The sequence below is a fragment of the Xiphophorus hellerii genome, chromosome 20 (genome assembly GCF_003331165.1).
Source record: "Xiphophorus hellerii strain 12219 chromosome 20, Xiphophorus_hellerii-4.1, whole genome shotgun sequence".
NCBI lineage: Eukaryota > Metazoa > Chordata > Actinopteri > Cyprinodontiformes > Poeciliidae > Xiphophorus > Xiphophorus hellerii.
Window position 1 is genome coordinate 27434988 of NC_045691.1, and position 63649 is coordinate 27498636.

The following is a 63649-nucleotide window of genomic DNA, read 5'->3' on the forward strand; positions in this document are numbered from 1 at the left end:
GACAAGAAAATCAGACTTTCTATTATTACTTTGGAATTTTTTTACACCAACTGAAAGTTAATAACCTTACTTTAAAGATTGTCACTGAAGTCCACAACAACAAAACAAACGACAAAAATTTATAATGAGCAACAGTTTTACTGGTGTAAGGTCAAAGATAGTGACAGTGGTTTTGGTCATTTGACTTGTTTGTTTTTTGGAAGATCTCATATGACTCCGAAATTGTTTTCCATTCGGACACTTTAATAAACTTTCATTTTTTTACAGTGGAAGATTATATTTTGGTTTCTGTTTTCATAAAAATGATTTTTTTACAGGCGGAAAACAAGCGTGGCAGTTTCTGTTGAAACAGTCGACTTTGCTTCTTATCTTTTTCTTCTTGGCTCATTTAAGAGCCTCACTGGCCGTTATCATCGTCCAGGGTTTATACAGTGGATCAGCTGAGGTTGTGACTTTTGGGTCTATGCCTTTTATAGTTGAACTAGATACACAAAGCAAACACTAAGGCAGGGGAGGGCTCGGGGGGGAGCTTTTTTATTTGAAACTAATAACATAATTTAAACTTTATCTCCTTCTACAAAGTTTACTCTAAACTGCATACATGATATAATCAAAGGAGACATGGAATATAAATGTAGTCAACATCTGGTGGGTGACTTGAGATTAAATGACTCTTCATGGTCCAATACCACATGGGTGCTAACATGAAAGATGTATGAACAGATATCTCAGAAGAACAATAAAAACAGAAAAGAACTTTAGATGGAGTAGAATAAATCTATGGAAAGGAAGTGCTTGAATCTCAGGATGTGACCAACTGATCAATGCTACAGTTACCGGATTAAATCCTAGACTCTGTTAACAATCCTTTCAGGGACCCTAAACTCTGGTACTGTTGATGTAATCCACTTTGCAAACAAACCTTCATCCAGCTAAAGTGGTGCATGCATATAACTGAGGGCCTGTTTCTGACAGAAAGTTTCATAAAATTTGGATGACAAATGAGGAGTTAATAGATTCCAGATAAAACACAATGGTCTCCAATGATGCAAGGATGAAACTTTCCAAAAATAAAAATCTGTCACCAAAACCTCACATTTGCATGTCTGTTTTATTTGTGGGCATATCTCCCCTTGCATTATACAGAGCACATTTTGTCTGTGCTCATGTGGATGTTTCTTTGTGCTCGTGTTGGAGTGTGTACGCGCTGTGTGCAAATGTGCTTACAAGACGGGGTTCCTGCTTATCTTATTATTTCCCTTTTTCTTGGCAACAGAGGACATCTTATGAAAATACAGGGGCTTTTAAATAAACCTAGCAAATGTTTGATGTGGAAATGCATGTTCCAGAGATGTAAATAGAATGCTATCAGCGGCGTTATGCGTGTCTGTCAGACTGTTGACTTGTCACCAATGTTCTGCTCCTTCATCTGAACACACATCTTTCTTTTGTATATTTCCTTTTTTGCCTTGACAAGAAAGCAAAGTGGCAAGTGCAGCCCGAGGCACAGCGAGAGGGCCTTTGTTTAAAAGGTTATGCATTTTGTGGTTATTCTGATAGGGAATTTGCAAGCCCAGTGGCTCTGTGGCTGTTTCATCTGTTTCATCTAGGAAAAAAAAGTCATCACAAAAAACACTTCCTGGCATATTAGAGAGAGAAACAGCTGACTGCTGCACTTGCAGCATTGAGTAAATACAAAAACAAAAATTAGTCCTAACAACTTTATCTGAATAAACCTGAAATGGGTTTATCAATAATCATTAATAATCATTAAGATTATGAAAACTAAGGGCATGAGCTGCCGTTAACACTGTGTCATATCTTCACATACATTGGGGGGGGGGGGGGGGGGGGGGGGGGGGGGGGGGGGGGGGGGGTACTAAGATCAAATTTTACATCTTATGGAACATTGAGCCCTATCAAGTATAAACTAGGTGCTTCTGTTCTCAGTCATATGTGTGTGTGTGTGTGTGTATTGTGAAGAACCGTGTGGAACTGACTGTGTTCAACTGCCTTTGAACAAAGTATGTTTCATTTGTTGTGATTGCAAATTATTTATTCATTTTTTGTGCTTGTTTTTGTCATATTCAATGATAAACTGTTCATTTGGAAGAGAAAATATAACATTATACAACACCCTTTAGAGCAAAAATGTCACAACAAACATGCAATCACAACTTAAAACTCAAGTCTGAGCAATCCAAGACTATTATCTATATCTGATAATCTATATTCTGATGTTTGATTTGTTTCGTGCATTAGATGTTCGTAGGTTTGTTGCCGTCTCCTGACGGGAGAGTCAACTTTAACCCACTCAGTTGACTTTGAGACATTAAGGACAAGATCATGGAACAACGTGGCCAGATACGTTTTACTTATATTATTCGGAAAGTAAAGTAGGCTGCCAGCTTCAGCCTCAGTACCGAGGTCTGCATCGTGTAGGGTGAGATTGGGTCATTTTGATCGGGTCGCTGCTGCAGAGTTTAAGTCACAGCCGCATTGATTCTGTGGCAGTGGCACAGGTCTGTGTTTTGCTTAGTCAGTGAGAACATCAGCATTGATTCTGTGGCGATTTTTGACGTAAGAAAAAAAGCGCAGCAGCCCTTTTTTTTAAAAAAAAAATCTGCCGATCAGATTTTGCATTCTGAAGTGTCAAATGCATAGTAAGGCGATCCCGGAGCTGTATTTTCACGTGGCATCATGTCTTGAATGTCTTTCCCATGACATTAAGAACAAGAGAGAGAAAATCAATACTACGATTGGGGAAATGCATGTTTCTTGGTTTAAGGTCAAGTCTTTGTCTTGACATATTTAGCAAGACTGAAAATTAATGTAGAGCACCCGTTTAAGTAACAGGTAGATCAAGAGCAAAACACTAGTATTATTCTCCAAGTGGAATAATGCAGCATCATTCCTTATGGTCCTCCCTCCAAGCGCCAGCAGATCCAGCTGCATTTCATGTCACTCGTTGCAGTTCAAGTGACTGTCACTCTTGTCCTTAAAAGCCTTCACTTGCTTCCTGTTCCTCATCAGATAGTTTAAAGTCACTGACCTTACAGCCTTCCATACCCAAGATCCTTTCTACTTTTCAGGTCTTCTTCATGGTTCCAGTCCATCACGTTGCTTGCAGTTGATTTTCCATTTTTGTTGGGCCAGCTATTCAGAACCAAGTAGTCTCCTCCCTCTGGACTCTGACTTGACCACATTGAAATCATTCCCCAAACTGCACCTCCTAAAAGTATTCCTAGGCCTTTTATTTCTATCTTTCTATTGATTATATGTTACCGTTTTGGTAACAATTTATTTGAAGGGGTGTGCATAAAACTGACATAATCCTGTCATAAACATGACATAACACCTGCTATCAACACGAAGGAGTCTTCATGAATGTTTATGACTGTTGCCATGTGCAATTCTGTAAATAATGACCTTTGTAATGCAAAGTTGCACTAAAACTTGCATTAAAAGTCCATTAAAAGTGCAAACCTTGCATTAAAAGTGTCATTATTTACCAAATGACACTTCATGATAATCATTCATGAAGACTCCATGTTCAAGACAGGTGTTATGTCATGTTATGACAGGATTATGTCAGTCTTGTGCACACCCCTTCAAATTACGTGTCACCCATGTTTTTCCTTAAAACACTCTATAAATGAAATATATTTCTTATTATGTGACTGAGTCATTCCCAGTACTGCAGCTCTCAAAACTGTGACACATCACACAGTGTCGAACTGGGTTTGTCCAAAGTCGTGGGAAATATAAAACATTTTGAGTGTATAACTTTAGTTTGACTGAATGTCTCGCAAATAAATGCCACAGTCATTCTGCTGTTACCTCCACTGTCTACTGCTGTGAGTTTGGCATTTGGCGATCATCAGTTTGGGTCATTGGAGGAGACATGCATGGGACAGATGTGAATCAGAACACCTAGCCTGTTTAAGCATTACTCTATAACTTTTGATCTTTTTTTTTCCCCAGCTGGGCTTTTTCCAGTGTGCAATAATAATACACAACCACCAAATACGCAAATTTAAATTTGTTTACAAATTTTAAGTTACAAGGAGATTTTGTCCTTTTGATGTATGCATACAAACTTTTAATCTACAGACTAACACATTTGTCTAAATTTATATTAAGAGGTTCGTAAGTAAGTAAGTAAGTATGTGTCATAGTTGGTGACTGAGTGTGCAGGGTTACCCACCTGCTTCTTTCTTAAATTGCAGATTTCCTTTGGTGGGTGGTTGCAATCCCCTCGTCAGCCTATTACACACAGAGGAGGAACTGCCTGACAACTACGGTCAAGCAGTCTGGTAGTATTAAGTCTTCATCTTAGTTTTTTTAGATGTTCTTTGAGAAATTCAGCCAATCTTAGTCCCCTCCAACCCCTCCCAGGATTGGCCATAAAGATCTTTTAAAATGTTTTTCAGTGATTTTTTGCATGGTCATTAAAAAAAGGTTTGAACAAACTCTGTATCTATTGGAGATTAGAGGAAGTTGTTTGTGTAAGGTTAAAACTGATTCAAACAAAGAGTTTCAGATACAGGTGGTAATTTGTGGAATTCATTTAAACTGAAAACACCTGAAACTCTAAATAGGTCTGACGTTCTTTCAAAGAAAACTCTTCATTTCCTATGAAGGCACAGTTCAACTGGAATGCAAATGTCAAACTCTAGGCTCTCGAGTCAAATCTGGCCCTTCAAAACTATTTCTGTGGCCCTGTAGACTATAGCATGCCGTCCCCTGGTGGGGCTTCATGGTAAGAGTGTGTTTAAATATTATTTTATCAGTCAAATAAATTTTTATGTATAATGTCAATTTCTTTCTATGTTAATTATTTATTGTTACCAATATATTTTAATTATAAGTTACTTTTATTAAGACATTCTTCCTCAACTGGCCATTTGAGGACGTTCATGATCTTGATGAGACCCGAATGAAAATGAGTTTGATACCCTGCTCTGGAAGAAAGCAGTCATTTGGGATATTTTTGACAGTTCTGCAGGTTCCTGTAAATTTGGGTCTCATTTAGTTAGAATTCAAAACTCACTTTTGTTCACTCCTGGGGCAGTGTGTAGGTCTCCGCTGCATGCACACTCTGCCCTGTCAGAACATTGTGAGAACATGATTGTCAAATTCAAACCCTTTTCTTGCAGTCGAGGCTCAACCGAAACGATTAGCGGGTTCTGCCTTCGCAGCCAGTTCTGCCAGCAGATTCATCCAGATCTCTGCACGCGGACACGGCATCAGGGAGAAACGGGGCAACTCCCAGACTTCAAGCCAGTTGTAACTTGGTCCCTGAAGGTTGAATTCAACTGCAACAAGTTGTGGTGACAGCCAACACATTCACACAAGCTTGTGCACAACAATTAATAAAACGAAAATATCAAGAGCCATCTGAGACGAATGTGAAAAAACAAAATTTGATAAATAACACATAGCAACATGAGCTAAAAATGAAGCTGGATTGCAGCAATTCGACAACAACCGTAAATCAGAGAAGTTTGTTTAAAAATACGATGACTGTAAGGGTATTTAATATCCTACTTTGAATAAGGTTTTCATTATTTGAACCTTTCCAGCATCTTACACGTTTACTGTACATAACTTGAAATATGGTTGACGCTTAACTGAAAATGAATAGGACAAAATTATGTGGTTTCTGTCAGAATTACATATTCATAAACGTCCTTCCGTGTACACAGCAATGCAAAATTGCAGGAGAGCATCACAGCTTTTTATATTTCATGCTGGTTCGAATAACAGCATTTAATATATCCTTCTAATTGCACTGATATACGGCATATTGTGCAGTACGCCTCCATGCCTACCTAGGAGCCTGAAAAGAAAAAACAACATTATCTTTATGTTTTTATGCTTTTATATGTGAACCTTCTTTACTGTAAAAAAGCAGCCAAACGAGCAGTTCCCCTGTCGTGTGACATAACACCGTCTAAAGGTCGCAATCAGCCGAACCCTGCCGTCACACAGGACTCCCTCAATCCCACCACTGCTGTTTGCTTCTCAACCCAAAACATTTGTTCATTTCATTTGTGGCTTTGAGAGGAACTAAATATCCCAGAGATGTTTAGCTCTTCTTGATGTCTGATCTCACCACGGACTCATTAAAAATACATGATCTTCATTTCCAGCTTCGGCTGCCGGGGAACTGCTTTTCTATCCGCCACCTTCTGAGGGAATTAAATGCTCCAGATTAACACGATTCCACCCTCGCAGAATTTACACGCAACGCAGCATGTTGGCCGCGCATACTAAATAACCGCTGTACGGCCTGTTAGCAGACCGCCGCTTGAACTAAATATACAACCGCAAAAGTGGTTGTGACTGAGCGCTCTGCTATCCGCAAGACTCCCCGGAGAGTTCAACTTTTTCTGGAGGTACTTTAACTTGACTATTTGCTGTGGCTGACATTCCCTCTGTTGAACTTTGTTTTAGTTGATGGAGACCAAAAGTTCAGTCTTTTCTTTGGTTTGGTCTTCAATTGCTTTTCCTTTTTTCCTCGTTCATTAGCATTTATACCGCTGAACTTCGCAATTTCTAAAGCTGGACAAAATGTTTGTCGTGTCACTTGATTGGGAAATTCAGTTCTGCTGACAGGAGGGACGGCTGGTATAAGTGGGCTAGTGGGGCTAAGCCCTCCCGGACATTTACAGTAAAGTTATTAAAGTAAACTTAAAAATAACTACATTTTAGAAATAATGTATCATGTTTTGTTAAATTTTCAACAAACCCTGGTGTCAATCCCGGGGTCTTTCCAGAGGGCTAACTTCTGACAGTCCCATTCAGTATTACTGTCTGTCACGGCTCAGAATGATTGGCAGGCGTCCAGCCACGCCCCCTCGGTTTGCGGCTCATCGGGGCTAATTTTGGTCAGCCCAATGCCAGCCTGCAGCCACAGGATTCATCCAATCAGGATGGACTTGCCTGTGTGTGGGCGTGGTTTGGTGTAGACTGAGAAGGAGCGATGGCGGGCAACATTAGCATGAACAAGGTGGATTATTTAGCCTTTTTGTGTCCCAGAAAGGTCTTTGGAGTGAGCTTGGCTTTAAATAAAGTAGGCCTCATTTAAAAACATATTGTATCTTGTTTCATTTTATCAGTGTGATTGTGTTCAGTGTTGGGGAATTAATTTGGACAACTGCAGAGGCCCTATGCAATTGGTCTTTGGTATGTTTCCATGGTTGTTTTTTTATGGTTGTCTATAGCAGGTTTTCTCCTTACTTTTCAAATTGGATGGGTCTCTCATTAGAATTAGAATATATATATATATATATATATATATATATATATATATATATAGGAAGAGGCACAGATGTCATCAAAACGAACGCGATGTCATCGATGACATCGCAGGCTGTTCCTTCAGACGTACTTGAATAAGACGACCACGTGGTAATGTGAAGGCCTGTGAAGGCCATCGCTCCACCACGTGGATGCGAAAGCCTGTGAAAGCCAGGGATCCTTCAAGGACCTGGCCTGTGAAGGCCCTCGCACCGCCACGTGGACGCGAGGGCCTGTGAATCTGTGCCTCTTCTTAAAAGGAAGAGGCACAGATGTCATCAGGTCTGATGTCATCAGTGACAGTCAGTGACGGACGTGATGTCATCGATGACATCGCAGGCTGTTACCTCAGAAAAAATATTTTTTATACCTACATTATCTTTTATTATAATTTGTAAGTGCTCTAAAACGTTGTTCATGACATGAGTGACATCACAGCCATTCTTAAGTGATGTTTTCCCTCGAACGTCTAAACACGTCTAGCAAGTAATTACGAAATCAGCACCGAATGAACTTGTAAATTTACATTTTAGCGGGGACAGTTTCCACCAGCTTCACACTACTAACATGTCAACAAGAACAGCTTTAGCGAACGAAGAACGACCGCCATCTTTTTCCTCAAACTCTGTCTGAGGCGCAAGGGGGAAAGGGGCGGGGCTCCTCACTCTAGGTCTCCTGGTGAAACGCTGTCTATAATTTGGCTCTAACAAAACTGGAAACATCAGTATGAGACCTGAAAGAGCGTAGGGACACCCTAGAGCAACGCATGGAAGGAGCAGAGAGTAGAAAGGGTAGAAAGGTACTCAACTTTTTCTACTACTTTTACACGACTTCACAGGCCCTCGCATACAGGTGCTGGTGCGAGGGCCTTCACAGGCCAGGGCCTTCACATGCCTTCGCATCCAGGTGGCGGTGCGAGGGCCTTCACAGGCCAGGTCATTCAAGGATCCCTGGCCTTCACAGGCCCTCGCGTCCACGTGGCGGTGCGAGGGCCTTCACAGGTCATTCAAGGATCGCTGGCCTTCACAGGCCCTCGCGTCCACGTTCGGTGCGAGGGCCTTCACAGGCCAGGTCATTCAAGGATCCCTGGTCTTCACAGGCCCTCGCGTCCACGTTCGGTGCGAGGGCCTTCACAGGCCAGGTCCTTGAAGGATCCCTGGCCTTCACAGGCCCTCGCGTCCACGTTCGGTGCGAGGGCCTTCACGGGCCAGGTCCTTGAAGGATCCCAGGCCTTCACAGGCCTTACCACATTACCACGTGGTCGTCTTATTCAAGCACTTCTGAAGGAACAGCCTGCGATGTCATCGATGACATCACGTTCGTTTTGTCGGTCTGATGTCATCAGTGACAGTCAGGGACGGACGTGATGTCATCGATGACATCGCAGGCTGTTACCTCAGAAAAAATATTTTTTATACCTATGTTACATGTCTCAGCTGTATTGAAAGAGTTGTAACAATTGATGTTTGTTTTGTTTTGTCTCTTCTCCTTTCTTCCGAGTGGGAAGCCTGTAAACAAGAACAGCTTTAGCGAACGAAGAACGACCGCCGTTTTCTTCCCCAAACTCTGTCTGTTTTATTACAAATTGTCAAAATCATGAAATCATGCAATCATACATTGAACATTCCTTTGTGCATTCATGTCCATGTGTCCTTCCGTTGCTCCAAAACAACCATATTCCATCTACTTCAATAAACAACATCAGGCCCCACCAGCTGTGACAGCATCCATGGGCCAAATCAAAACAATTCAACAATCGATTTAAATCTTACAGATTTACATAAAAAGAAAACTATTCCTCAAGTTCAGTGAAATTGTAAGGCTACTAATTTCTTTGAATTGTAATAACTCTGAAAAATGTAATCATATTATTAGTTCTATAATTTAATATGGGCATATTTAGAGGACTAGATCTAGCTTAAGCTAGTACAGTAGAATCAATTACAAGGTAGTAGGGGAAAAGTGGTAACTATGGAAGTAAATTTGTGCCATCAGAATTTGAATAAAAATTGCCTCTGAAATTTGAATATTGTATATTAGTGCTTACTTTTTCAGTGTTAAAATAAATTCAAAATATATTTTTAACCTAAAAAAATTTCAGTGTCATTATTTGTACATGAAAAAAAAATTCAGTGTCATTATTTGTACATGGTTGCAATTTTCATTTATTAAAAAAATTCACATTCCTATTTCAAAGTGATCAAATTTTCAATATACATATTTTTCACAGTTTAAATTTTCAGTGTTAAAAAATTCAGCATATAAAAAAATTCAACTTTTCAAAATTCGAATGCAATATTTTCAGTGTCCTCCAATTCAACTTGCTCAAATTCGCTGTCTCAAATTCAACGTCTAAAAATTCGCTGTAAAAATGGCGAGGTTACTCCAGGTCACAGACATTAGCAATGGATGTCAGATTCCAGGACCCAGCTAATCACGTGACGCAACCGTCATATTGAAGAAATACCAGCGTCACCGAGGCTGGCGACCATGGAGGCGACCGCAAACCCAACGGTGAGTTTAATGCTTTCATATTTCTGTATTATATTTTATTTTGCGCATGAAGTTTGATACATTATCTTAAATCTTGATTTAAAACACGGTTTGGGCCGTTGTTAATCTTACACCATGTAGTGCTGGCAGATTACTTCTAGCTACCCACTAGCCCCCCCAGCCCCTCCCCGCTACCCCTCACCCAATTTACCCCGTTTTATTTCAAAAAGAAATACCACTTGCGCCAAGTCTAGAATCTTGAAAGAGAACTGATGGGTGGCGACTTTCTGGGTTGTTTGATGTTGTCTTAGGTGAGACTGAGACAGGCAGTCTTAGTAAAGTCGTAATTTTTCAGGAGATGCTACCGCTAATGTACTAAGCTAATATGGCTGCCTTGTGTGCTTCAAGGAGGGGCTGTGAACACTACCGACATTAATTATAACCACAACCCCATTCTGTTCAGCTACTGTATTGTTCAGGTGACTTCATTTATGAATTAATTAAGAAATTTATTGTCATTACAACATCATCCAAAACACTGCTTCTCTTATCTGACAAGTGTTGATATACAATATTAATTTACATTCTTTTTACTTTGCGGTATAAAACCTCGTTCTGTTACCTAGCAACACTATAAACAACTCCCTTTGTTTTTTCAATTGATCTTAACTCATTTTCAAGAAAAATATATGCTTGTAAGTACATCTGTTAACTTATTTTAGATTAAATATCATAATTTAATTTATATTACTGTGATTTCTCAATACTGACCTTCTGATTTCAAAAAACTTTTTATTTTACTGACAATTTTTTTGACATGTTTTTTTTTTTTCTCTTTTAATAAATGAAAATTGCAACCATGTACAAATAATGACACTGAATTTTTTTTTCATGTACAAATAATGACACTGAAATTTTTTTAGGTTAAAAATATATTCTGAATTTATTTTAACACTGAAAAAGTAAGCACTAATATACAATATTCAAATTTCAGAGGCAATTTTTATTCAAATTCTGATGGCACAAATTTACTTCCATAGGTAACGTCTATAATAAATGTTTGAAACTGATGAGAACTGATTTCCGGTACATGTAACAGAGTAACTTTAACACTTCCTATCAAAAGATAACACAACCCGTCAGGATACCACCGAAATCTTAATAAGGTTGGGTCGGAGAGTGTATCGAAGTTTAGATACATGTAGCAAACTTCTATAACGGCTGTTTTACGACCGTTATAGCTACAAACCGTAATTATGAAACAAAATCACTCTTTTTCCCTCGAACGTCTAAACACGTCTAGCAAGTAATTACGAAATCAGCACCGAATGAACTTGTAAATTTACATTTTAGCGGGGACAGTTTCCACCAGCTTCACACTACTAACATGTCAACAAGAACAGCTTTAGCGAACGAAGAACGACCGCCATATTTTTCCTCAAACTCTGTCTGAGGCGCAAGGGGGAAAGGGGCGGGGCTCCTCACTCTAGGTCTCCTGGTGAAACGCTGTCTATAATTTGGCTCTAACAAAACTGGAAACATCAGTATGAGACCTGAAAGAGCGTAGGGACACCCTAGAGCAACGCATGGAAGGAGCAGAGAGTAGAAAGGGTAGAAAGGTACTCAACTTTTTCTACTACTTTTACACGACTTCACAGGCCCTCGCATACAGGTGCTGGTGCGAGGGCCTTCACAGGCCAGGGCCTTCACATGCCTTCGCATCCAGGTGGCGGTGCGAGGGCCTTCACAGGCCAGGTCATTCAAGGATCCCTGGCCTTCACAGGCCCTCGCGTCCACGTGGCGGTGCGAGGGCCTTCACAGGTCATTCAAGGATCGCTGGCCTTCACAGGCCCTCGCGTCCACGTTCGGTGCGAGGGCCTTCACAGGCCAGGTCATTCAAGGATCCCTGGTCTTCACAGGCCCTCGCGTCCACGTTCGGTGCGAGGGCCTTCACGGGCCAGGTCCTTGAAGGATCCCAGGCCTTCACAGGCCTTACCACATTACCACGTGGTCGTCTTATTCAAGCACTTCTGAAGGAACAGCCTGCGATGTCATCGATGACATCACGTTCGTTTTGTCGGTCTGATGTCATCAGTGACAGTCAGGGACGGACGTGATGTCATCGATGACATCGCAGGCTGTTACCTCAGAAAAAATATTTTTTATACCTATGTTACATGTCTCAGCTGTATTGAAAGAGTTGTAACAATTGATGTTTGTTTTGTTTTGTCTCTTCTCCTTTCTTCCGAGTGGGAAGCCTGTAAACAAGAACAGCTTTAGCGAACGAAGAACGACCGCCGTTTTCTTCCCCAAACTCTGTCTGTTTTATTACAAATTGTCAAAATCATGAAATCATGCAATCATACATTGAACATTCCTTTGTGCATTCATGTCCATGTGTCCTTCCGTTGCTCCAAAACAACCATATTCCATCTACTTCAATAAACAACATCAGGCCCCACCAGCTGTGACAGCATCCATGGGCCAAATCAAAACAATTCAACAATCGATTTAAATCTTACAGATTTACATAAAAAGAAAACTATTCCTCAAGTTCAGTGAAATTGTAAGGCTACTAATTTCTTTGAATTGTAATAACTCTGAAAAATGTAATCATATTATTAGTTCTATAATTTAATATGGGCATATTTAGAGGACTAGATCTAGCTTAAGCTAGTACAGTAGAATCAATTACAAGGTAGTAGGGGAAAAGTGGTAACTATGGAAGTAAATTTGTGCCATCAGAATTTGAATAAAAATTGCCTCTGAAATTTGAATATTGTATATTAGTGCTTACTTTTTCAGTGTTAAAATAAATTCAAAATATATTTTTAACCTAAAAAAATTTCAGTGTCATTATTTGTACATGAAAAAAAAATTCAGTGTCATTATTTGTACATGGTTGCAATTTTCATTTATTAAAAAAATTCACATTCCTATTTCAAAGTGATCAAATTTTCAATATACATATTTTTCACAGTTTAAATTTTCAGTGTTAAAAAATTCAGCATATAAAAAAATTCAACTTTTCAAAATTCGAATGCAATATTTTCAGTGTCCTCCAATTCAACTTGCTCAAATTCGCTGTCTCAAATTCAACGTCTAAAAATTCGCTGTAAAAATGGCGAGGTTACTCCAGGTCACAGACATTAGCAATGGATGTCAGATTCCAGGACCCAGCTAATCACGTGACGCAACCGTCATATTGAAGAAATACCAGCGTCACCGAGGCTGGCGACCATGGAGGCGACCGCAAACCCAACGGTGAGTTTAATGCTTTCATATTTCTGTATTATATTTTATTTTGCGCATGAAGTTTGATACATTATCTTAAATCTTGATTTAAAACACGGTTTGGGCCGTTGTTAATCTTACACCATGTAGTGCTGGCAGATTACTTCTAGCTACCCACTAGCCCCCCCAGCCCCTCCCCGCTACCCCTCACCCAATTTACCCCGTTTTATTTCAAAAAGAAATACCACTTGCGCCAAGTCTAGAATCTTGAAAGAGAACTGATGGGTGGCGACTTTCTGGGTTGTTTGATGTTGTCTTAGCTGAGACTGAGACAGGCAGTCTTAGTAAAGTCGTAATTTTTCAAGAGATGCTACCGCTAATGTACTAAGCTAATATGGCTGCCTTGTGTGCTTCAAGGAGGGGCTGTGAACACTACCGACATTAATTATAACCACAACCCCATTCTGTTCAGCTACTGTATTGTTCAGGTGACTTCATTTATGAATTAATTAAGAAATTTATTGTCATTACAACATCATCCAAAACACTGCTTCTCTTATCTGACAAGTGTTGATATACAATATTAATTTACATTCTTTTTACTTTGCGGTATAAAACCTCGTTCTGTTACCTAGCAACACTATAAACAACTCCCTTTGTTTTTTCAATTGATCTTAACTCATTTTCAAGAAAAATATATGCTTGTAAGTACATCTGTTAACTTATTTTAGATTAAATATCATAATTTAATTTATATTACTGTGATTTCTCAATACTGACCTTCTGATTTCAAAAAACTTTTTTATTTTACTGACAATTTTTTTGACATGTTTTTTTTTTTTCTCTTTTAATAAATGAAAATTGCAACCATGTACAAATAATGACACTGAATTTTTTTTTCATGTACAAATAATGACGCTGAAATTTTTTTAGGTTAAAAATATATTCTGAATTTATTTTAACACTGAAAAAGTAAGCACTAATATACAATATTCAAATTTCAGAGGCAATTTTTATTCAAATTCTGATGGCACAAATTTACTTCCATAGGTAACGTCTATAATAAATGTTTGAAACTGATGAGAACTGATTTCCGGTACATGTAACAGAGTAACTTTAACACTTCCTATCAAAAGATAACACAACCCGTCAGGATACCACCGAAATCTTAATAAGGTTGGGTCGGAGAGTGTATCGAAGTTTAGATACATGTAGCAAACTTCTATAACGGCTGTTTTACGACCGTTATAGCTACAAACCGTAATTATGAAACAAAATCACTCTTTTTCCCTCGAACGTCTAAACACGTCTAGCAAGTAATTACGAAATCAGCACCGAATGAACTTGTAAATTTACATTTTAGCGGGGACAGTTTCCACCAGCTTCACACTACTAACATGTCAACAAGAACAGCTTTAGCGAACGAAGAACGACCGCCATATTTTTCCTCAAACTCTGTCTGAGGCGCAAGGGGGAAAGGGGCGGGGCTCCTCACTCTAGGTCTCCTGGTGAAACGCTGTCTATAATTTGGCTCTAACAAAACTGGAAACATCAGTATGAGACCTGAAAGAGCGTAGGGACACCCTAGAGCAACGCATGGAAGGAGCAGAGAGTAGAAAGGGTAGAAAGGTACTCAACTTTTTCTACTACTTTTACACGACTTCACAGGCCCTCGCATACAGGTGCTGGTGCGAGGGCCTTCACAGGCCAGGGCCTTCACATGCCTTCGCATCCAGGTGGCGGTGCGAGGGCCTTCACAGGCCAGGTCATTCAAGGATCCCTGGCCTTCACAGGCCCTCGCGTCCACGTGGCGGTGCGAGGGCCTTCACAGGTCATTCAAGGATCGCTGGCCTTCACAGGCCCTCGCGTCCACGTTCGGTGCGAGGGCCTTCACAGGCCAGGTCATTCAAGGATCCCTGGTCTTCACAGGCCCTCGCGTCCACGTTCGGTGCGAGGGCCTTCACAGGCCAGGTCCTTGAAGGATCCCTGGCCTTCACAGGCCCTCGCGTCCACGTTCGGTGCGAGGGCCTTCACGGGCCAGGTCCTTGAAGGATCCCAGGCCTTCACAGGCCTTACCACATTACCACGTGGTCGTCTTATTCAAGCACTTCTGAGGTAACAGCCTGCGATGTCATCGATGACATCACGTTCGTTTTGTCGGTCTGATGTCATCAGTGACAGTCAGGGACGGACGTGATGTCATCGATGACATCGCAGGCTGTTACCTCAGAAAAAATATTTTTTATACCTATGTTACATGTCTCAGCTGTATTGAAAGAGTTGTAACAATTGATGTTTGTTTTGTTTTGTCTCTTCTCCTTTCTTCCGAGTGGGAAGCCTGTAAACAAGAACAGCTTTAGCGAACGAAGAACGACCGCCGTTTTCTTCCCCAAACTCTGTCTGTTTTATTACAAATTGTCAAAATCATGAAATCATGCAATCATACATTGAACCTTCCTTTGTGCATTCATGTCCATGTGTCCTTCCGTTGCTCCAAAACAACCATATTCCATCTACTTCAATAAACAACATCAGGCCCCACCAGCTGTGACAGCATCCATGGGCCAAATCAAAACAATTCAACAATCGATTTAAATCTTACAGATTTACATAAAAAGAAAACTATTCCTCAAGTTCAGTGAAATTGTAAGGCTACTAATTTCTTTGAATTGTAATAACTCTGAAAAATGTAATCATATTATTAGTTCTATAATTTAATATGGGCATATTTAGAGGACTAGATCTAGCTTAAGCTAGTACAGTAGAATCAATTACAAGGTAGTAGGGGAAAAGTGGTAACTATGGAAGTAAATTTGTGCCATCAGAATTTGAATAAAAATTGCCTCTGAAATTTGAATATTGTATATTAGTGCTTACTTTTTCAGTGTTAAAATAAATTCAAAATATATTTTTAACCTAAAAAAATTTCAGTGTCATTATTTGTACATGAAAAAAAAATTCAGTGTCATTATTTGTACATGGTTGCAATTTTCATTTATTAAAAAAATTCACATTCCTATTTCAAAGTGATCAAATTTTCAATATACATATTTTTCACAGTTTAAATTTTCAGTGTTAAAAAATTCAGCATATAAAAAAATTCAACTTTTCAAAATTCGAATGCAATATTTTCAGTGTCCTCCAATTCAACTTGCTCAAATTCGCTGTCTCAAATTCAACGTCTAAAAATTCGCTGTAAAAATGGCGAGGTTACTCCAGGTCACAGACATTAGCAATGGATGTCAGATTCCAGGACCCAGCTAATCACGTGACGCAACCGTCATATTGAAGAAATACCAGCGTCACCGAGGCTGGCGACCATGGAGGCGACCGCAAACCCAACGGTGAGTTTAATGCTTTCATATTTCTGTATTATATTTTATTTTGCGCATGAAGTTTGATACATTATCTTAAATCTTGATTTAAAACACGGTTTGGGCCGTTGTTAATCTTACACCATGTAGTGCTGGCAGATTACTTCTAGCTACCCACTAGCCCCCCCAGCCCCTCCCCGCTACCCCTCACCCAATTTACCCCGTTTTATTTCAAAAAGAAATACCACTTGCGCCAAGTCTAGAATCTTGAAAGAGAACTGATGGGTGGCGACTTTCTGGGTTGTTTGATGTTGTCTTAGCTGAGACTGAGACAGGCAGTCTTAGTAAAGTCGTAATTTTTCAAGAGATGCTACCGCTAATGTACTAAGCTAATATGGCTGCCTTGTGTGCTTCAAGGAGGGGCTGTGAACACTACCGACATTAATTATAACCACAACCCCATTCTGTTCAGCTACTGTATTGTTCAGGTGACTTCATTTATGAATTAATTAAGAAATTTATTGTCATTACAACATCATCCAAAACACTGCTTCTCTTATCTGACAAGTGTTGATATACAATATTAATTTACATTCTTTTTACTTTGCGGTATAAAACCTCGTTCTGTTACCTAGCAACACTATAAACAACTCCCTTTGTTTTTTCAATTGATCTTAACTCATTTTCAAGAAAAATATATGCTTGTAAGTACATCTGTTAACTTATTTTAGATTAAATATCATAATTTAATTTATATTACTGTGATTTCTCAATACTGACCTTCTGATTTCAAAAAACTTTTTTATTTTACTGACAATTTTTTTGACATGTTTTTTTTTTTTCTCTTTTAATAAATGAAAATTGCAACCATGTACAAATAATGACACTGAATTTTTTTTTCATGTACAAATAATGACGCTGAAATTTTTTTAGGTTAAAAATATATTCTGAATTTATTTTAACACTGAAAAAGTAAGCACTAATATACAATATTCAAATTTCAGAGGCAATTTTTATTCAAATTCTGATGGCACAAATTTACTTCCATAGGTAACGTCTATAATAAATGTTTGAAACTGATGAGAACTGATTTCCGGTACATGTAACAGAGTAACTTTAACACTTCCTATCAAAAGATAACACAACCCGTCAGGATACCACCGAAATCTTAATAAGGTTGGGTCGGAGAGTGTATCGAAGTTTAGATACATGTAGCAAACTTCTATAACGGCTGTTTTACGACCGTTATAGCTACAAACCGTAATTATGAAACAAAATCACTCTTTTTCCCTCGAACGTCTAAACACGTCTAGCAAGTAATTACGAAATCAGCACCGAATGAACTTGTAAATTTACATTTTAGCGGGGACAGTTTCCACCAGCTTCACACTACTAACATGTCAACAAGAACAGCTTTAGCGAACGAAGAACGACCGCCATATTTTTCCTCAAACTCTGTCTGAGGCGCAAGGGGGAAAGGGGCGGGGCTCCTCACTCTAGGTCTCCTGGTGAAACGCTGTCTATAATTTGGCTCTAACAAAACTGGAAACATCAGTATGAGACCTGAAAGAGCGTAGGGACACCCTAGAGCAACGCATGGAAGGAGCAGAGAGTAGAAAGGGTAGAAAGGTACTCAACTTTTTCTACTACTTTTACACGACTTCACAGGCCCTCGCATACAGGTGCTGGTGCGAGGGCCTTCACAGGCCAGGGCCTTCACATGCCTTCGCATCCAGGTGGCGGTGCGAGGGCCTTCACAGGCCAGGTCATTCAAGGATCCCTGGCCTTCACAGGCCCTCGCGTCCACGTGGCGGTGCGAGGGCCTTCACAGGTCATTCAAGGATCGCTGGCCTTCACAGGCCCTCGCGTCCACGTTCGGTGCGAGGGCCTTCACAGGCCAGGTCATTCAAGGATCCCTGGTCTTCACAGGCCCTCGCGTCCACGTTCGGTGCGAGGGCCTTCACAGGCCAGGTCCTTGAAGGATCCCTGGCCTTCACAGGCCCTCGCGTCCACGTTCGGTGCGAGGGCCTTCACGGGCCAGGTCCTTGAAGGATCCCAGGCCTTCACAGGCCTTACCACATTACCACGTGGTCGTCTTATTCAAGCACTTCTGAAGGAACAGCCTGCGATGTCATCGATGACATCACGTTCGTTTTGTCGGTCTGATGTCATCAGTGACAGTCAGGGACGGACGTGATGTCATCGATGACATCGCAGGCTGTTACCTCAGAAAAAATATTTTTTATACCTATGTTACATGTCTCAGCTGTATTGAAAGAGTTGTAACAATCGATGTTTGTTTTGTTTTGTCTCTTCTCCTTTCTTCCGAGTGGGAAGCCTGTAAACAAGAACAGCTTTAGCGAACGAAGAACGACCGCCGTTTTCTTCCCCAAACTCTGTCTGTTTTATTACAAATTGTCAAAATCATGAAATCATGCAATCATACATTGAACATTCCTTTGTGCATTCATGTCCATGTGTCCTTCCGTTGCTCCAAAACAACCATATTCCATCTACTTCAATAAACAACATCAGGCCCCACCAGCTGTGACAGCATCCATGGGCCAAATCAAAACAATTCAACAATCGATTTAAATCTTACAGATTTACATAAAAAGAAAACTATTCCTCAAGTTCAGTGAAATTGTAAGGCTACTAATTTCTTTGAATTGTAATAACTCTGAAAAATGTAATCATATTATTAGTTCTATAATTTAATATGGGCATATTTAGAGGACTAGATCTAGCTTAAGCTAGTACAGTAGAATCAATTACAAGGTAGTAGGGGAAAAGTGGTAACTATGGAAGTAAATTTGTGCCATCAGAATTTGAATAAAAATTGCCTCTGAAATTTGAATATTGTATATTAGTGCTTACTTTTTCAGTGTTAAAATAAATTCAAAATATATTTTTAACCTAAAAAAATTTCAGTGTCATTATTTGTACATGAAAAAAAAATTCAGTGTCATTATTTGTACATGGTTGCAATTTTCATTTATTAAAAAAATTCACATTCCTATTTCAAAGTGATCAAATTTTCAATATACATATTTTTCACAGTTTAAATTTTCAGTGTTAAAAAATTCAGCATATAAAAAAATTCAACTTTTCAAAATTCGAATGCAATATTTTCAGTGTCCTCCAATTCAACTTGCTCAAATTCGCTGTCTCAAATTCAACGTCTAAAAATTCGCTGTAAAAATGGCGAGGTTACTCCAGGTCACAGACATTAGCAATGGATGTCAGATTCCAGGACCCAGCTAATCACGTGACGCAACCGTCATATTGAAGAAATACCAGCGTCACCGAGGCTGGCGACCATGGAGGCGACCGCAAACCCAACGGTGAGTTTAATGCTTTCATATTTCTGTATTATATTTTATTTTGCGCATGAAGTTTGATACATTATCTTAAATCTTGATTTAAAACACGGTTTGGGCCGTTGTTAATCTTACACCATGTAGTGCTGGCAGATTACTTCTAGCTACCCACTAGCCCCCCCAGCCCCTCCCCGCTACCCCTCACCCAATTTACCCCGTTTTATTTCAAAAAGAAATACCACTTGCGCCAAGTCTAGAATCTTGAAAGAGAACTGATGGGTGGCGACTTTCTGGGTTGTTTGATGTTGTCTTAGGTGAGACTGAGACAGGCAGTCTTAGTAAAGTCGTAATTTTTCAGGAGATGCTACCGCTAATGTACTAAGCTAATATGGCTGCCTTGTGTGCTTCAAGGAGGGGCTGTGAACACTACCGACATTAATTATAACCACAACCCCATTCTGTTCAGCTACTGTATTGTTCAGGTGACTTCATTTATGAATTAATTAAGAAATTTATTGTCATTACAACATCATCCAAAACACTGCTTCTCTTATCTGACAAGTGTTGATATACAATATTAATTTACATTCTTTTTACTTTGCGGTATAAAACCTCGTTCTGTTACCTAGCAACACTATAAACAACTCCCTTTGTTTTTTCAATTGATCTTAACTCATTTTCAAGAAAAATATATGCTTGTAAGTACATCTGTTAACTTATTTTAGATTAAATATCATAATTTAATTTATATTACTGTGATTTCTCAATACTGACCTTCTGATTTCAAAAAACTTTTTTATTTTACTGACAATTTTTTTGACATGTTTTTTTTTTTTCTCTTTTAATAAATGAAAATTGCAACCATGTACAAATAATGACACTGAATTTTTTTTTCATGTACAAATAATGACGCTGAAATTTTTTTAGGTTAAAAATATATTCTGAATTTATTTTAACACTGAAAAAGTAAGCACTAATATACAATATTCAAATTTCAGAGGCAATTTTTATTCAAATTCTGATGGCACAAATTTACTTCCATAGGTAACGTCTATAATAAATGTTTGAAACTGATGAGAACTGATTTCCGGTACATGTAACAGAGTAACTTTAACACTTCCTATCAAAAGATAACACAACCCGTCAGGATACCACCGAAATCTTAATAAGGTTGGGTCGGAGAGTGTATCGAAGTTTAGATACATGTAGCAAACTTCTATAACGGCTGTTTTACGACCGTTATAGCTACAAACCGTAATTATGAAACAAAATCACTCTTTTTCCCTCGAACGTCTAAACACGTCTAGCAAGTAATTACGAAATCAGCACCGAATGAACTTGTAAATTTACATTTTAGCGGGGACAGTTTCCACCAGCTTCACACTACTAACATGTCAACAAGAACAGCTTTAGCGAACGAAGAACGACCGCCATATTTTTCCTCAAACTCTGTCTGAGGCGCAAGGGGGAAAGGGGCGGGGCTCCTCACTCTAGGTCTCCTGGTGAAACGCTGTCTATAATTTGGCTCTAACAAAACTGGAAACATCAGTATGAGACCTGAAAGAGCGTAGGGACACCCTAGAGCAACGCATGGAAGGAGCAGAGAGTAGAAAGGGTAGAAAGGTACTCAACTTTTTCTACTACTTTTACACGACTTCACAGGCCCTCGCATACAGGTGCTGGTGCGAGGGCCTTCACAGGCCAGGGCCTTCACATGCCTTCGCATCCAGGTGGCGGTGCGAGGGCCTTCACAGGCCAGGTCATTCAAGGATCCCTGGCCTTCACAGGCCCTCGCGTCCACGTGGCGGTGCGAGGGCCTTCACAGGTCATTCAAGGATCGCTGGCCTTCACAGGCCCTCGCGTCCACGTTCGGTGCGAGGGCCTTCACAGGCCAGGTCATTCAAGGATCCCTGGTCTTCACAGGCCCTCGCGTCCACGTTCGGTGCGAGGGCCTTCACAGGCCAGGTCCTTGAAGGATCCCTGGCCTTCACAGGCCCTCGCGTCCACGTTCGGTGCGAGGGCCTTCACGGGCCAGGTCCTTGAAGGATCCCAGGCCTTCACAGGCCTTACCACATTACCACGTGGTCGTCTTATTCAAGCACTTCTGAGGTAACAGCCTGCGATGTCATCGATGACATCACGTTCGTTTTGTCGGTCTGATGTCATCAGTGACAGTCAGGGACGGACGTGATGTCATCGATGACATCGCAGGCTGTTACCTCAGAAAAAATATTTTTTATACCTATGTTACATGTCTCAGCTGTATTGAAAGAGTTGTAACAATTGATGTTTGTTTTGTTTTGTCTCTTCTCCTTTCTTCCGAGTGGGAAGCCTGTAAACAAGAACAGCTTTAGCGAACGAAGAACGACCGCCGTTTTCTTCCCCAAACTCTGTCTGTTTTATTACAAATTGTCAAAATCATGAAATCATGCAATCATACATTGAACCTTCCTTTGTGCATTCATGTCCATGTGTCCTTCCGTTGCTCCAAAACAACCATATTCCATCTACTTCAATAAACAACATCAGGCCCCACCAGCTGTGACAGCATCCATGGGCCAAATCAAAACAATTCAACAATCGATTTAAATCTTACAGATTTACATAAAAAGAAAACTATTCCTCAAGTTCAGTGAAATTGTAAGGCTACTAATTTCTTTGAATTGTAATAACTCTGAAAAATGTAATCATATTATTAGTTCTATAATTTAATATGGGCATATTTAGAGGACTAGATCTAGCTTAAGCTAGTACAGTAGAATCAATTACAAGGTAGTAGGGGAAAAGTGGTAACTATGGAAGTAAATTTGTGCCATCAGAATTTGAATAAAAATTGCCTCTGAAATTTGAATATTGTATATTAGTGCTTACTTTTTCAGTGTTAAAATAAATTCAAAATATATTTTTAACCTAAAAAAATTTCAGTGTCATTATTTGTACATGAAAAAAAAATTCAGTGTCATTATTTGTACATGGTTGCAATTTTCATTTATTAAAAAAATTCACATTCCTATTTCAAAGTGATCAAATTTTCAATATACATATTTTTCACAGTTTAAATTTTCAGTGTTAAAAAATTCAGCATATAAAAAAATTCAACTTTTCAAAATTCGAATGCAATATTTTCAGTGTCCTCCAATTCAACTTGCTCAAATTCGCTGTCTCAAATTCAACGTCTAAAAATTCGCTGTAAAAATGGCGAGGTTACTCCAGGTCACAGACATTAGCAATGGATGTCAGATTCCAGGACCCAGCTAATCACGTGACGCAACCGTCATATTGAAGAAATACCAGCGTCACCGAGGCTGGCGACCATGGAGGCGACCGCAAACCCAACGGTGAGTTTAATGCTTTCATATTTCTGTATTATATTTTATTTTGCGCATGAAGTTTGATACATTATCTTAAATCTTGATTTAAAACACGGTTTGGGCCGTTGTTAATCTTACACCATGTAGTGCTGGCAGATTACTTCTAGCTACCCACTAGCCCCCCCAGCCCCTCCCCGCTACCCCTCACCCAATTTACCCCGTTTTATTTCAAAAAGAAATACCACTTGCGCCAAGTCTAGAATCTTGAAAGAGAACTGATGGGTGGCGACTTTCTGGGTTGTTTGATGTTGTCTTAGCTGAGACTGAGACAGGCAGTCTTAGTAAAGTCGTAATTTTTCAAGAGATGCTACCGCTAATGTACTAAGCTAATATGGCTGCCTTGTGTGCTTCAAGGAGGGGCTGTGAACACTACCGACATTAATTATAACCACAACCCCATTCTGTTCAGCTACTGTATTGTTCAGGTGACTTCATTTATGAATTAATTAAGAAATTTATTGTCATTACAACATCATCCAAAACACTGCTTCTCTTATCTGACAAGTGTTGATATACAATATTAATTTACATTCTTTTTACTTTGCGGTATAAAACCTCGTTCTGTTACCTAGCAACACTATAAACAACTCCCTTTGTTTTTTCAATTGATCTTAACTCATTTTCAAGAAAAATATATGCTTGTAAGTACATCTGTTAACTTATTTTAGATTAAATATCATAATTTAATTTATATTACTGTGATTTCTCAATACTGACCTTCTGATTTCAAAAAACTTTTTTATTTTACTGACAATTTTTTTGACATGTTTTTTTTTTTTCTCTTTTAATAAATGAAAATTGCAACCATGTACAAATAATGACACTGAATTTTTTTTTCATGTACAAATAATGACGCTGAAATTTTTTTAGGTTAAAAATATATTCTGAATTTATTTTAACACTGAAAAAGTAAGCACTAATATACAATATTCAAATTTCAGAGGCAATTTTTATTCAAATTCTGATGGCACAAATTTACTTCCATAGGTAACGTCTATAATAAATGTTTGAAACTGATGAGAACTGATTTCCGGTACATGTAACAGAGTAACTTTAACACTTCCTATCAAAAGATAACACAACCCGTCAGGATACCACCGAAATCTTAATAAGGTTGGGTCGGAGAGTGTATCGAAGTTTAGATACATGTAGCAAACTTCTATAACGGCTGTTTTACGACCGTTATAGCTACAAACCGTAATTATGAAACAAAATCACTCTTTTTCCCTCGAACGTCTAAACACGTCTAGCAAGTAATTACGAAATCAGCACCGAATGAACTTGTAAATTTACATTTTAGCGGGGACAGTTTCCACCAGCTTCACACTACTAACATGTCAACAAGAACAGCTTTAGCGAACGAAGAACGACCGCCATATTTTTCCTCAAACTCTGTCTGAGGCGCAAGGGGGAAAGGGGCGGGGCTCCTCACTCTAGGTCTCCTGGTGAAACGCTGTCTATAATTTGGCTCTAACAAAACTGGAAACATCAGTATGAGACCTGAAAGAGCGTAGGGACACCCTAGAGCAACGCATGGAAGGAGCAGAGAGTAGAAAGGGTAGAAAGGTACTCAACTTTTTCTACTACTTTTACACGACTTCACAGGCCCTCGCATACAGGTGCTGGTGCGAGGGCCTTCACAGGCCAGGGCCTTCACATGCCTTCGCATCCAGGTGGCGGTGCGAGGGCCTTCACAGGCCAGGTCATTCAAGGATCCCTGGCCTTCACAGGCCCTCGCGTCCACGTGGCGGTGCGAGGGCCTTCACAGGTCATTCAAGGATCGCTGGCCTTCACAGGCCCTCGCGTCCACGTTCGGTGCGAGGGCCTTCACAGGCCAGGTCATTCAAGGATCCCTGGTCTTCACAGGCCCTCGCGTCCACGTTCGGTGCGAGGGCCTTCACAGGCCAGGTCCTTGAAGGATCCCTGGCCTTCACAGGCCCTCGCGTCCACGTTCGGTGCGAGGGCCTTCACGGGCCAGGTCCTTGAAGGATCCCAGGCCTTCACAGGCCTTACCACATTACCACGTGGTCGTCTTATTCAAGCACTTCTGAAGGAACAGCCTGCGATGTCATCGATGACATCACGTTCGTTTTGTCGGTCTGATGTCATCAGTGACAGTCAGGGACGGACGTGATGTCATCGATGACATCGCAGGCTGTTACCTCAGAAAAAATATTTTTTATACCTATGTTACATGTCTCAGCTGTATTGAAAGAGTTGTAACAATTGATGTTTGTTTTGTTTTGTCTCTTCTCCTTTCTTCCGAGTGGGAAGCCTGTAAACAAGAACAGCTTTAGCGAACGAAGAACGACCGCCGTTTTCTTCCCCAAACTCTGTCTGTTTTATTACAAATTGTCAAAATCATGAAATCATGCAATCATACATTGAACATTCCTTTGTGCATTCATGTCCATGTGTCCTTCCGTTGCTCCAAAACAACCATATTCCATCTACTTCAATAAACAACATCAGGCCCCACCAGCTGTGACAGCATCCATGGGCCAAATCAAAACAATTCAACAATCGATTTAAATCTTACAGATTTACATAAAAAGAAAACTATTCCTCAAGTTCAGTGAAATTGTAAGGCTACTAATTTCTTTGAATTGTAATAACTCTGAAAAATGTAATCATATTATTAGTTCTATAATTTAATATGGGCATATTTAGAGGACTAGATCTAGCTTAAGCTAGTACAGTAGAATCAATTACAAGGTAGTAGGGGAAAAGTGGTAACTATGGAAGTAAATTTGTGCCATCAGAATTTGAATAAAAATTGCCTCTGAAATTTGAATATTGTATATTAGTGCTTACTTTTTCAGTGTTAAAATAAATTCAAAATATATTTTTAACCTAAAAAAATTTCAGTGTCATTATTTGTACATGAAAAAAAAATTCAGTGTCATTATTTGTACATGGTTGCAATTTTCATTTATTAAAAAAATTCACATTCCTATTTCAAAGTGATCAAATTTTCAATATACATATTTTTCACAGTTTAAATTTTCAGTGTTAAAAAATTCAGCATATAAAAAAATTCAACTTTTCAAAATTCGAATGCAATATTTTCAGTGTCCTCCAATTCAACTTGCTCAAATTCGCTGTCTCAAATTCAACGTCTAAAAATTCGCTGTAAAAATGGCGAGGTTACTCCAGGTCACAGACATTAGCAATGGATGTCAGATTCCAGGACCCAGCTAATCACGTGACGCAACCGTCATATTGAAGAAATACCAGCGTCACCGAGGCTGGCGACCATGGAGGCGACCGCAAACCCAACGGTGAGTTTAATGCTTTCATATTTCTGTATTATATTTTATTTTGCGCATGAAGTTTGATACATTATCTTAAATCTTGATTTAAAACACGGTTTGGGCCGTTGTTAATCTTACACCATGTAGTGCTGGCAGATTACTTCTAGCTACCCACTAGCCCCCCCAGCCCCTCCCCGCTACCCCTCACCCAATTTACCCCGTTTTATTTCAAAAAGAAATACCACTTGCGCCAAGTCTAGAATCTTGAAAGAGAACTGATGGGTGGCGACTTTCTGGGTTGTTTGATGTTGTCTTAGGTGAGACTGAGACAGGCAGTCTTAGTAAAGTCGTAATTTTTCAGGAGATGCTACCGCTAATGTACTAAGCTAATATGGCTGCCTTGTGTGCTTCAAGGAGGGGCTGTGAACACTACCGACATTAATTATAACCACAACCCCATTCTGTTCAGCTACTGTATTGTTCAGGTGACTTCATTTATGAATTAATTAAGAAATTTATTGTCATTACAACATCATCCAAAACACTGCTTCTCTTATCTGACAAGTGTTGATATACAATATTAATTTACATTCTTTTTACTTTGCGGTATAAAACCTCGTTCTGTTACCTAGCAACACTATAAACAACTCCCTTTGTTTTTTCAATTGATCTTAACTCATTTTCAAGAAAAATATATGCTTGTAAGTACATCTGTTAACTTATTTTAGATTAAATATCATAATTTAATTTATATTACTGTGATTTCTCAATACTGACCTTCTGATTTCAAAAAACTTTTTTATTTTACTGACAATTTTTTTGACATGTTTTTTTTTTTTCTCTTTTAATAAATGAAAATTGCAACCATGTACAAATAATGACACTGAATTTTTTTTTCATGTACAAATAATGACGCTGAAATTTTTTTAGGTTAAAAATATATTCTGAATTTATTTTAACACTGAAAAAGTAAGCACTAATATACAATATTCAAATTTCAGAGGCAATTTTTATTCAAATTCTGATGGCACAAATTTACTTCCATAGGTAACGTCTATAATAAATGTTTGAAACTGATGAGAACTGATTTCCGGTACATGTAACAGAGTAACTTTAACACTTCCTATCAAAAGATAACACAACCCGTCAGGATACCACCGAAATCTTAATAAGGTTGGGTCGGAGAGTGTATCGAAGTTTAGATACATGTAGCAAACTTCTATAACGGCTGTTTTACGACCGTTATAGCTACAAACCGTAATTATGAAACAAAATCACTCTTTTTCCCTCGAACGTCTAAACACGTCTAGCAAGTAATTACGAAATCAGCACCGAATGAACTTGTAAATTTACATTTTAGCGGGGACAGTTTCCACCAGCTTCACACTACTAACATGTCAACAAGAACAGCTTTAGCGAACGAAGAACGACCGCCATATTTTTCCTCAAACTCTGTCTGAGGCGCAAGGGGGAAAGGGGCGGGGCTCCTCACTCTAGGTCTCCTGGTGAAACGCTGTCTATAATTTGGCTCTAACAAAACTGGAAACATCAGTATGAGACCTGAAAGAGCGTAGGGACACCCTAGAGCAACGCATGGAAGGAGCAGAGAGTAGAAAGGGTAGAAAGGTACTCAACTTTTTCTACTACTTTTACACGACTTCACAGGCCCTCGCATACAGGTGCTGGTGCGAGGGCCTTCACAGGCCAGGGCCTTCACATGCCTTCGCATCCAGGTGGCGGTGCGAGGGCCTTCACAGGCCAGGTCATTCAAGGATCCCTGGCCTTCACAGGCCCTCGCGTCCACGTGGCGGTGCGAGGGCCTTCACAGGTCATTCAAGGATCGCTGGCCTTCACAGGCCCTCGCGTCCACGTTCGGTGCGAGGGCCTTCACAGGCCAGGTCATTCAAGGATCCCTGGTCTTCACAGGCCCTCGCGTCCACGTTCGGTGCGAGGGCCTTCACAGGCCAGGTCCTTGAAGGATCCCTGGCCTTCACAGGCCCTCGCGTCCACGTTCGGTGCGAGGGCCTTCACGGGCCAGGTCCTTGAAGGATCCCAGGCCTTCACAGGCCTTACCACATTACCACGTGGTCGTCTTATTCAAGCACTTCTGAGGTAACAGCCTGCGATGTCATCGATGACATCACGTTCGTTTTGTCGGTCTGATGTCATCAGTGACAGTCAGGGACGGACGTGATGTCATCGATGACATCGCAGGCTGTTACCTCAGAAAAAATATTTTTTATACCTATGTTACATGTCTCAGCTGTATTGAAAGAGTTGTAACAATTGATGTTTGTTTTGTTTTGTCTCTTCTCCTTTCTTCCGAGTGGGAAGCCTGTAAACAAGAACAGCTTTAGCGAACGAAGAACGACCGCCGTTTTCTTCCCCAAACTCTGTCTGTTTTATTACAAATTGTCAAAATCATGAAATCATGCAATCATACATTGAACCTTCCTTTGTGCATTCATGTCCATGTGTCCTTCCGTTGCTCCAAAACAACCATATTCCATCTACTTCAATAAACAACATCAGGCCCCACCAGCTGTGACAGCATCCATGGGCCAAATCAAAACAATTCAACAATCGATTTAAATCTTACAGATTTACATAAAAAGAAAACTATTCCTCAAGTTCAGTGAAATTGTAAGGCTACTAATTTCTTTGAATTGTAATAACTCTGAAAAATGTAATCATATTATTAGTTCTATAATTTAATATGGGCATATTTAGAGGACTAGATCTAGCTTAAGCTAGTACAGTAGAATCAATTACAAGGTAGTAGGGGAAAAGTGGTAACTATGGAAGTAAATTTGTGCCATCAGAATTTGAATAAAAATTGCCTCTGAAATTTGAATATTGTATATTAGTGCTTACTTTTTCAGTGTTAAAATAAATTCAAAATATATTTTTAACCTAAAAAAATTTCAGTGTCATTATTTGTACATGAAAAAAAAATTCAGTGTCATTATTTGTACATGGTTGCAATTTTCATTTATTAAAAAAATTCACATTCCTATTTCAAAGTGATCAAATTTTCAATATACATATTTTTCACAGTTTAAATTTTCAGTGTTAAAAAATTCAGCATATAAAAAAATTCAACTTTTCAAAATTCGAATGCAATATTTTCAGTGTCCTCCAATTCAACTTGCTCAAATTCGCTGTCTCAAATTCAACGTCTAAAAATTCGCTGTAAAAATGGCGAGGTTACTCCAGGTCACAGACATTAGCAATGGATGTCAGATTCCAGGACCCAGCTAATCACGTGACGCAACCGTCATATTGAAGAAATACCAGCGTCACCGAGGCTGGCGACCATGGAGGCGACCGCAAACCCAACGGTGAGTTTAATGCTTTCATATTTCTGTATTATATTTTATTTTGCGCATGAAGTTTGATACATTATCTTAAATCTTGATTTAAAACACGGTTTGGGCCGTTGTTAATCTTACACCATGTAGTGCTGGCAGATTACTTCTAGCTACCCACTAGCCCCCCCAGCCCCTCCCCGCTACCCCTCACCCAATTTACCCCGTTTTATTTCAAAAAGAAATACCACTTGCGCCAAGTCTAGAATCTTGAAAGAGAACTGATGGGTGGCGACTTTCTGGGTTGTTTGATGTTGTCTTAGCTGAGACTGAGACAGGCAGTCTTAGTAAAGTCGTAATTTTTCAAGAGATGCTACCGCTAATGTACTAAGCTAATATGGCTGCCTTGTGTGCTTCAAGGAGGGGCTGTGAACACTACCGACATTAATTATAACCACAACCCCATTCTGTTCAGCTACTGTATTGTTCAGGTGACTTCATTTATGAATTAATTAAGAAATTTATTGTCATTACAACATCATCCAAAACACTGCTTCTCTTATCTGACAAGTGTTGATATACAATATTAATTTACATTCTTTTTACTTTGCGGTATAAAACCTCGTTCTGTTACCTAGCAACACTATAAACAACTCCCTTTGTTTTTTCAATTGATCTTAACTCATTTTCAAGAAAAATATATGCTTGTAAGTACATCTGTTAACTTATTTTAGATTAAATATCATAATTTAATTTATATTACTGTGATTTCTCAATACTGACCTTCTGATTTCAAAAAACTTTTTTATTTTACTGACAATTTTTTTGACATGTTTTTTTTTTTTCTCTTTTAATAAATGAAAATTGCAACCATGTACAAATAATGACACTGAATTTTTTTTTCATGTACAAATAATGACGCTGAAATTTTTTTAGGTTAAAAATATATTCTGAATTTATTTTAACACTGAAAAAGTAAGCACTAATATACAATATTCAAATTTCAGAGGCAATTTTTATTCAAATTCTGATGGCACAAATTTACTTCCATAGGTAACGTCTATAATAAATGTTTGAAACTGATGAGAACTGATTTCCGGTACATGTAACAGAGTAACTTTAACACTTCCTATCAAAAGATAACACAACCCGTCAGGATACCACCGAAATCTTAATAAGGTTGGGTCGGAGAGTGTATCGAAGTTTAGATACATGTAGCAAACTTCTATAACGGCTGTTTTACGACCGTTATAGCTACAAACCGTAATTATGAAACAAAATCACTCTTTTTCCCTCGAACGTCTAAACACGTCTAGCAAGTAATTACGAAATCAGCACCGAATGAACTTGTAAATTTACATTTTAGCGGGGACAGTTTCCACCAGCTTCACACTACTAACATGTCAACAAGAACAGCTTTAGCGAACGAAGAACGACCGCCATATTTTTCCTCAAACTCTGTCTGAGGCGCAAGGGGGAAAGGGGCGGGGCTCCTCACTCTAGGTCTCCTGGTGAAACGCTGTCTATAATTTGGCTCTAACAAAACTGGAAACATCAGTATGAGACCTGAAAGAGCGTAGGGACACCCTAGAGCAACGCATGGAAGGAGCAGAGAGTAGAAAGGGTAGAAAGGTACTCAACTTTTTCTACTACTTTTACACGACTTCACAGGCCCTCGCATACAGGTGCTGGTGCGAGGGCCTTCACAGGCCAGGGCCTTCACATGCCTTCGCATCCAGGTGGCGGTGCGAGGGCCTTCACAGGCCAGGTCATTCAAGGATCCCTGGCCTTCACAGGCCCTCGCGTCCACGTGGCGGTGCGAGGGCCTTCACAGGTCATTCAAGGATCGCTGGCCTTCACAGGCCCTCGCGTCCACGTTCGGTGCGAGGGCCTTCACAGGCCAGGTCATTCAAGGATCCCTGGTCTTCACAGGCCCTCGCGTCCACGTTCGGTGCGAGGGCCTTCACAGGCCAGGTCCTTGAAGGATCCCTGGCCTTCACAGGCCCTCGCGTCCACGTTCGGTGCGAGGGCCTTCACGGGCCAGGTCCTTGAAGGATCCCAGGCCTTCACAGGCCTTACCACATTACCACGTGGTCGTCTTATTCAAGCACTTCTGAAGGAACAGCCTGCGATGTCATCGATGACATCACGTTCGTTTTGTCGGTCTGATGTCATCAGTGACAGTCAGGGACGGACGTGATGTCATCGATGACATCGCAGGCTGTTACCTCAGAAAAAATATTTTTTATACCTATGTTACATGTCTCAGCTGTATTGAAAGAGTTGTAACAATTGATGTTTGTTTTGTTTTGTCTCTTCTTCTCCTTTCTTCCGAGTGGGAAGCCTGTAAACAACAACAGCTTTAGCGAACGAAGAACGACCGCCGTTTTCTTCCCCAAACTCTGTCTGTTTTATTACAAATTGTCAAAATCATGAAATCATGCAATCATACATTGAACATTCCTTTGTGCATTCATGTCCATGTGTCCTTCCGTTGCTCCAAAACAACCATATTCCATCTACTTCAATAAACAACATCAGGCCCCACCAGCTGTGACAGCATCCATGGGCCAAATCAAAACAATTCAACAATCGATTTAAATCTTACAGATTTACATAAAAAGAAAACTATTCCTCAAGTTCAGTGAAATTGTAAGGCTACTAATTTCTTTGAATTGTAATAACTCTGAAAAATGTAATCATATTATTAGTTCTATAATTTAATATGGGCATATTTAGAGGACTAGATCTAGCTTAAGCTAGTACAGTAGAATCAATTACAAGGTAGTAGGGGAAAAGTGGTAACTATGGAAGTAAATTTGTGCCATCAGAATTTGAATAAAAATTGCCTCTGAAATTTGAATATTGTATATTAGTGCTTACTTTTTCAGTGTTAAAATAAATTCAAAATATATTTTTAACCTAAAAAAATTTCAGTGTCATTATTTGTACATGAAAAAAAAATTCAGTGTCATTATTTGTACATGGTTGCAATTTTCATTTATTAAAAAAATTCACATTCCTATTTCAAAGTGATCAAATTTTCAATATACATATTTTTCACAGTTTAAATTTTCAGTGTTAAAAAATTCAGCATATAAAAAAATTCAACTTTTCAAAATTCGAATGCAATATTTTCAGTGTCCTCCAATTCAACTTGCTCAAATTCGCTGTCTCAAATTCAACGTCTAAAAATTCGCTGTAAAAATGGCGAGGTTACTCCAGGTCACAGACATTAGCAATGGATGTCAGATTCCAGGACCCAGCTAATCACGTGACGCAACCGTCATATTGAAGAAATACCAGCGTCACCGAGGCTGGCGACCATGGAGGCGACCGCAAACCCAACGGTGAGTTTAATGCTTTCATATTTCTGTATTATATTTTATTTTGCGCATGAAGTTTGATACATTATCTTAAATCTTGATTTAAAACACGGTTTGGGCCGTTGTTAATCTTACACCATGTAGTGCTGGCAGATTACTTCTAGCTACCCACTAGCCCCCCCAGCCCCTCCCCGCTACCCCTCACCCAATTTACCCCGTTTTATTTCAAAAAGAAATACCACTTGCGCCAAGTCTAGAATCTTGAAAGAGAACTGATGGGTGGCGACTTTCTGGGTTGTTTGATGTTGTCTTAGGTGAGACTGAGACAGGCAGTCTTAGTAAAGTCGTAATTTTTCAGGAGATGCTACCGCTAATGTACTAAGCTAATATGGCTGCCTTGTGTGCTTCAAGGAGGGGCTGTGAACACTACCGACATTAATTATAACCACAACCCCATTCTGTTCAGCTACTGTATTGTTCAGGTGACTTCATTTATGAATTAATTAAGAAATTTATTGTCATTACAACATCATCCAAAACACTGCTTCTCTTATCTGACAAGTGTTGATATACAATATTAATTTACATTCTTTTTACTTTGCGGTATAAAACCTCGTTCTGTTACCTAGCAACACTATAAACAACTCCCTTTGTTTTTTCAATTGATCTTAACTCATTTTCAAGAAAAATATATGCTTGTAAGTACATCTGTTAACTTATTTTAGATTAAATATCATAATTTAATTTATATTACTGTGATTTCTCAATACTGACCTTCTGATTTCAAAAAACTTTTTTATTTTACTGACAATTTTTTTGACATGTTTTTTTTTTTTCTCTTTTAATAAATGAAAATTGCAACCATGTACAAATAATGACACTGAATTTTTTTTTCATGTACAAATAATGACACTGAAATTTTTTTAGGTTAAAAATATATTCTGAATTTATTTTAACACTGAAAAAGTAAGCACTAATATACAATATTCAAATTTCAGAGGCAATTTTTATTCAAATTCTGATGGCACAAATTTACTTCCATAGGTAACGTCTATAATAAATGTTTGAAACTGATGAGAACTGATTTCCGGTACATGTAACAGAGTAACTTTAACACTTCCTATCAAAAGATAACACAACCCGTCAGGATACCACCGAAATCTTAATAAGGTTGGGTCGGAGAGTGTATCGAAGTTTAGATACATGTAGCAAACTTCTATAACGGCTGTTTTACGACCGTTATAGCTACAAACCGTAATTATGAAACAAAATCACTCTTTTTCCCTCGAACGTCTAAACACGTCTAGCAAGTAATTACGAAATCAGCACCGAATGAACTTGTAAATTTACATTTTAGCGGGGACAGTTTCCACCAGCTTCACACTACTAACATGTCAACAAGAACAGCTTTAGCGAACGAAGAACGACCGCCATATTTTTCCTCAAACTCTGTCTGAGGCGCAAGGGGGAAAGGGGCGGGGCTCCTCACTCTAGGTCTCCTGGTGAAACGCTGTCTATAATTTGGCTCTAACAAAACTGGAAACATCAGTATGAGACCTGAAAGAGCGTAGGGACACCCTAGAGCAACGCATGGAAGGAGCAGAGAGTAGAAAGGGTAGAAAGGTACTCAACTTTTTCTACTACTTTTACACGACTTCACAGGCCCTCGCATACAGGTGCTGGTGCGAGGGCCTTCACAGGCCAGGGCCTTCACATGCCTTCGCATCCAGGTGGCGGTGCGAGGGCCTTCACAGGCCAGGTCATTCAAGGATCCCTGGCCTTCACAGGCCCTCGCGTCCACGTGGCGGTGCGAGGGCCTTCACAGGTCATTCAAGGATCGCTGGCCTTCACAGGCCCTCGCGTCCACGTTCGGTGCGAGGGCCTTCACAGGCCAGGTCATTCAAGGATCCCTGGTCTTCACAGGCCCTCGCGTCCACGTTCGGTGCGAGGGCCTTCACAGGCCAGGTCCTTGAAGGATCCCTGGCCTTCACAGGCCCTCGCGTCCACGTTCGGTGCGAGGGCCTTCACGGGCCAGGTCCTTGAAGGATCCCAGGCCTTCACAGGCCTTACCACATTACCACGTGGTCGTCTTATTCAAGCACTTCTGAAGGAACAGCCTGCGATGTCATCGATGACATCACGTTCGTTTTGTCGGTCTGATGTCATCAGTGACAGTCAGGGACGGACGTGATGTCATCGATGACATCGCAGGCTGTTACCTCAGAAAAAATATTTTTTATACCTATGTTACATGTCTCAGCTGTATTGAAAGAGTTGTAACAATTGATGTTTGTTTTGTTTTGTCTCTTCTCCTTTCTTCCGAGTGGGAAGCCTGTAAACAAGAACAGCTTTAGCGAACGAAGAACGACCGCCGTTTTCTTCCCCAAACTCTGTCTGTTTTATTACAAATTGTCAAAATCATGAAATCATGCAATCATACATTGAACATTCCTTTGTGCATTCATGTCCATGTGTCCTTCCGTTGCTCCAAAACAACCATATTCCATCTACTTCAATAAACAACATCAGGCCCCACCAGCTGTGACAGCATCCATGGGCCAAATCAAAACAATTCAACAATCGATTTAAATCTTACAGATTTACATAAAAAGAAAACTATTCCTCAAGTTCAGTGAAATTGTAAGGCTACTAATTTCTTTGAATTGTAATAACTCTGAAAAATGTAATCATATTATTAGTTCTATAATTTAATATGGGCATATTTAGAGGACTAGATCTAGCTTAAGCTAGTACAGTAGAATCAATTACAAGGTAGTAGGGGAAAAGTGGTAACTATGGAAGTAAATTTGTGCCATCAGAATTTGAATAAAAATTGCCTCTGAAATTTGAATATTGTATATTAGTGCTTACTTTTTCAGTGTTAAAATAAATTCAAAATATATTTTTAACCTAAAAAAATTTCAGTGTCATTATTTGTACATGAAAAAAAAATTCAGTGTCATTATTTGTACATGGTTGCAATTTTCATTTATTAAAAAAATTCACATTCCTATTTCAAAGTGATCAAATTTTCAATATACATATTTTTCACAGTTTAAATTTTCAGTGTTAAAAAATTCAGCATATAAAAAAATTCAACTTTTCAAAATTCGAATGCAATATTTTCAGTGTCCTCCAATTCAACTTGCTCAAATTCGCTGTCTCAAATTCAACGTCTAAAAATTCGCTGTAAAAATGGCGAGGTTACTCCAGGTCACAGACATTAGCAATGGATGTCAGATTCCAGGACCCAGCTAATCACGTGACGCAACCGTCATATTGAAGAAATACCAGCGTCACCGAGGCTGGCGACCATGGAGGCGACCGCAAACCCAACGGTGAGTTTAATGCTTTCATATTTCTGTATTATATTTTATTTTGCGCATGAAGTTTGATACATTATCTTAAATCTTGATTTAAAACACGGTTTGGGCCGTTGTTAATCTTACACCATGTAGTGCTGGCAGATTACTTCTAGCTACCCACTAGCCCCCCCAGCCCCTCCCCGCTACCCCTCACCCAATTTACCCCGTTTTATTTCAAAAAGAAATACCACTTGCGCCAAGTCTAGAATCTTGAAAGAGAACTGATGGGTGGCGACTTTCTGGGTTGTTTGATGTTGTCTTAGCTGAGACTGAGACAGGCAGTCTTAGTAAAGTCGTAATTTTTCAAGAGATGCTACCGCTAATGTACTAAGCTAATATGGCTGCCTTGTGTGCTTCAAGGAGGGGCTGTGAACACTACCGACATTAATTATAACCACAACCCCATTCTGTTCAGCTACTGTATTGTTCAGGTGACTTCATTTATGAATTAATTAAGAAATTTATTGTCATTACAACATCATCCAAAACACTGCTTCTCTTATCTGACCAGTGTTGATATACAATATTAATTTACATTCTTTTTACTTTGCGGTATAAAACCTCATTCTGTTACCTAGCAACACTATAAACAACTCCCTTTGTTTTTTCAATTGATCTTAACTCATTTTCAAGAAAAATATATGCTTGTAAGTACATCTGTTAACTTATTTTAGATTAAATATCATAATTTAATTTATATTACTGTGATTTCTCAATACTGACCTTCTGATTTCAAAAAACTTTTTTATTTTACTGACAATTTTTTTTTTTTTCTCTTTTAATAAATGAAAATTGCAACCATGTACAAATAATGACACTGAATTTTTTTTTCATGTACAAATAATGACACTGAATTTTTTTTTCATGTACAAATAATGACACTGAAATTTTTTTAGGTTAAAAATATATTCTGAATTTATTTTAACACTGAAAAAGTAAGCACTAATATACAATATTCAAATTTCAGAGGCAATTTTTATTCAAATTCTGATGGCACAAATTTACTTCCATAGGTAACGTCTATAATAAATGTTTGAAACTGATGAGAACTGATTTCCGGTACATGTAACAGAGTAACTTTAACACTTCCTATCAAAAGATAACACAACCCGTCAGGATACCACCGAAATCTTAATAAGGTTGGGTCGGAGAGTGTATCGAAGTTTAGATACATGTAGCAAACTTCTATAACGGCTGTTTTACGACCGTTATAGCTACAAACCGTAATTATGAAACAAAATCACTCTTTTTCCCTCGAACGTCTAAACACGTCTAGCAAGTAATTACGAAATCAGCACCGAATGAACTTGTAAATTTACATTTTAGCGGGGACAGTTTCCACCAGCTTCACACTACTAACATGTCAACAAGAACAGCTTTAGCGAACGAAGAACGACCGCCATCTTTTTCCTCAAACTCTGTCTGAGGCGCAAGGGGGAAAGGGGCGGGGCTCCTCACTCTAGGTCTCCTGGTGAAACGCTGTCTATAATTTGGCTCTAACAAAACTGGAAACATCAGTATGAGACCTGAAAGAGCGTAGGGACACCCTAGAGCAACGCATGGAAGGAGCAGAGAGTAGAAAGGGTAGAAAGGTACTCAACTTTTTCTACTACTTTTACACGACTTCACAGGCCCTCGCATACAGGTGCTGGTGCGAGGGCCTTCACAGGCCAGGGCCTTCACATGCCTTCGCATCCAGGTGGCGGTGCGAGGGCCTTCACAGGCCAGGTCATTCAAGGATCCCTGGCCTTCACAGGCCCTCGCGTCCACGTGGCGGTGCGAGGGCCTTCACAGGTCATTCAAGGATCGCTGGCCTTCACAGGCCCTCGCGTCCACGTTCGGTGCGAGGGCCTTCACAGGCCAGGTCATTCAAGGATCCCTGGTCTTCACAGGCCCTCGCGTCCACGTTCGGTGCGAGGGCCTTCACAGGCCAGGTCCTTGAAGGATCCCTGGCCTTCACAGGCCCTCGCGTCCACGTTCGGTGCGAGGGCCTTCACGGGCCAGGTCCTTGAAGGATCCCAGGCCTTCACAGGCCTTACCACATTACCACGTGGTCGTCTTATTCAAGCACTTCTGAAGGAACAGCCTGCGATGTCATCGATGACATCACGTTCGTTTTGTCGGTCTGATGTCATCAGTGACAGTCAGGGACGGACGTGATGTCATCGATGACATCGCAGGCTGTTACCTCAGAAAAAATATTTTTTATACCTATGTTACATGTCTCAGCTGTATTGAAAGAGTTGTAACAATTGATGTTTGTTTTGTTTTGTCTCTTCTCCTTTCTTCCGAGTGGGAAGCCTGTAAACAAGAACAGCTTTAGCGAACGAAGAACGACCGCCGTTTTCTTCCCCAAACTCTGTCTGTTTTATTACAAATTGTCAAAATCATGAAATCATGCAATCATACATTGAACATTCCTTTGTGCATTCATGTCCATGTGTCCTTCCGTTGCTCCAAAACAACCATATTCCATCTACTTCAATAAACAACATCAGGCCCCACCAGCTGTGACAGCATCCATGGGCCAAATCAAAACAATTCAACAATCGATTTAAATCTTACAGATTTACATAAAAAGAAAACTATTCCTCAAGTTCAGTGAAATTGTAAGGCTACTAATTTCTTTGAATTGTAATAACTCTGAAAAATGTAATCATATTATTAGTTCTATAATTTAATATGGGCATATTTAGAGGACTAGATCTAGCTTAAGCTAGTACAGTAGAATCAATTACAAGGTAGTAGGGGAAAAGTGGTAACTATGGAAGTAAATTTGTGCCATCAGAATTTGAATAAAAATTGCCTCTGAAATTTGAATATTGTATATTAGTGCTTACTTTTTCAGTGTTAAAATAAATTCAAAATATATTTTTAACCTAAAAAAATTTCAGTGTCATTATTTGTACATGAAAAAAAAATTCAGTGTCATTATTTGTACATGGTTGCAATTTTCATTTATTAAAAAAATTCACATTCCTATTTCAAAGTGATCAAATTTTCAATATACATATTTTTCACAGTTTAAATTTTCAGTGTTAAAAAATTCAGCATATAAAAAAATTCAACTTTTCAAAATTCGAATGCAATATTTTCAGTGTCCTCCAATTCAACTTGCTCAAATTCGCTGTCTCAAATTCAACGTCTAAAAATTCGCTGTAAAAATGGCGAGGTTACTCCAGGTCACAGACATTAGCAATGGATGTCAGATTCCAGGACCCAGCTAATCACGTGACGCAACCGTCATATTGAAGAAATACCAGCGTCACCGAGGCTGGCGACCATGGAGGCGACCGCAAACCCAACGGTGAGTTTAATGCTTTCATATTTCTGTATTATATTTTATTTTGCGCATGAAGTTTGATACATTATCTTAAATCTTGATTTAAAACACGGTTTGGGCCGTTGTTAATCTTACACCATGTAGTGCTGGCAGATTACTTCTAGCTACCCACTAGCCCCCCCAGCCCCTCCCCGCTACCCCTCACCCAATTTACCCCGTTTTATTTCAAAAAGAAATACCACTTGCGCCAAGTCTAGAATCTTGAAAGAGAACTGATGGGTGGCGACTTTCTGGGTTGTTTGATGTTGTCTTAGCTGAGACTGAGACAGGCAGTCTTAGTAAAGTCGTAATTTTTCAAGAGATGCTACCGCTAATGTACTAAGCTAATATGGCTGCCTTGTGTGCTTCAAGGAGGGGCTGTGAACACTACCGACATTAATTATAACCACAACCCCATTCTGTTCAGCTACTGTATTGTTCAGGTGACTTCATTTATGAATTAATTAAGAAATTTATTGTCATTACAACATCATCCAAAACACTGCTTCTCTTATCTGACAAGTGTTGATATACAATATTAATTTACATTCTTTTTACTTTGCGGTATAAAACCTCGTTCTGTTACCTAGCAACACTATAAACAACTCCCTTTGTTTTTTCAATTGATCTTAACTCATTTTCAAGAAAAATATATGCTTGTAAGTACATCTGTTAACTTATTTTAGATTAAATATCATAATTTAATTTATATTACTGTGATTTCTCAATACTGACCTTCTGATTTCAAAAAACTTTTTTATTTTACTGACAATTTTTTTGACATGTTTTTTTTTTTTTCTCTTTTAATAAATGAAAATTGCAACCATGTACAAATAATGACACTGAATTTTTTTTTCATGTACAAATAATGACGCTGAAATTTTTTTAGGTTAAAAATATATTCTGAATTTATTTTAACACTGAAAAAGTAAGCACTAATATACAATATTCAAATTTCAGAGGCAATTTTTATTCAAATTCTGATGGCACAAATTTACTTCCATAGGTAACGTCTATAATAAATGTTTGAAACTGATGAGAACTGATTTCCGGTACATGTAACAGAGTAACTTTAACACTTCCTATCAAAAGATAACACAACCCGTCAGGATACCACCGAAATCTTAATAAGGTTGGGTCGGAGAGTGTATCGAAGTTTAGATACATGTAGCAAACTTCTATAACGGCTGTTTTACGACCGTTATAGCTACAAACCGTAATTATGAAACAAAATCACTCTTTTTCCCTCGAACGTCTAAACACGTCTAGCAAGTAATTACGAAATCAGCACCGAATGAACTTGTAAATTTACATTTTAGCGGGGACAGTTTCCACCAGCTTCACACTACTAACATGTCAACAAGAACAGCTTTAGCGAACGAAGAACGACCGCCATATTTTTCCTCAAACTCTGTCTGAGGCGCAAGGGGGAAAGGGGCGGGGCTCCTCACTCTAGGTCTCCTGGTGAAACGCTGTCTATAATTTGGCTCTAACAAAACTGGAAACATCAGTATGAGACCTGAAAGAGCGTAGGGACACCCTAGAGCAACGCATGGAAGGAGCAGAGAGTAGAAAGGGTAGAAAGGTACTCAACTTTTTCTACTACTTTTACACGACTTCACAGGCCCTCGCATACAGGTGCTGGTGCGAGGGCCTTCACAGGCCAGGGCCTTCACATGCCTTCGCATCCAGGTGGCGGTGCGAGGGCCTTCACAGGCCAGGTCATTCAAGGATCCCTGGCCTTCACAGGCCCTCGCGTCCACGTGGCGGTGCGAGGGCCTTCACAGGTCATTCAAGGATCGCTGGCCTTCACAGGCCCTCGCGTCCACGTTCGGTGCGAGGGCCTTCACAGGCCAGGTCATTCAAGGATCCCTGGTCTTCACAGGCCCTCGCGTCCACGTTCGGTGCGAGGGCCTTCACAGGCCAGGTCCTTGAAGGATCCCTGGCCTTCACAGGCCCTCGCGTCCACGTTCGGTGCGAGGGCCTTCACGGGCCAGGTCCTTGAAGGATCCCAGGCCTTCACAGGCCTTACCACATTACCACGTGGTCGTCTTATTCAAGCACTTCTGAGGTAACAGCCTGCGATGTCATCGATGACATCACGTTCGTTTTGTCGGTCTGATGTCATCAGTGACAGTCAGGGACGGACGTGATGTCATCGATGACATCGCAGGCTGTTACCTCAGAAAAAATATTTTTTATACCTATGTTACATGTCTCAGCTGTATTGAAAGAGTTGTAACAATTGATGTTTGTTTTGTTTTGTCTCTTCTCCTTTCTTCCGAGTGGGAAGCCTGTAAACAAGAACAGCTTTAGCGAACGAAGAACGACCGCCGTTTTCTTCCCCAAACTCTGTCTGTTTTATTACAAATTGTCAAAATCATGAAATCATGCAATCATACATTGAACCTTCCTTTGTGCATTCATGTCCATGTGTCCTTCCGTTGCTCCAAAACAACCATATTCCATCTACTTCAATAAACAACATCAGGCCCCACCAGCTGTGACAGCATCCATGGGCCAAATCAAAACAATTCAACAATCGATTTAAATCTTACAGATTTACATAAAAAGAAAACTATTCCTCAAGTTCAGTGAAATTGTAAGGCTACTAATTTCTTTGAATTGTAATAACTCTGAAAAATGTAATCATATTATTAGTTCTATAATTTAATATGGGCATATTTAGAGGACTAGATCTAGCTTAAGCTAGTACAGTAGAATCAATTACAAGGTAGTAGGGGAAAAGTGGTAACTATGGAAGTAAATTTGTGCCATCAGAATTTGAATAAAAATTGCCTCTGAAATTTGAATATTGTATATTAGTGCTTACTTTTTCAGTGTTAAAATAAATTCAAAATATATTTTTAACCTAAAAAAATTTCAGTGTCATTATTTGTACATGAAAAAAAAATTCAGTGTCATTATTTGTACATGGTTGCAATTTTCATTTATTAAAAAAATTCACATTCCTATTTCAAAGTGATCAAATTTTCAATATACATATTTTTCACAGTTTAAATTTTCAGTGTTAAAAAATTCAGCATATAAAAAAATTCAACTTTTCAAAATTCGAATGCAATATTTTCAGTGTCCTCCAATTCAACTTGCTCAAATTCGCTGTCTCAAATTCAACGTCTAAAAATTCGCTGTAAAAATGGCGAGGTTACTCCAGGTCACAGACATTAGCAATGGATGTCAGATTCCAGGACCCAGCTAATCACGTGACGCAACCGTCATATTGAAGAAATACCAGCGTCACCGAGGCTGGCGACCATGGAGGCGACCGCAAACCCAACGGTGAGTTTAATGCTTTCATATTTCTGTATTATATTTTATTTTGCGCATGAAGTTTGATACATTATCTTAAATCTTGATTTAAAACACGGTTTGGGCCGTTGTTAATCTTACACCATGTAGTGCTGGCAGATTACTTCTAGCTACCCACTAGCCCCCCCAGCCCCTCCCCGCTACCCCTCACCCAATTTACCCCGTTTTATTTCAAAAAGAAATACCACTTGCGCCAAGTCTAGAATCTTGAAAGAGAACTGATGGGTGGCGACTTTCTGGGTTGTTTGATGTTGTCTTAGGTGAGACTGAGACAGGCAGTCTTAGTAAAGTCGTAATTTTTCAGGAGATGCTACCGCTAATGTACTAAGCTAATATGGCTGCCTTGTGTGCTTCAAGGAGGGGCTGTGAACACTACCGACATTAATTATAACCACAACCCCATTCTGTTCAGCTACTGTATTGTTCAGGTGACTTCATTTATGAATTAATTAAGAAATTTATTGTCATTACAACATCATCCAAAACACTGCTTCTCTTATCTGACAAGTGTTGATATACAATATTAATTTACATTCTTTTTACTTTGCGGTATAAAACCTCGTTCTGTTACCTAGCAACACTATAAACAACTCCCTTTGTTTTTTCAATTGATCTTAACTCATTTTCAAGAAAAATATATGCTTGTAAGTACATCTGTTAACTTATTTTAGATTAAATATCATAATTTAATTTATATTACTGTGATTTCTCAATACTGACCTTCTGATTTCAAAAAACTTTTTTATTTTACTGACAATTTTTTTGACATGTTTTTTTTTTTTCTCTTTTAATAAATGAAAATTGCAACCATGTACAAATAATGACACTGAATTTTTTTTTCATGTACAAATAATGACACTGAATTTTTTTTTCATGTACAAATAATGACACTGAAATTTTTTTAGGTTAAAAATATATTCTGAATTTATTTTAACACTGAAAAAGTAAGCACTAATATACAATATTCAAATTTCAGAGGCAATTTTTATTCAAATTCTGATGGCACAAATTTACTTCCATAGGTAACGTCTATAATAAATGTTTGAAACTGATGAGAACTGATTTCCGGTACATGTAACAGAGTAACTTTAACACTTCCTATCAAAAGATAACACAACCCGTCAGGATACCACCGAAATCTTAATAAGGTTGGGTCGGAGAGTGTATCGAAGTTTAGATACATGTAGCAAACTTCTATAACGGCTGTTTTACGACCGTTATAGCTACAAACCGTAATTATGAAACAAAATCACTCTTTTTCCCTCGAACGTCTAAACACGTCTAGCAAGTAATTACGAAATCAGCACCGAATGAACTTGTAAATTTACATTTTAGCGGGGACAGTTTCCACCAGCTTCACACTACTAACATGTCAACAAGAACAGCTTTAGCGAACGAAGAACGACCGCCATCTTTTTCCTCAAACTCTGTCTGAGGCGCAAGGGGGAAAGGGGCGGGGCTCCTCACTCTAGGTCTCCTGGTGAAACGCTGTCTATAATTTGGCTCTAACAAAACTGGAAACATCAGTATGAGACCTGAAAGAGCGTAGGGACACCCTAGAGCAACGCATGGAAGGAGCAGAGAGTAGAAACGGTAGAAAGGTACTCAACTTTTTCTACTACTTTTACACGACTTCACAGGCCCTCGCATACAGGTGCTGGTGCGAGGGCCTTCACAGGCCAGGGCCTTCACATGCCTTCGCATCCAGGTGGCGGTGCGAGGGCCTTCACAGGCCAGGTCATTCAAGGATCCCTGGCCTTCACAGGCCCTCGCGTCCACGTTCGGTGCGAGGGCCTTCACAGGCCAGGTCATTCAAGGATCCCTGGTCTTCACAGGCCCTCGCGTCCACGTTCGGTGCGAGGGCCTTCACAGGCCAGGTCCTTGAAGGATCCCTGGCCTTCACAGGGATCCTTCATCGATGACATCACATTCGTTTTAATGACATCTGTGCCTCTTCCTTTTTCTATATATATATATATACATACACCCTTCAAATATCGCCACCAGCCGCCACTGGCTGAGAGTAAAGTCAGAGGTTGCCCAGGGTTAAGCGGCAGAATTTGATTCGGGGCCTCTGCTTCTCGTTAAGCACGTTGCCAACGGTTACAGATTTTCAATAAAGACTCCATGCAATCTGGTAGTTTATGTGACTGAGCTTAAATGCAGTCACAGATAATTGGTTAATATATGCCGAGCTATAAATAATGAAGATTAATATTTGCACCTTTGCAAAGAAAACGGGCCAATTAATGTAAATATTCAATTTTAAACAATTTAATTTTGTTATCTACACTGCAACTGTCCATTTAAGATTCAACAATTCTCTGTCTCAGTTGTATTTAGGTCTAACAAGCACACAACGTCTTTCCAACGTCCCACCAGAAGCGGCTTTGTCTTTTTTGCGGATGTAACTTGTGTGTCAGATTTATGGGAATACCAGAAACACACAAATACAAAGGTTCTGGTTGGACCTTTGCATTAATAGTTTTTTTAAAGGGATTAATTGGTTTCAACACATTAAAATTTATGTATATAATTAAAGTCCTGGCCCCAGTTTGTAATGTAGGTAACAATGAAAAAGTTCAAGAGGTTGTGGTAAAATAACCTCTGTGCTTTTTTCTGTGGACCTAAAAGAAGTGATCATACATATGATATTCTCATAATATCAACGTTTTGTGAACCTTACGCCATCATGCATTTGTAGAGAAATTTTTTTCAGTTTAAAATTTCTATGGAACTAAATAAGTGACATATTTAGCTCTGTCAAGGAAAGTAATTGTTTAGGCTTCAGTTAACTCTCACCGATACATTTTAGTTAAGTAAACTCCTGATGCCACGCCAGTTGTGAGGCTGGAAAGCCACCAGTTCAAGTCGTGACCACATGCCTGTGTATATGTGTGTGTATTTGTGTGAGAGAACCAGAGGGTGGGCTCTAATTTCAGTATTGATATCACAGATATCACTCACCAGGCACCAAACTGTCTGAACGCTTAAAAAGAAGCCCCTCGCAGCAATAAATCCTCCCTTTTGCCATCAGAGACCTCGATATGCATCCTCTCAGTGACTCGATTTTACTAATTGTTTGAAAATTCTCCTCCCGTGCCGGGGGACAGGCTTTTTCTGTTGATACTTCCTTCATTATTTAGCAGATCCCTTTTGACTGCTGTGCGTGTCTTCTCACCAAACCATTTCACAAAAGCCACCAGGTCAAAGGTGTGACATCAAATGTTGAGCGACGAATGAATCAGAGGAGGGCGGGGAACTATTCCCGCTTCCCTGTGCTGTCAATTCATAAAACATGGCCGAATATCAAGGACCATCACAGCAGAGATCGACAGACGGTGGTCGTCCCAGGTCATAAATCCACCAATCTATATTTCAAGAGTTATCTTGTGAAAGCGAAGCCCCTGTGTTTCTCCACAATGAGTTATAAAAGATTCTCTTTTGTTTTCCTCTGTTCGTTTTATTTTTTTTAATCTTAGTTTTTAAGTGCCTCATCAATATTTCATCCACCTGGTCCTCTTGACGTTTGGGCAGATGCTTTGATGTTAGCACTCCCCACCTGAATCCAATGTATTTTTAATAATCTCTCTGACAAGCACCAGTCCCATTGTACTCGGCATTCGGCCATCAAAAAGTATTAGTTTATGATAATGGAGAGGTGTCCACTAAAAGAAATGACAACAAAGACAGGATTAAACACAGAATCACTTAAGAGGGAGGGGGCGGGGGGGGACTTGTATTGGAGACGTCAAATAAATTTTTCACTTAGGTTTTAGAAGTTTCACTATAAAAACTGCTGCATGAAAATTAGTCTGTTAAAAAAAAAAAACAAATAGCCAGAATTTTGTTTAATTAACTTAGAATAACACAATTAAAAATTTGGCATGTTAATTTTCACATTTTAAAATAACTTTTTGACAACAAAAAGCCTCTTTGTTCACAATTCAGAGGCTATCTAGCTAGCCAGATAGCTAGCTAGCTAGGTAATTAGCTAGATAGATAAACCTAGATAGAAAGATACACATTTGACTGATGAGTGTACACTAACTGACGCAAAGTTGCCATATAAATCCTCACTTCCTGAGTTTAAATATTTGTGAAGACGTTTCCATGATTATTTTCATCCTGGCTGTACATAATGATGTGCATTGATATTGGAGTTCTCTCTCCAAAAGTTGCATATTCCTCCATTTTTTTCATAAAAGCCTGAATTCACGTGAAAAAGACAGTTATTGATGATGCATGTCCTTCAACTTGAAATTTTTTTTGATTTTTGATTATAAACCAGAGCTAGCTAAACAACCCTCTGGCATTAATGTGAACATACAGCATAATTGAACTATTCAACATTTTAGCACATTAAAAAGGTTGGGGGTAGTTTGAGCGGGTTGTTAAGAGCTTAAATAATAGGCTCTTTTTAGTCCCTTCTCTGACCCAACAAACTGGGTCATGTTTTCTTTCCATATGTTTGGTTTGGAGTTTTAGAATCGACTGAAATCCTTGTTCCCACTCACATTTCAGGAAAACTTGTTTTTCGTAGCTCCACTTCTCCGTTTGTCTTGCTCTTCGGTGCATCCACTCTGCTTTAGCTGTGCACAGCCAATGTCAGGTGGGGGCCATCATTAATTAAAAGCATGTGCTCCACAGAAGCACCTCTCTGCGACGCAATAAAACAAGTTTATAGGCCTCAGTTGCCTACATTCTTTTCAACCACTTTTCATCTCTATGACAAAATGCCCTCTCCCTGCCCAGAGAATAAATCTCCGCTCGCTGACAGCTCCGGGATTATGACTGTGGGGAAGCGGGCGAGGTGTGCAGAAATGGGAGGTGACAACTACAGGCTCCTCAAAGTCATTGTGACGGTCGTAGATTACAGAGTATCCTTTTCCTCCCAGTTCCTCTGGCAGGCCCACGGTGTGAACCAGCATGCATGCTGATCAGTAGTTGGAAAAATGAGGAAGGAAGGGCGATGGGACAGGATCGCATTGCCTGGCTGGGTCCAGGGGAAGAAAAGCCACCTGATCCCGCAGCCCAGGCGCCACTTGGCAGCCCACTCAATAGGTGGAGACAGGAAGGGCTGGTGTGAGCTGAGCCTCTGCTGCGTTTGGATCAGGCCGTTGTGTCTATTTTCTAACTGCGCAGTTAAAAAAAAACAAAAAACATTATCTTGTACAAAACGGTAAGGAAACGGAGTGCGATTATTAAATATTTATACCCTACAATTTGAAACCTATAATTATTTCAATTATAGGTTGAAATAATTGAAGTACTTTGCAAACACAATCGTGCCACTTTTCACGTCGTATTGCATAATGCTAACATCAGTTGTTATTCTATCATCCTGAACATACGCTTCTTATAGTGACACAATTCTAGAGAATACATTTTCAATCTGAAAGCAGGACTTCATGTCTTTCTTCTTAAAACTTGTAATGCTTGTACTCAAAACTTCTACTGTCTTTCAAATATTCACTGTGCTTTCTCAAACCTTTCTCCTCGCTCTCAAAACTTGTCCCTGCTCGGAGCAAATCTCGTTGGCTGACAGGTTGCCAGGCGACGGTGCATTTTTGTTCCAAGCGCGAGCAGAAAGGTTTGCAAGCGGAGATTTGCTCCGACGGGTTTTGAGCGTAAGGAGAACGGTTTGAGAAAGCACAGTGAATATTTGAGAGAGAGCAGAAGTTTTGAGCACAAGCATTACAAGTTCTGAGAAGAAAGCCATGAAGTCCTGCTTTCAAATGGAAAATGTAAGCACAAGTGTTAAAAGTTGTAAGAACAAAAGACATGAAATCCTGCTTTCAGACTGAAAATGCGTGCTCTTGGATTATGGCAGAAAATTTCACCCATAGTTGGAATTTTGAGGTGAGAATTTTTTTTCCCAGCAGGGACAAGAAAGTTGGTCATAGTGCTACTAAAAAAACGAGTGGAGCTGAGTACGCATCATGTGTTACATTGCTCACGTCAAATACATAAATCCAGTTTAGGTCAAAAGTTAAAAGTCCCTCAACGCTTAAAACTAGTAGAAACATCCCTGACATTTCTTTCGGCCGTAATTAAGTTGGAGGGTAATTTTACAAAATATTGACTCAATACAATTGAAAAAATTACACAATACATTCTTCAGATTTTTCTTTTGTGAAACATTTCTTTTCGTTCTAAGCATGCACCACTTTTTGTTAGTCTGTAAAACAAACTCCAGGTAAAATCTACTTAAGCTTGCAAAGTGGTAAAATGTGAAATAATGCACCACATGAATACTTTTGCAAGACATCTTCAAAGTTATCATATTTTCTTTTGTCATATGTGCTTATTTTTTAACCTTATGTCATAATATATTCTGCTTTGTTTGTTGAAGGATCTGAAATTATTCATTTTGATCCTGAGCGTGCCATTGCAAAAGAAGTTCCTGAAAATTAACCAAATCTGTAGAAGGCTTGCAAGACGTTTAAAACAAGGAGCAAACCAGAATTCTTCATTCATTCACTTACTTATTACTTGTGTGCATTATCCCCAAGTCAGGATAATAAAATAAAATGTATTTTGGTGTCTGGTGTTGAAACACGTTTCACTTTTCTGTTGCTCCACATCATTAATAAAAATCTGCCTGCAGAACAGTGACTGTTACAGCCGTTTTATACTTGTTTTTTTGCTTCTTTTTCTCTTTCTTTCTGAAGATACTCAGTTTATATTTTATGTTATGACACGTCTCAAAAACATTGGGTGGGGGGCAAGCTTACCAGTCTGTTTCATCATCTTTTCGTTTCCTGACAGGGAGAGCATCTGGGAAGGGAGATGATTGTGTGCTGATTGTAAAATGAACCTACTTACATACTTTCAAACTTTACTACTTACATACTTCCCCGTGTGAGAGCCGCTAAGTCAGTCTGGGCACGTTTATCTGTTTCTCCGTCAGTAATGCGCCAAATGCTTCAGCAAACACTTCTGAACTGCCTCACCCTTTAGCTGTCTTTAACATCTGATTGAACTGCTACACCACACGAAGGTAATCTAGCTTGAAATGAGCCTAAACTGCACTCAAACTCTTGATATAGAGCACTTTGAGAATAATTGTGCAACAATGTGTCTGCAGAAAAAGTTAAAAGCCACCAAACATTTCTGGCTGTTTTTTGTTTTTTTTAACAAGAATATATTTTATTCATATGTTGTAGCCTCCGTGATCTATCAGTGCTTAGCAAAATTTTGCATTCTCCTTAAACTTTCCATTCTCCTTAAACTTTCCCACATTTTCTTCAAATTATGAGATTAAATGTCGGTGTGTTCTGATGGGGTTTGATGTGGTAGACTTCGTTCATCATTTGGAAAGGAAAGAATACAAGGTTGTTTAAATTTTTTGGATTCTTTTACTCTAAAAACTGTGACTGCTGCGATGTGTAACTTCAAGGCTGGACGACTGTAATTCTTCTAAATCATAAAGTACAAAAAAAAAACCATCCAAAAAGCCTTCAACTTATTTAATCTGCTCCAGGGAGAGATATGATGAAAATTAAGAAGAGAGATAATATTTCTCCTTTCTTAGCTTTCCTTTATTGGCTGCCTCTCAAATCCAGAACAGAATTTAATATTCTGTTTCTTACGTATGAAGCCCTTAATAATGAAGCTCTGTTGGAGACCTTGGAAGGCAGATTTTTTAGTTCTCAGTCCTCTTGTGGAACAAGCTGTCGGTTTTACTGACAGACAGACAGATAGACAGAAATGTAAAGAATTTAGAGTGGTTTATCAGCAATAAAATGTTGATTTGGGGTTTAGTCACACCTTAAGACTAGGCTTAAAACTTTATTTTGGCCTTCTGGCATTCCAAGTAACGCCTTTAGAGATGGTTAACTTTTACCATGTCTTTCTGTGTTCAACCCCAAATCGGTCACAGACAAAATAAATGAAGAACAATTGCTGCAAGCATTTTCCATTTTGCAGAACTGAACTTCTTGACTGTTAGCTTTGTTCCTGACATAGATAAAGACACGGAAAGTATTTTCTCTGTCCTTAACAGAGAAAATACTCTGCTGGAAGTTTTTTTTCCAGTTAAAATGGATTTTTCTCTTTCTACTACTGCACCATGCGTAATGAGTAAGAGGGATTGATTCAGAGCAATTGACTCAACGTAATTCTTTGGTGTATACTTGTTCAGGAGGTGTGATAGCTGCAAAATCACTAATTTAGAAATCTAATTCTTTTTAAACAAGTTTGAATAATAAGCCCAACCTGACTTCATTGTTTGATAGCCATAGGACCAGTTTTTTTTGTTTTTTTTCCAAAAAGCCATTGTCAATCAATGCAATAAAAACAAACTTAATCGAATTTTAAGAACTTGAAAAGCCACGCAACCTCTCCTCCCACTTCAAAGTTTTGCATGAATGCATGGTTGATCTACAACCGAATAAAAAGCACCAAAGTTTGCGTTTGGAAAATGATTAAATATAAACAAGCTTAATATGTACGAATGCTCTTGCAGGACTCTGTAAATCCCTCTGCAACAGAAAGCAGATATAAACAGGAGTCCCGCGGTAAATAAATGGTTTAGGTTGTGATGTATTGTTTTCATAGAGCATTATTTCACCCCTAATTAGGCAGTGGCCTCTGCACTCAATGAGTGATTCATACATGTTCAGAAAGAAACTGTTCCCCGCCCAAATTGCGTTTTCATACATCAGTCGAAGCAGCGGCTCGCTTGCTGAATGACTCAAGCTACAACCCGGGTAGCATATTAATTTCATGGTTTCATTATTAAAGAGAGTTCTGAAGGCTGAAACCGCGCTGTCCCGTTTATAATAACTGCACAGGCAGAGCAATCCGTAACTTTTACTAACGTCTACAACTGCGGCACCCAAACCTGATTAGCCCCCGGTTTTCGTTGTCTTCTCCACGTGTCACAACACGGCCGTGTCACACCAGCCCGCGGCGGCCTGTCACACAGATGTCGCATGTTCATTTAAAAATATAAAGCCGCTGCTTATGTATTCGAGAGCTGCACGTTTTCGCTCTTGTGCCAGCGAAGCCGAGATATTTCCCCTGCTTTTTCCTTCACTTTTTTATTTTTGAACACGCGTCAGAACCTGAAGCTCTCTCTACGCAGATTTCCTATGCAAGATGGTTTCGAACTCGAAAGACAAGGAGAGCGGGGTGGAAAAAGAGTCATGCAGATCATTGCGTCACAACGACTAGAAGGAAATCAGTTGTGTGTCACACATGGCATGTGACAATAAGGAATCTGAACGAGAGCTCTTCAGCTGCAGCGTGAACGTATTCTTGTCTTTCCATCTGTCTCTCGCTGCTCACTCCATCCGCACGCTGTCTCCTGTCAACACTTTTGTCACCTTTCTGCAACATTCCCCCTCTCGCTTCCTTCTCTGTCCCATTTGAACCAATGAAACGTCACTGTTTTGCCATCCCTCCCTCCCTCTCACACCTCCTCTCCCGATGCCATCATTCTGTCTCCGCAGAATCCTCGTCTCCTGCTACCCAGGATGGATTAACATACATTACGCATCTAACAATGGTTCTGTAAGAGAGACCTGCATTCAGCTTGTTTGTCAAAAAGCAAAAAAATAAAAAAAACAAGAACAGAATCTCCCCAAGGTCAGGACAGACCTGAATAGCCCGCCTTAATTCATTCCAGAATGGGGGTGAGCCAGTACTTTGGCAGGTCGGTTATTTTGCATCGTCGAATGGCCCAGGTGTTGCTTTTAGATTACACTGTGTGTCCACAAAGGTATGGGACGAGCCGGTAAGCAGGTTAGCTGGATAAAGACGCACAGCTCCTCTCCCTTTTTGTAAAATATTAGCCATTTTCAACATTCAGGACCATTTCTCTGTTGCAAGCAAACAGGTGACAAGAGGAATGAAGATCACGATCATAATTCAGAAGGCTTACAGCTGTTTCCTGTTACTCAGCCTCATCCCCATGATCGTTCTTGGGCGAAATCTATCTGGGGGAAGAAAAAAAAAACTGAGCTGGGAGAAGTATTTTCTCTCACTTATTGTTTCTGCTTGTTTATTTTCATACTTTAACGTTTCACCATCAAAACATCAAAGTTTAACATTTGACAAAGACAACAGTAAGAGTACAGTAAATGAAACAAAATGCAAAAAAATAAAATGGCGACGTTTTCCTGTAACATATAATTACCCAGTAATATTTTTACATTTTCTGTCTATTTAACATCTTTTAATACAACGGTGGACCGCCACATGTTATGATCACGGGGTTTCTGTGGCTAACAACTAAAGCTTGTAAAAGATATACCTCATAAAATCCAACCAGAGGACAATACTATATATGAAAACTCACAAATCTCTGTCTCAGTGTTGTGTGAAGGAGGGGATTGGAATTATTGATAGCGGCCCTGAGCTTAATCGCCATACAAAAACAAGGCCTTGGGTTTGGAAAATCCAAAACAAATCTCTGGGATTGTCTCTTATAGCCAAAGGGAACAACGTTTTTGCTTCTTTTTTCCCCCCATTTGCATTCAATCTCACTTCTGTCCTTTTTGTGCATTCTTCCAGTAAACCCCTCAAATTCTGGGCATGAGAATGGGTTAGTATTTGTTCAAAAAAAAGAAAAACTGTTTCAGAACGACACCTGTTTGAAATCAAAACCCCAGTGCGCTCAAATGTCTGCTCCAAGAGATTTCAGTCCTTTCATGACAATTTATGCCGTCCCATAACTTTTACTGGTGCAAAAACTGAATGTCTGAGTAATAGATTGATAGTTAAATCACTGAGAAGTATCTTAAATTTGCTACAGTTTGTAATTATTGCTTAATAGTTGGTGGTAGTTAAAATACCAAACTTTTGGGAAAAAAATATATAAAACCCCTGTAGCATTTCTACATGTTTCTTAAAAGTGATGGAAATTGGCTCTTTTTTTGTTCATCGTGTAAGTGCTAGCTGATGCTTATCAACACTCTTAGGTGTGAAAGCTTTTCCTAACTCCTGTTCAGAAACAGTGAAGTGTTTATAATGATGTACTGAGGTGTAACAAGCTACATAAAATAAAACTGTATTTTCTACAACATGTTGAGACAGCCCTGCTGCTCTTGTAGGCTACAAGAGTACGAGAGCGGCACAATGTTGCCAATTTAATGAGCTTTTTGCTGTATTTAATGAGTATTCAGAGCCCCTCTAGCAACTCATTTTCAAGAAAGAAAGAAACTAGCTAGTGATATTAGCATGCACAAAGGCATCCCTGGCTGGGTTGTCTGATCCCCAAATGGTTTAAAAGCCAAACTTTAGGAAAAGTAAAAAAAACAAACAATCAAACCAAACCACATCTGTTTTAGCTATGCTAACTGTGCTAATGTCTGTAAATCAAAATTTTATATGTGATCATACTGTAGGAAAAAGACTTCACCATTAGAAGCAGTTATAGTTTATCTAGTGATAGAACTAGAACATTTCTGAAGAAATTTAAACGGGATCTGCCAAAGTGTGCCTGTCGGTTGGAACCCAGGGTTCAGATGCTAAAAATTTGCATCAATGCTAAAGTAAGCTAAAATGTACTCTATAGCATGTGGAGAGTCACAAGCATGTTGAGTAATATGGACTTACTCCATTCAGTATGTTAAAATGAGTGTATTAGCTAAAATTAGTCAAATGCTAATGTTAGCCTAAATGCTACCAGTGACATGTGGGGTATCACTAGCATTTTGTCTTATGCCATGTCCAAATTCAGTGGCTGCATCCTTCAAAGGACCCGGTCTAAGTAGGACGGGTCCTTCGCAGGCCGCAAATATCGAAGACCGGAAGAGAAAAGTTGTGAATTCGGAGAGGTCTAGCCTTTAGATAAGACATTGCAGTTAAATAAAACTATTATGATGGAAGGCTTAACTTTAATCAGTCAAACCGATTTGCTCAGGAATAATTTAGTAGCTTTGGTAAACTAAACATTTCACAGCTAGATATTACCCGACTGAATAATGTCAGTATTTAACTTCCACTCATTGGGGAAAGCTAGTGGGAGTTTTTAAAACAATGTGCCTGAGTCAGGCGTTCTCTCCCAGTAAAACGAACCAGAAGCGCCCGGCCAGCTGACAGCTGACGAGGGGAGCCGGCTGTTAATGCAGCGGGAGCAGACATGTCCAAAAATGTCAGAGCAATATTGCAATTAGGTGATGAATTAATGAACAGGGCAGATATTTGAGACTTGTACAGCTACATTCTCGACTAAAAACGCTGTACAAAATCATGTTGTGTCGCTTAAAGCAGTGGTCCCCAACCCCCGGCCGCTTACCGGTACCGGTCCGTGGACCAATTGGTACCGGGTCGCGCAAGAAATAATTAAATATTTCCATTTTATGTATTACTTGAGTCTGGAAGATCTTTTATTTTGAAAATCCTTTAACCAGATTATCTCAGTTACGTCTTGCGCGCCAACATTGAGCCCACAAGCAGCAAAATTCTCAGCAAAAGTTTCTTTGCGGAGGCGAAAAGGCCCAGAGAAGAGACATGAGAATGGATTTATCCCGGTAGGTGATTCCCACATTCCAAGCCCGCTCTGCATTGCCTCATTAACGAGCTGGTTAATGAGGCAATGAAGCCTTCAAACTGCTTTGCCAAGTAGAGACCAAGCACTCTGTGCATAAGCATCACTTCGGGTGTCATTGTCTCTCTTCACTCCCAGATGGGATCGTCTCGTTGCAGAGAAACAATCTCAGGGCTCCCATCGTTATCGTGAGTTAAAATTTTCACAAAAGTAAAATTTTTGGTTTTGTGGCACATCTGTATCTTAATTTGAAGGGACATGTAAACGTTACCATAGCAACCAGAGTCAGAGGAGTAAAGCTTGTGAGTTTTAGGTCTGGATCACACAGCACGATGACACGAGCCGATAAGAGTGCAACAGGTTTGATCGAACCGATTCTACTCACGAACATCCCGATTCCAGAAGAAAATCCAGTAAACATACCATACGAGAATTTAGAATAGATGTAGAAGCAGTAGTGATAGTTTGTGGACTCATTTTAAGTGATAAAAGACGTAACAAAAAGAAAAGGCGTTTGATAAAAGACGGCGGGAGCAGCCGCTCTATTTGCTGCACTATGATTTGGAGGTGAGTGATTTTTTTCGTAGTTAACATTTTTAACTGAATAAACATAACCATATATATATATTGTTAGGGGCACGCAGTGGTACGAGCCGCATTAACGGTGAAAGGAAGCGGAACTTATTTTGTTATGCCTTGCGAAGAAAAATACTGAGATGCTCTCCTATGCATTGCTATGGCAGGCCCCAACTAGTTAGATAAATTTCTCAATATACAGCGTTGCTATGATGACTGAAGGTAACGTAGTAGTTACTTGATTATGCCATGAAATGGTACTATGTGTAGGGAAAATACATACGGTAATATAACCCCTTTCGTTTTTTTTCCCCAAATTTGGATTTACTAGAAATGTTAAACTCATGAGAATCATTTTTAAACTTTTTGGGTTTTTTTGGTGACTTACCAAACTGCTGCTTTAACTAATCTGAATTTAATTTTATCTCTACTAAATTCTATTTCTGTATTGAAAGTTTCTGTTTGCCACCAAAATACACAAAAACATTATCCCATCTCAACCGCCATACAGATGAGATCTTTAAAAATAACAGATAAAATGCAGCAGACAGATAGAATGACATCCCAACCAAAGCGTGCATTACCAAAAAACGTACTCCCCCTCCAACCCAATTTTATTTTTTTGTCACACAATTCGCTGATTAGCTCTTCAATAACTGACATTTTTGCCCAGTTTCTTTCTGTTGAATCAAGAGCTGATCATAACCGAACATTCAAGGGTCGCAACGCTTTATAAGTTTTTTTTTCTGGGCTCGGCTGTAACCTGCTGGCCCCTTTGACGCACTCTTTGATTATCGTCGATAAAATTGTTCACCACTGTTCCATGTTTTCTTCATTTGTATTAATGGCTTTACTGTGATTCTCCGATGTCCCAATTTCTAAGACTTTCTAAAGCCTTAAAAATTACTTTGTAACCCTTATTGATTTCAATGTCTTTGTTTCCCATCTGTTCTTGGCATGATGTGTCACTTTTTTAAATGTTTCAGCCTTCTTTGTGTTGTCTTTGCTTGCTTCTACAAGTCAGGCAGTTTTCATTGTTAATTTGCAATTAGGGTAGGACCACACCTTTGGATAGCTTAATTGTAATCTTTATTAATTGAAATCATTTGAAATGTTTAATGTTCTTGAACATTTACGTGTGACAAAAGATAAAGACCAGAGAAAATCTGTCAGGAGGTAGCTTGGTGTTCATGAGTGATGGTAGGATGGTCTGTGATATAAAGGCGATTTATCTAGATTTTAACCAAAAAGAAAAGGTTTTAATTTCTTTCTCTATCTACCTTCCAACCCTAAGCAATTGCTCCCAGTCCATTCTTAATTCTATTGAGACTTAGTTCGGGCTCCAATACGGGTCAAGATAAAACAGTTAGTAGCCAACCCTTGTTTGTTAGTTTATGTAGCTAAAGGCTTGTTTCTGAGTGTCAGCAGTAGGACCAAAGCCAACTCAAATGTCTGATCTCATCAATCTTTTGACACATTCAGCACCTCAGGAACCTTCCACATACGTGCTCGTACATTACATGAGTATTTACACCCTTTCCCACTGTAACTGATTCTCTTTCCAAGATGTGTCCTTGAAGAAAGTTTTAGCTGTTCTTGATGTACAAAAATGAACTTGGTTGAGTGAGCAGTTTAATGCCTTAAGCCAGGTTTCCAAATTGCTCCCAGTCAGCCCATGGCTCTCTGTCCTCCCCTGTCCTCATTTTTCTTTGCACCTGGCCCTTTTCTTAGCCCCATACATGGATTTATGGGAGTTTCCATTTTAGGACATTAAAATAAGCCCCAACAACTTTTGCAAATAGCTTTGTAACACTGCCAATAAACTGCAGATTTCTGCATTTTAACACAAAGGTGGAAAAAAGCATGTTTTAACTTTTTTTTTTTACCCAGCATGACTGCAAGTAGAAACCACACAGATGTTGCAACACTGGCAGAAGAAGAACGTCAGGATTTCCCCCTGTGTATTATAAACCTGGCGGTTTACTTGTGCACCCACCAGGCTAAGCACTGCTTAGTTATTTAAGTTTTTTAAAAAGTGTTTGCATTTTTAAGACTTTATAGTTGGTGTTCAAGTATTTATCTTCCAATAACACATAATTATCAAGTGATATATTCTAATTTCCTGTCGACTTTAAACATTTTAAAACTCTAAAACACGACGGGCTGCTAGATGAATGACTGCCCTAGCGCCCAACCACTAGGCTTAGCAAGATTTCTGGGGGAAACCTCTAAAGTGCATGAAAGAGGAGAACATTGAGCGCTGTCCTGCCCCCCGGGGCGACGCATTACAGTGAAACAATTCCCCACTTTGGTCTCATCTGTTTTTGGAGCCCTTGTTGCTGCAGGTCTTGTGAATGGTTCAGGTGGAACTTTGCAAACGTAAGCTGTGCTGTCAAGTTGCTATCAGGAGCAGCACCTGGATCCTACTTATCCTTTACGACTTGCTTGGACCAAGCTTTTAAAACACAGCTTCTGCGTTCACATTTATTCAGAAACCAGTATTTTTCATATGTTTGTCTGAGACTGAATATAGCTAATTTGAGTAAAAGCTCGTTTTAGTAAGTGCTGCTACGCAAATCCTCAAAACTGGATGTTATTGATTTTTCTCTCTCTCTCTCTTTTTTACAATGACTTTATTCATGCCAGATATTGTGTTGTGTGCTCATTTAATTTACAGAGAGCCAATGTTGTGCATTCGAAGATTTAGCAGGGCTCCATTCAAAACAGAAGCAGAAAAGGTCTCTGCAATATTCATTAACTATTCATTACCTGTTTACTGTTTCTATTTAGACTCTTTTTTTTTGCCTCCCTTGTTTGTCCCATTTTACTAAAACGTGTTAAGAGTGCACACTGGGTACAAAAGCAAGATCTACATTTGCAACACTAAGCCACATTAAGCTCCAGGATGTTCATCTTGTGCCACAGATGTTTAACAGCTCTTACCTTTTCTCATAAAATCATGCATCGAGGCTGCCGGGCGTTTGTTTTGTTTGGATGCGTATGCATTTTGATTTCGATTCTTTTTAAAGCAAATAGCCAGAGGTGCATTTCTTTCTCAACAGCTGTAAAGTTACAGTAAAAACACGGCAGAATGACGAAAATACAACTTTTAGGCAGAGGATTTTACAAAAACATATTTTTCAGTGACACATTAGATCAGAAATATTCTTATAATGTATATACATTTCAGTATTATCACAGGAGGTCTTAAGTACTGACCCCAAGGAACTTTAATAATAGCAAACAGTATGGATTAACTTAAGTTTTGCGTCGTTTTGTCATTTTTACTAAGCATGTTAAAACTCTGCTGGGTGAGCGGCTTCTGGCACATTCATGAATTCTGAAGCATTTTCATAAACAAACGTTTCCCTGGGGAAATCCAACCCAGATGGTGTAAAATACCATGAAGACCAGAGAGAGGGGGCATTCCAGCTGCAAGGGGTTCAGCCATATGCCCAAACCGGATTAGAGTTCTGACGAACCAGAAGCTGTGATGGACACTAATGTTGATGCGAAGGATGAAGCAAACTGGAATCGTGATTGCCTCACCGAGGTTGATTGACAGAGATTATTTGCTACGTTTCTTCCCATTCGAGGTTTTGTATTTGACTCATTTCTAGAAATGTTGGGCATTTTTCTGCCGGGTTTGCCTCAGCTAATTACGTGCCATGCAGCGCAGCTGTTATGCAGCTCAGTTGCAGTACAGGTTAAATCACATGTGTCAAACTCAAGGCCCGCGGGCCACATGTGGCCCGCTACGTCATTTTATGTGGCCCTCTCCCCCCACCACCGTTTTACAGCCCCATTGAATGACTTAAAATAGGTTTTGAGCACGAATTGACTACACACTACATCTCCCATAATGCCTTCCGATTCTTACCAGCTAACATTACGGCTTCTCGCCACTAGAGTGCAGCAGAGTCACCTCAAGCTGATAATTAATTTCCCCAGCGAATAAAACTGAAGCATCGACAAGCTAACAAGCTAAAGAGCGAAGTCCCGTGATGTTTCAATCGAGGACTTTTACCGTCTCCTGCCCCCTGATTTGATGCCACAGCTTCGGCTCCATGCAGCTCGTGTTTTGTCCATGTTTGGAAGCACCTATCTGTGCGAACAGATGTTTTCAATAATGAATTTAAACAAGACCAAGACCAGATCGCGCATTACTGACGAAAACCTACACGCCGTTTTGCGGATTTCCTCAGCACAAGAACTAAAACCAGACATGGACGAACTGACCAGGGGAAAACGGTGCCAGACATCCGGCCAGAAAACATTGGTAAGCACGAACAAACTAAATTTAAATAGAATGAATGTAAAACCAAAACTCAATATACTGGAATATGCATATAGTTTATTGATTTTGCTTGTGTTTTGTGTTTATTTACACAACACAACACAATGAGGATGTGTGTGAGTTGGTGACAGGGTGAAGAGGATCAGCTTTGTGTTCAACATCACCTCATTGTTTTGTTCTTATGTGAAATACATGTTCGTTGTGTAATAAATAACGAACAAGTTTTGTGAATGAAGTTGAGAGTTAATATCAAAACTTGTTTTTATTCTTTGTCTGCTTATCTTTAAAGCAGACAAAGAATAATTTTCCCAGCGAATAAAACTGAAACATCGACAAGCTAACGAGCTAAAGAGCGAAGTTTAGCTGAGCAGTTTAAAAATACTGAGCATATTTTTAAACTGCTCAGTTTAAAAATACTGTAATTTTTAAACTGAGCAGTAATTTTACATCCATGCAAACTCAAATGTAATATTTAAAACTTGAATACATAAAATCAGTTATTTAACAATATGAGGTGTTGTTTAATTTATTTTTAACATTGTATTTTCATACATTTATGCTAGGGTTGCCCAAGTCTAGTTTTCCAGACCTATCACTCTGCAACTTTAGATGCGTTCCTTCTCTAACACACCTGGATCATTGACTCATTCATAGGCCTCTACAGAACTGAGTTGCTGCTAATGAGGGAAGTCAACTTTTTGTCTGGGGTATGTTTTAGCAGGGACGCATCTAAAAGTTGCAGTCTGGAGGACTGCACTTGGGCATTCCTGAGTTATACCGTCAATGTGGCCCGTTGAGGGTGGCCAATATGCTGAAGTGGCCCTTGGTGAAATTGAGTTCGACACCCCTGGGTTAAATGAACGGCTTCATTTTGTAACTTGTTGGTAGCTGAATTGGGTTCTAAATATTCCTTCCATCACTTACTACTTGCTCATTTGTGTTAATTAATAACTTGCCTCCGATCTTGTTTTTTGCTTAAATTTGAAAAAAAAAAAAGATTGAGTCCTCCTACTGCAAATGGCTGGAGTGCTGCTGTTAGTATTTGCTCTGTTGGAGCTTCAGTCATGGCTCTGTGCTTCTTTGTGTTTTGCTGCCAATGGAACCGAAACAAAAAAGAGAGGTAAAAAGGCTTTCTGCATTATCAAAATAGATTTAGGGGACGTGGGATAGAGCTTTAAAGAAGAAACATTTTCAGCATGAAAACTTTTTGAAAGTCTTTTATGATTTGTCTTTAAAAAGGAATGAACCTGCCAGGCCTTTATTTGTAAGGCACTCCAAATGGTTAAACAGCCCTTTTGATATTTGTAGGTTGCGCTTTTCAATCATTAATAATGTAATCACATTATAAAACAGTAAAGGATAATCAAAACACCTGAAACGGCCAGAACATAAATGATGCTTGGACTAAAATTAATCATGCAAGACTGGAAATAATTAGTTGTTAATGTTAAAATGACAATATCATGGTGTAAAAATTATTTTTGGACAGTGTGTTTGGCAGATTGGTGCAGAATGCATAGCTAAATTAGAGCTGTGTCTGAATGCAGCGTCTGCATCCTTCGAAGGACGGATTTGTAGGCCGATTACGTCATAGCGTGGCGACAAGACCTGTCCGAATTCAAAGAGTCCTTCATATGTGGCCTTCAAATGTGTCCTTTTCCCCAGATTTGAAGGATGAGTCCGGTGTATCCTTCACAGACCACCATATCCCATGATTCATTGCAGGTCCAACCCAAGCGTTAAGGCAAAGCGGTGAAAATTATTTTTCTATTTTACAGTTTAAGTGACACAACAGCATTTTTTTTTTTACAATGTTTTTAGGCGAGAACATGGCTTTGTAAGCTTGATTCATCAATACGTCACCTAATTGCAATATTGCTCTGACATTTTTGGTCATGTCTGCTCCCGCTGCGTTATCAGCCAGATCCCCTCGCCAGCTGCCAGCTTGCCGGGCGCTTCAGGTTCGGTATACAGGAGGAGAACGCCTGACTCCCGGCACATTGTTTTAAAAACTCCCACTAGCTTTCCCCAATGAGTAGAAGTTAAACACCGATATTATTCAGACAGGTAATATCTAGTTGTAAAATGTTTGATTTACTAAAGTATTTAATTTATTCCTGAGCAAATCGGTTTGATTGATTAAAGTTAAGCCTTCAAACATACTAGTTTTATTTAACTGTAATGGCTTATCCAAGATTTGGAGAGTATTATATTTGAAAATGAATAATTTGCTTATATTTATTACTAGTTGAAATGTGCAATACATGTTTTGTGACTCCTAATGTATGCAGTGACCCTGCCGGCTGTCAAACAGATTGGATTTGGGATTTAAGAGGAATAACACAAATCAGCTCCCTCACAATGACATAAAGGTCTGCCGAATACAGGAATGCTCGGTCAGCACTCTGCGAGAAGAGGCGGCGGCAGGAAGTGAGCTCCACTGACGGCGTAAATCATAGATCAGTTCATTAACAAAACGGCACTGATGGATTTACACTGAGGTCAGAACATTACCAAGCGCCCGCAGGATCCCCGGCTCCATTTGACAACCTTGTGTAATGTTCCGTCCCTCTATCCCTTTCTGACGAACATTTTAATTCTACACTGAACACCTCAGGCAAAGCGGAGATTTTCACTTCAGACAGCCACGAGTGAGAGAACAGGGTAGTCATAGTATCAATTTAGTGAGGCTGAAGTTTTCTGCAACTGTGACATTGTCAGTACACAGATGGCGCACTGAGAGAAGCCATGAAGCTTTTTATTACATTACATTTTATTACATTACTGCCATACTTCATGTGATATTATATGAAGTGGAAGGAAAGTAATGCAAGCTTTTCAAAAGTTTTCATAGATAAAATGTGTGATTGGTGAGTTATAGTCCTGGGTTTGAATCCCAGCCTCAGATCATTTGCGATATGTCTTCCTCTTCTCTCTCCACCTTATTTTCTGTCTCTCTACTGTTCAATAAAATCTACTAGTGACAAAAAAAAATCATTATGTGTAAAAATTTTTAAAAATGTGATTTTGTATTAAAACCACCCAGCCAGATGATCTTGCTGTGGAAAGGCTTTTAGGAAATCCTTTTGTCATTGTTGAACATCTACAGAAAGATGTACTTGCCCATAGTTTATTGCAAAAAACAATTAAATCACAACCTCATTGGATTGAGCAGTTCCTCAATATAATCCAGACACATGAATATGTTTTAATATATAAAACTTGCCATCGGGGCGCCGTATAGGGGGGAAAGTTAGGACAATTCCAAGGGCCCTTGACCGACAGGGGGCCCTCCCACAAAAAATGGTTTTATTTTTCTTATAGAAATAGAAAAA

General features: G+C 39.4%; 11 long non-coding RNA genes across 11 annotated transcripts; all 11 read left to right on the plus strand.

Moving 5' to 3' along the window:
- The first annotated feature begins 9104 nt into the window (after nucleotides 1-9104).
- LOC116709976 (uncharacterized) lies at nucleotides 9105-11055 on the plus strand. Its single transcript, XR_004337016.1, has 2 exons — nucleotides 9105-9270; nucleotides 10839-11055. It is a non-coding gene; the product is annotated as an uncharacterized LOC116709976 (long non-coding RNA).
- Nucleotides 11056-12347: 1292 nt separating this feature from the next.
- LOC116709990 (uncharacterized) lies at nucleotides 12348-14299 on the plus strand. The gene is made up of 2 exons (XR_004337019.1): nucleotides 12348-12513; nucleotides 14083-14299. It is a non-coding gene; the product is annotated as an uncharacterized LOC116709990 (long non-coding RNA).
- A 1355-nt stretch (nucleotides 14300-15654) lies between these two features.
- LOC116709966 (uncharacterized) lies at nucleotides 15655-17613 on the plus strand. Its single transcript, XR_004337011.1, has 2 exons — nucleotides 15655-15827; nucleotides 17397-17613. It is a non-coding gene; the product is annotated as an uncharacterized LOC116709966 (long non-coding RNA).
- A 1362-nt stretch (nucleotides 17614-18975) lies between these two features.
- Nucleotides 18976-20927, plus strand: LOC116709975 (uncharacterized). Its single transcript, XR_004337015.1, has 2 exons — nucleotides 18976-19141; nucleotides 20711-20927. It is a non-coding gene; the product is annotated as an uncharacterized LOC116709975 (long non-coding RNA).
- A 1355-nt stretch (nucleotides 20928-22282) lies between these two features.
- LOC116709964 (uncharacterized) lies at nucleotides 22283-24241 on the plus strand. The gene is made up of 2 exons (XR_004337009.1): nucleotides 22283-22455; nucleotides 24025-24241. It is a non-coding gene; the product is annotated as an uncharacterized LOC116709964 (long non-coding RNA).
- A 1362-nt stretch (nucleotides 24242-25603) lies between these two features.
- Nucleotides 25604-27555, plus strand: LOC116709972 (uncharacterized). Its single transcript, XR_004337013.1, has 2 exons — nucleotides 25604-25769; nucleotides 27339-27555. It is a non-coding gene; the product is annotated as an uncharacterized LOC116709972 (long non-coding RNA).
- A 1355-nt stretch (nucleotides 27556-28910) lies between these two features.
- Nucleotides 28911-30869, plus strand: LOC116709965 (uncharacterized). Its single transcript, XR_004337010.1, has 2 exons — nucleotides 28911-29083; nucleotides 30653-30869. It is a non-coding gene; the product is annotated as an uncharacterized LOC116709965 (long non-coding RNA).
- Nucleotides 30870-32234: 1365 nt separating this feature from the next.
- On the plus strand, nucleotides 32235-34186 carry LOC116709973 (uncharacterized). Its single transcript, XR_004337014.1, has 2 exons — nucleotides 32235-32400; nucleotides 33970-34186. It is a non-coding gene; the product is annotated as an uncharacterized LOC116709973 (long non-coding RNA).
- Nucleotides 34187-35548: 1362 nt separating this feature from the next.
- LOC116709987 (uncharacterized) lies at nucleotides 35549-37520 on the plus strand. Its single transcript, XR_004337018.1, has 2 exons — nucleotides 35549-35714; nucleotides 37304-37520. It is a non-coding gene; the product is annotated as an uncharacterized LOC116709987 (long non-coding RNA).
- A 1362-nt stretch (nucleotides 37521-38882) lies between these two features.
- On the plus strand, nucleotides 38883-40835 carry LOC116709991 (uncharacterized). Its single transcript, XR_004337020.1, has 2 exons — nucleotides 38883-39048; nucleotides 40619-40835. It is a non-coding gene; the product is annotated as an uncharacterized LOC116709991 (long non-coding RNA).
- A 1355-nt stretch (nucleotides 40836-42190) lies between these two features.
- On the plus strand, nucleotides 42191-44181 carry LOC116709955 (uncharacterized). The gene is made up of 2 exons (XR_004337007.1): nucleotides 42191-42363; nucleotides 43965-44181. It is a non-coding gene; the product is annotated as an uncharacterized LOC116709955 (long non-coding RNA).
- The last annotated feature ends 19468 nt before the right edge of the window (nucleotides 44182-63649 follow it).